At 49.6% G+C, this 71167-nt stretch overlaps 2 protein-coding genes across 2 annotated transcripts; one reads left to right on the plus strand and one right to left on the minus strand.

Moving 5' to 3' along the window:
* Positions 1-6090: 6090 nt before the first annotated feature.
* On the plus strand, positions 6091-17618 carry LOC149360309 (uncharacterized). The gene is made up of 5 exons (XM_089569234.1): positions 6091-6204; positions 10845-11051; positions 13005-13271; positions 15294-15677; positions 16788-17618. Exons 1-5 carry the CDS (start codon positions 6091-6093, stop codon positions 17307-17309), a joined length of 1494 nt encoding a protein of 497 aa, XP_089425360.1. The 3' UTR covers positions 17310-17618.
* A 4714-nt stretch (positions 17619-22332) lies between these two features.
* On the minus strand, positions 22333-43287 carry LOC149360310 (sphingomyelin phosphodiesterase-like). The gene is made up of 12 exons (XM_089567830.1): positions 43027-43287; positions 39956-40147; positions 36258-36446; positions 34383-34601; positions 31651-31820; positions 30668-30787; positions 30134-30214; positions 28790-28877; positions 27096-27178; positions 25954-26134; positions 23576-23760; positions 22333-22483 (listed from the first exon to the last, which is right to left on the minus strand). The coding sequence occupies exons 1-12, from the start codon at positions 43285-43287 to the stop codon at positions 22333-22335; spliced, it is 1920 nt and encodes a 639-aa protein (XP_089423956.1).
* Between the last annotated feature and the right edge of the window lie 27880 nt (positions 43288-71167).

Here is a 71167-nt window from a genome sequence, read left to right on the forward strand (position 1 = left end):
GGTATACGCGGCCGGGCGCCCCACCCCGGCCGCTAGTGCAGTGTGCCGAGCGCGCGATTAGTCCGAGACAAGACGCTACGTGCGCGCGGCTATGTAGTACATACAGTTTACTTCTTTTTGTAAGTGATTGTGCGCAGTGGCCGGGAGACCCCGCGCAGGGGCAGACGTAAAGCCGCCGGCGCTCTCTCTCGACAGCGAGAGAGAGAAATACTTCACTGCCGCATTTCACGTCGGAACCGCGTATGTGCGCGAGCGTATTCGGCGCGACTTGTACCTCGAGATTAGCGGAGAACGGCCGGCCCATGGGCGGGCCGAAGTCCGCCTGCGCGAGAAATAGGATCTTGCGCAGCGCGCCGGAGCGCTCGTTACCGTCCGCCGTGAGCGCTCTAGAAGCCACTGCACCCTTTTTTAGAGGCCCGTTTTCTTCGCCTACTCTCGAGTTTTGCGCTTATAGCATGCGCTGAAATAAACGCTCCGTATGTGTGTATAACGACGAGAGGAATTGCTCTCTATTCTCTATATGAAACACAGTTGAACAGTGACGAGGTCGCGGCCGCACCCTTTGATGAAAAGTTTACCTCCAGTTTTCTACAGTGCTCCCAGTGTAATCAACAGAAGTGTTGAGACGCGGAGCCTTCAGACAACCTCGAGCTCGGTACGCATTCCGCCAAAGCTGCAACACAGGCGCTGCGCTTCTGCGCTACATCGGAGCACGGACGTTCACTAAGAAGCACCGCTGGTTGGCAGTCTAATAACTGTGGAGGAGGACCTATTTCCCAAGAGTCAGTGCGCAAAAGGGCCCTCGGCAGCGGCGTCAGAGGAGGATGGCTTGCAGAGACTGAGCGCACTCTCTCCTAGTTTTTTTTCCTCCATGCTTTGCAGCGATAGCATAATCACTTTCGGTGTGGCGTCACGACATGGTCAACTTTTCGGTGCTTCCCCACAGGATACGACGAGAGTTGTGCACAAGATACGCACGGCTGATCCATAGCGTCGTTCTGCATCATTTTTGTCCCTTTTACTCCTTAATTCCCCCTTGGGACTGTCCAGGTGTACACCCAGCGCGAAAGTGATACTGAACCGTTTCTTTCCTTATAACTATTAATAGCAACGAGGCTGGCGCGCAGTCTAGTTTAGTAAAACTCTAGTTTGGGCGAATTTTCTTTTTCAATCAATCAATCTTTATTTTCGCATACGTTGTACAGCGAAAAAAGGTGACTGGAGAAAAAGCCGATTCGTTGCGGCTTGACTGAGCTCCAGACACCCATCACCCATTAGCAGCGACGAACGATGCACTTGCATGCGGAAACAAAAACTTATTTGGCACATAGTGGTGAGAAAAATAAACATGCTAAATACAGAGGAAACATGCACACATCAGAAATACCATAACTGGAAAACAAATTTGGCGAGTTGGTTCATGTTGAAAGAAAAAACTGGTAATGGCGCAAGAAACGAGGGCACGGAAGGCAGGACAGGACTGACGCCTTCCACGAAGGCGTCAGTCCTGTCCTGCCTTCAGGACTGACGCCTTCAGGACTGACAGGAAGGCGTCAGTCCTGTCTTTTGTGTGCCTTCCGCGTCCTCGTTTCTTGCGCCATTACCAGTTTTTTTTCTTTCAGCTGTCTAGTTTGAGCGCCCCTCGCTCCCTTAGGCGATCGAACTCAGCCTCCGCAAAGCGAGGATGCCATCGGTGTTTCTTCTTAGTATTTGCAAGTAGCCTCCGTTGTTTGTGCGCCACAAACAAAACCCAACGTAACTCCTATCGTCTCCGTTGCTGCGTGCAGGAGCGGGCGAGGCGCGTCTTCGTGGAGGGCGCGGCGCGGCGGCGCGCGGGCCGCGTCTACGCCGGCGTTGCGGGCCAGGCGGCTCTCGTGTACGACGCCTGCGAGGACGTGGTGCGGCGGGGAGACCGCGACATCGAGGCCATCTCTCAGCTGCTGCGAGAGGCCAACCTGACGTGGCCACACGTGCCGGAGAAGATGGACCTGCTCGGTGCGCTCATATACATGGACCAGACACTCCACTGGGCCGTACTGTTCGACTTCGAACGCGTGCCCCGCCACCAGACGTCGTGCCGCTTCCGGCCTAGATTAGCCGCCGCTCGCGGGTAAGCACCGACGCCTATAGTGGTTTCAGCATCCTCCTCGTACACGGGAGATGCTAGGTTATTCGCTGGTGCCGCCGTATAGCCACTGGTTTCCCGATGACTATAAGCTGTACCCTGGTTCGGTGTCAGGCTTCATTGGGGTGAAATGCTTAGAAACTATTGGGTATTTGGCCTCATCCTTATAAAAATGGTCTCTAGATTTTCTGTACACTTCTAACGGACTCTATTGCCTCCCTATTGATATTTCCTTTTGAGTTAATCTAGCCATCCACTTGCAGCCAACTGCATAAACGAAGTCTCCGATCTTCTCCGGTCGCAGTACCACAGCGCTGTCAGGTCATCCTGACCACCCTGGAAGGTTTTTGCATGACAAATCAGGACAACACCTAACACTAAGAGCACCCCCGGAGCAGCACTTAAAACACTTTTGCCTTGAGCACAATTTTGGATGCTACACTGCGCACTGCACGTCCACACTGATGACTCTGTCACGCCTGTCTCATCAGCACTTGGCGTCTGGATACCATCAGCGCGCACCACAATCTCGGCGACACTCAGGTCACCGCATTTCGACTCCTACTACCAAGCTGACTGCTCCGCGAGCAGCTTTTACTTATATTCCGCAACAACCCCCAACAACGTGCGTTATATTCACTGACTCTTATGCTGCGCTACAATCGATAAAGTAATCAGGAAGCCTTTAAGAGCAGCTCGTCGTCGACTTGGCCAGGCTACACACCGAGGCCTGCGAGCTACGTCACCCTGTTGTGCTGCACTGGTTACCCGCTCACTGCCGCCTCACAGACAGCAATGACGCTGACAGCACAGCGAAAGCGGCGCATGAAGATACCTCCGTATTGCTACCCATTCCCTTTTCTCGTAGTGATGCTACCAGACTCGATGCTGCTGAATCCTGACGCACGCAACGCTCTCTGCGGTGTGATCCGGAGCTTCAGTACGGACCCCTACTTCGTATGGACTCCGCACGTGACTTTCGTAGCCACGCAGTTTAGATAGGCGTGACCGTAATTGCTTGCACCGAATTCGCTTGGGCGATTTTTGGACAAAATACGGCGCCGTCTGCAACAACAAACCGGTCGGTCAGAAACTTACTTCGAGAAGACGAGGTCTCGTTCTGCCCAATGGTAGTGGAGCACTGCTGTGTTCACGCGCCGGCCAGAAATCGCGCCACCTGTGAGCATGTTATACGGATTATTTTCTTGATAGTTTAGCAGAATCCTCTTTTCGTCATGGTGGTCACTGGGGAAGAGAGAAACGGCTAGTAACGAAAACAGATATTATGCGAAGCACAAGGAGCTCGTCGGCCCGTTTGGCGGCGTCCGGTGTCGCTCCTGGGTCGATGCCATATGTCCAGTCACTTGATCACACACGGTCGGTGTGTTAATCATCTTTAGCAGCCAAAATGCCTGGAAAAGATTCACGCTCCCCATCCTAACACCCTTCCCACTTCACGCCCTCCTCCCCCTCACTGGGCCTCTCTGAGCGTTTTGGAGACGAAGCAGTTAAGAGGGAACTTCCCCCAGAATGGCGTCCGGACTCTCTGCCGTGAATCAGTACATAGTTCCAATACACTGTAGCGCAGCAAAAGACGAGGACACAAGAGACGAGAGACGAACACCATGATCTCTAACTTCCAACAAAGTTTATTCTCCTGAAGCATCACATTTATACGCCAGAAAACAGGAATCGCATGTGCCAACAGTATCGATTCCTTAGAAAAACGAGCTCTTTATCTGAGAGGAGAACGGAAGGTGTGCTTACACACGCGCATCCTGACCTATTTATCTTTTCAGCTTCAATGATTTCGCGCGTAACCCTTTCTCTGCTTTTTCCTATTACCACACTTTTGTCAAAGAAAGGCTTACAGGATTTTGACTTGCATGCGAGAATGTGGTCAACCAGCGATCCGCCTTGCCCGTTTCTGACGGTGCGAGCGTGTTCCATTAGGCGTCAAGTGCAAAAAATAGTATAGAATTATAATATATTTGGAAGAAAATTGAAGTAGAATTCGAATATATTTAGAATGGAATTGGAATATAATCGGAATATAATTGCAATGCTTTCGCATTACCCGGTTATTTGTTACTTTATACAGGAACGAGTGCTCCGTTTCACTCCTTTAGAAACTCCTTTAGAAATTCGTGTTGTTGTTGTTGCCTTAGTGACATGGCACATACCCACGACGGGGGCTGCTAGGCCACGCTTCGGTGAGGAGGGCCAAGAGAGGAGGGTAAATTGGTTCTAAGCTAATGGTTGTCCTTTGGGTAATAAGTCAAAAAATAATTAACGAAGAAAAAAAAACGGGAGACACGATCAGAGAACTGAGTACATCGAAACTGCTGAAAAGTCTTTTAAATGCGGAAATTTTGGATACAGTTAGCAAGGGATTCTGCCGGTGGCTATTATGTACTTGTGGAGGTATTCGCAAACTTATTCAATCCACTATACCTTCTACATCGTCTACTGCTACCACTACTAACTCTTTCTTGTCTTCTCAGCGCAGCTGAATAACGCGAATAAATATCCTCCCCTCCTACAAAAGAGGCCAGGTATGCTTTGCGGGCCTAGAAAAAAACGCGTGCTCTTTTTAGTGCTCTCGTTTATAATGCAGGTGATCCCTGTTCTCATCCCGATGAGGTGTGCGCCCGGAAACGGACGGACAAGAAAATGGGCAGCTAGGGGAACGCGGAAAAAAAATGGATGATGCTTAACCTGCCTCCTACCCTTAAGAGCACAATGCGATGACATCGTGTTCAACGCTTCTCAGTGGTGTCTTAAAGTTTGTCACGTTTCAGTGAGACCAGTCGTCTGTAAACCTGCCCACCTTCGCGATTCGTCCAGTCTGTATTTTGTTCGCCACCCAAAGGACTGCGGTTCTATCCCGCTTGACCACCTTTTTATTTTTGTTTTAAGCGAAACTGCCTTAATTTCTGCGTTATCACTCTCTCGGGGAATGGCGCTTTTTCGTGACACGGACGGACAACACCGATGCCGGCCTTTCTGGGTTGAGGGAAGTTAGCGTGCTCACGCTTCGGCCCGAGCTTTTCTTCACCGGGATCCTTCCAAGTCCTTCCTTGCTGACTTAGGTTCCTCCTCTCCGCTAACATTATACTCAGAGATACTGCAGCGTTTGCGCCTTCAAAGGCAGACACCCCGAGACCCTCTAATCTTAATAAAGCAGAAGATTGTCAACACCAATGGCTACAAAGTATTTCGCTTAATAGTCCAGGTAAGCTTGACGCCATAGAGCCAGACTCTCTTTCAGTACAGTGCAAATTTTGTGGGCAAAAGGCAGACACACCATATTGTATGGACTTGTCAGGAAAACAACAGTATTGACATCATAACTCAGCCTAACGTGGGAAGGCAGGGAGGCGGCCTCGTCCAGCGCGGTCCTCGAGGAGGAAGTGTTCGTCGCCAAAAGAGCACGGGCAGCGGCTTTTGCCAAAGGTGTCCCGGACTATGGAACCCGACCAGTCGTCCCGTAACGCGAGCCCGTTTCTATTTTCAAGAAATGTTTTCATCACCATCGCGTCCGCCGCGGTGGCTCAGTGGTTACGGTGCTCGGCTGCTGACCCGAAAGACGCGGGTTCGATCCCGGCCGCGGCGGTCGAATTTCTTTGGAGGAGAAATCCAAGAGGCCCGTGTACTGTTCGGTGTCAGTGCACGTTAAAGAACCCCAGGTGGTCGAAATTTCTGGAGCCTTTCACTACGGCGTCTCTCATAGCCTGAGTTGCTTTGGGACGTTAAACCGCATAAACCAAACCAAACCAATCGTCACCATCGCGGACGAGACTTTTTAATGCTGTCGCATTGATTTATAGCATTCCATGCAACTTCCATTGGTTCTCCTCCGTCTCGTGCCCAGACGCAGGGGCCAGTCGAATGGCAGCGCGGAGTACGTGGTCCGCGTTAGGGTTGCCGACCACTTCCTCCCCCTCTATGGCCGGGTGCAGGAGATGATGAAGCGGGGCCGCTTCAACTCCTACCTCGAGCTGCTCTTCCTGACGCTCGTGAACCGCACCCAGGAACCCGTGCAGCCGCCCAGCGTCACCTACGACGTCGAGCAAAAGGTGGGTGGCATGACTCTTAGCTTGCCATGGCCACGGGTGGCGCTGAGGGGCGGGAGCGCATGGGAAACGCACGACCGAATAATTTTAGGACAACGCACTCCTGACTGACCGCTGACGGTGCCGGAGTGATGTATACCGTCGATGAAGAAGGGGAAGAAGGCTGGTTAGAAGTGAGAGAGTAATTTATTTATTTATTTATTGCAAGTACCTACAGCGCCCATGAGGCATTATTGTAGAGGGGGTATAACTACTGTGATGCCGAGACGACAAAGATGAAGTAGAGATGAGAGAAGCGGGCGGAAGAAGACGAGTAAGTGGAATTAAAACAAGGGCTAGGCAATCGAGCGGACGCTCAGCTCAGCCCGTCTCAGTGTCAGTCTTTACAATGGCGCAGTCGACGAACGTCGGGCCCGACCTGGACCTCCCCGACCCGCCGCTCCTCCTTCGAAGCGGCCGGGCAGTCACACGGCCGTCTCCCTCGGCCGTGTGACAATAACACACGCAAAGAAGATATTGGGAGATATGTCAGCAAGGTAGCACAACATACTAAAGGAGAGTAAATGAGTTTACAAGTAGTATGAGTGATAACATAATACGAGGTCTGTTAGAAAAGTATCCGACTTTATTTTTTTTTGCGAACACCTGATGGATATGAAACAAGCGCGCTTACAGCAGCCGACCTTGAACCCTCGTGCGCATGCACGAATTTTTTCCCGCCTGCCGATAGCGTCAGTCGCTGGGAAGCAGCGTTTGAGTGAGGGAGTGCGCAGTGCTCTCGTCGGTTTTTTGTTGCAAGGAAAATGGCGGAGCGAGAGGAGCAGCGCTACTACCTCAAATTTTGCCAGAAACTTGGCGATAGCCAAGTGGAAATTATTCGAAATGTTCAGACGGCTTTCGGTGATGATGCTATGAGCAGCACACAGATTAAGCAGTGGTGCAACTGGTTTAAAGACGGCCGCACATCCGTGGAGAAAGAGAGCCACGCTCCGGCCGGCCATCAACATGCCGAAATGACCAGGTAATTGCCGAAGTGAACGCTGTGGTGATGCGGGACTGTTGTGTGACTATCCGAGAAATTGCGGAAGAGGTGGACATCAGCAATTTTTCTGCACATTCTATTATCTCCGAAGATTTGGCCATGGAGAGAGTTGCGGCGAAATTCATGCCGAAGCTGCTGACGGTGGAGAAAAAGCAGCTTCGTGTTGAAGTCTCACAGGACATGCTGGATTCCACAAACAGTTACCCTGACTTCACCGATGCCGTAATCACTAGTGACGAGTCTTGGGTGTACGGGTACGACCCGGAAACTAAATCCCAGTCGTCACAGAGGGCGCATTCCACGTCACCAAGACCAAAGAAGGCCCGCCAAGTGCGCAGCAATGTCAAAGTGATGCTGACTGCTTTTTTGACTCCCTCTGTGTGGCACACCACGAGTACGCACCCCACAGGGTCAAAAAATGACTAAAGAGTACTGCAGGGATGCCTTCCATCGCCTACGTGGTGCTGTGCGGCGCAAGAGACCGGAATTGAGGTCAACAAGAAATTGGCGCATCCCTCGCGGCATTGCTCCTGCACATTCCTCGCATTTTATTCAGACTTTTCTGGCGAAAAACCAGACTCCTGTAGTTCAACAGGCTCCTTACTCTCCTGATATGTCCCCCTACGACTTCTGGCTGTTTCATAAAATCAAGAGGCCATTGAAAGGAGCGCGATTTCAGAAAAGAAAGGACATTATGGCTGCAACGACAGCAGAGCTAAATTCCATTCCGAAAAGGGCCTTTTCGGAATACTTCCAACAATGGCAGCACCGCTGGGAGATGTATATGGAGCCCTAAGGAAACTACTTTGAAGGTTATTAGGTTTCTAACGCTCCAGTTATGCCAGTTTTTTTTCTTCGGCCAAAGGTCGGATACTTTTCTAACAGACCTCGTACATCGGCACAGCGCTGGTAAACGCACGAGACCTGGAAGAAATACATCACATCATCATTTCAACAGTACTTTGGAAATCAGGTGCCCAAACCACATCATTCGGAAACTTATTCCAGTCCAGAACTGTGTTAGGGAAAAACGAATACTTAAATACATTGATTCGGCATTGATAACTCTTAATCTTTTTCGTGCTGTTTAGTCTCTCCGAAATGTAATATGGCTGCATTAGATAAGTGTTTTGATTACTACCGGTACAATCATTGTAAACCCTGTGCAAGAACTTTAGCCTGCAGATTTTTCTTCGGGTTGCCAAAGTCTTCCACCCAATACGATCGCGAAGTTCTGAGCTCTTTATATGAAAATCGTAATTCCTATTCACAAACCTTCCAGCGCGTTTCTGTACCCTTTCTAAACCTGTCAGTGAGTGTACCCGTGAAAGGGTCCCATGCTATGCATGCATATTCTAATACTGGCCTAACATTTGTTAAATATACTGTTTCTTTTAGTACCTGGGGAGTGCTTTTGAAATTCCGTTGGAAAAAATACAAAAGACGAGAAGCTTTGGCAGTTATCGTGTCAACGTGGGCTGTCCAGTCCAGGGATGCCAATTGCTCATTGGTACGCTGCCAAGAGCAGCATTATGGCTACAAAGGACAGCTATGCAGCATCCAGTGAAACGCCGCGGTGGCTCAGTGGCTATGGTGCTCGGCTGCTGGCCCGAAAGACGTGGGTTCGATCCCGGCCGCGGCGGTTGAATTTCTTCGGAGGAGAAATTCTAGAGGCCCGTGTACTGTGCGATGTCAGTGCACGTTAAAGAACCCCAGGTGGTCGAAATTTCCGGAGCCCTCCACTACGGCGTCTCTCATAGCCTTAGTTGCTTTGGGACGTTAAACCCCATAAACCAACCAAACCAACCAGCATCCAGTGAAACTTCGTACGTGGCGAAAAATTCGTCCTGGCGCGGGGAACGATCCCGGCGCTATATACCTGTCAGGGGAAATCAGTCGGCCAACTACGCTGACTGAGCGAGCCCGAATTGATCAACTCGAATCGGGAACGGTACGAGTCCAATGTGTTTCATCCAAGTTCCCAGTTCAGTACTGATTTTTATGTAAGTTCCATATGGTGGAGAAAGCTCAGTTCTGATAGAGAAAATAAAAAAATTCAGCTAACCAGCTTCACAAACTTGGGCACTGCTTTGCGCTCCCGTATGTGGAATTTTGCGCCCGCACACCTAAACGTTACAATAAAAGCTCTCGTGACATCACCTGCCTAGGCGTCCGGTTGCCGTCTCTGACTGGTGTCGGTTAGCCCCGTAGAAGCGACACTTTGTGGCGTCCGGTCGTGGGGGGGGGGGGGAGGGACCGTAAAAAATTGGTTTTTCAATTTCAGGAATTGAAATGACGCAGTAACTGTCTCAAATATCTCGATGGACACCCGAACCGCGCCGTAAGGGAAGGGATAAAGGAGGGCGTGAAAGAAGGAAGGAAGAAAGAGGTGCCGTAGTGGAGGTCTCCGGAATAATTTCGACCACCTGATGACCTTTTAGAGTGCACTGACACCGCACAGCACACGGGCGCCTTTTGCTTTCCGCCTTCATCGAAGCGGTGCCGCCGCGGGCGGTCGGGTTCGAACCCGGGTGCTCCGGCTCAGTAGACGGGCGCCTCAGTCACTGAGCCACTGCGGCGGGTAAGATAAGCGCTGCCGTTTTCTGTAGCGACTGGTTTTAACGCGACAGCGCTAAGGTTCCCGTTCAGCGGCTGCCCCGGCGTCGTCTGCTTGACGAGAAAAAAAAGGCAGCTCACCTACCACGTAGGTCATATGACTTTGTGACGTCATCACAACGTACTCGCCGTGGCAGGCGGCAAACTGCGAGCAAAGCGCCCAGTGTGGCAGGTGGCAGTTAAATCACTAATTGGTCGCGAGAGGTCGCTCGGGAAGAGCAACCTGGGTCTCGCGAGCGGGACATTGGCCCGACCGGGGGTTGTGTTTTCAACAGCCACCTTCTGGGGCTGTGCCTGTATCGCTTAACCGCTGCACCACTGCGCCAGGAATGACATCTGGTTAAGATCCACTGCTTTGCGCTATACTTAAATTTTCGGCCCGCTAATGACGGTCGTCACGCGACTTAGCAACGAAAGCCCACGGTCACAACTAAAGGGAAAGATGTTGCCCTCGTAATGTGCTGTTGTCATCGACCTCACCATGTGGCCGATTGAAGCCATAGCGGGCGCGCGATTTTAGCTAAACCATTGCAGAGAGGCGAATGAAATTTGACTGCGTGCTTTAGTAATCAAGAGGAAGAAATGGGCTTGGGCAGGGCACGTAATGCGAAGGCAAGATAACTGCTGGTCCTTAAGGGTAACGGAGTGAATTCTAAAAGAAGGCAAACGTAGGAGTGGGTGGTAGAAAGTCATAAAATAAGTGGGTGGATGAGATTAAGAAGTTTGCAGGGACACGGCGGCCGCAACTGGCAAAGGACAGTGTTCATTGGAGAGACATGGGAGAGGCCTTTGTCCTGCAGTGGGCGTAGTAAGGCTGATGATGATGATGATTTGTGATGATGATGATTTAGTTATGCGGCTAGAATCGTTACATTATCCGTGTGCAGATCTAGTAGCACTCTTAGCGTTGATGCTGTAGCCTTCTAGTGTGCTCGGCCCCCTGCTGAAGACAATTTTGCGAGCCTCTTCGCTGCGTGGTACGCAGATCATGCCACAGTTGGCCGAGGCTGCTCAGGACACTACCTCCCTGTCGCTGTGCACCACGACCTCTGACCTGACCAAGTTGACCCCCTGGCTGACATCCGCACAATGGCAGAGCTCGATGTCCCGCCCCTTCCACTTCCAGCGGGACGTGCCGGTGGCCATGGAGATTAGGTGCCCGAAACTGTTCACGACCTTCTTCGACCTCAAGGTACGTCGGGGCTCCTTAAACGAGCGGCACTGAAGGGACTGCGGACACACTATTGGGGCTTTCTGTCATGCCCTTGATTCGAGTTATGATTGTACGGTCAATGTGAGAGATAATTGAATGACATGAGCAACGCAATCGCTCGTTCTTACATCTTAATTCTTTGATGTGGAAGAGTTTATCTGGTTGTACAAGCAGCTGAAAACTTAGGGGATTCTTTATACTGCATAAAAAGTCGTAACTATAGTGTCACACAGAGAAGAAATATTTGCTGTATATGCAACTCCGCCCTGCATAGTTTCTCTTCGGGAGTTGCTCTTTGCTCTCCTTGATCGCAGGCTCGGAAGGTGTGCTGATGCAATTTTCAGATTTTTTGCTGTCTGCTGGAGTGAGTGAAGTAAGATATTGTGGCTGTACATTGTCCTACTCTCATTATAATAATCGCTCATCCCTCATCTTTTTCACTGATATGCGAAGAGCCCTCAAACGGCGTCATTCAGTGTGCTTTTTTAACAAGTAGTAGCGAGAAGAGACGCGTGTTTTTCGCGTCAAGAAGTCCGAAGAGCTTAGTCTTGCAAAAGATGGCAACAGAAATATTAAAACGGACCTATTATTCGAGGAAAACTTTTTTTAGCATTTCCTCTTCAGTAGCGCGGGGAATTAAATGTAATTGTTCTGGTTGGAGTGCATTCGTGAAATCCAAGTGTGAATGTATACTTTTCCTTGCCATTAAATTAAGGCTTGTTGAGGCATCCGCCGTTGACGCCTTTATTGTGAGAAAAAAATTGTTTTCAGTAGATTTTTTGGCGGTTTTTACTTTAAAAATGACGCCACAAAAAGAAAACTCCCTTGTTTCTTTCTCATTGTTGTGATGGACATCTCATCGGCGCAGAATCGTAGCACTCGGCCGAGGAACCTGGGCCAAAATTTTCTGGGCCTGCTGAAACTTAACTATTCGAGAAAAAATGATCGTCGCCAGCTCATAGCGATTCTATTACAAACCCATTTCATTTTTGCATTTCCCTTTCTTTGTCATTGGCTCAAGCTAGAACAAATCGTTATAATATTGCGGGCTAGTCTCGCACCAGATCCTTTCCCCATAATTGAAAATTGGTTTTTAGGGATGTAAATGACGCAGTAACTGTCTCACCGCTCGGTGGACACCTCAGCCACGCCGCGAGGGTAGGGAGGAAGGTGGGAGTGAAACAGAGAAAGGGCGTCGTTATGGAGGTCTCCGCAATAATTTCGACCACCTGGGGACCTTTAACGTGCACTCACATCGCACAGTACACGGGCGCCTTTTGCATTTCGCCGCCATCGAAACGCGACCTCCGCGGCCGTGTTCGAACCCGGCTACTCCGGCTCAATAGCCGAGCGCCCAGCACTGAGCCACCGCGGCGGGCTTCCATAAATGTTTCAATTCACAGGAACACGTGAATGGCACGACGAGAGTTAGGACATTCTTAATCGAGCCGCGCCCGTTGTGTGGTTCAGGCGTGCAGAATGGAATTCCACAGGTGCTTGTTTCCTTCCACCCTAGGACTTACGTCAGCAACAGCAAGTACAGGCAGATGGCGGCACTCGCACCTGGTACTAGTTCTGTGGCACTGCACCGAGCGCACATCAACCAGTGGTCCATAGGGGTAGGTCGTATATGAAAGTGAACGTTGAGTTTGCACCTAAGAACGACTCCACTTCTTACTTGTGCACTCAGGTTGATTATGAATAATGGATAGAGTTCGTATGGATCAAAGCTGTCTCGCGCGAAGAAGGAAAAAGCGTACTTTTCACGCATAGTACTGACAGTGTGTCCCCTTTCGTATTGGGGCTTCTTGTACCCCGTGGAATAGTGGATAGCGCTGACCGTGCAGCGACTGCGCAACGCCGCCGCGGCATACTGCAAGGGCTGTCACAGGCGGCGTCCCCTTCCAGTGGACCTTCTTTACTTTGTGACAGGGGAAGGTGAAGAACCACAGCATCGAGAAACCCGAGGCGGTCGCCAACCAGGTGGTGAGCTGGTACGCGCTGCAGACGTGCGTCATGTTCTCCTACTCGCCGGGCATCGAGCTCATGTACGGGAACCACACGGCGGCCGTGGAGGAACAAGAGACCGCCTGCCTGCACCTGACCACGTGGTTCTCCGGCACGGCGCACAACTTCGTCTCGCTGCCCATGGAGGGCGTGGAGGACGTCTACTGGTACACGCGTTCCATCGTCAACGGGGTGAGCACGACAAACGAGAAGTTACGGATATTAACGCTATAGACGTATGTTCTGAATAACATACGGGGTCGTTGGCGTTCTGAGGGAAAAATCCCCGGAGAAGTAACCTAGGTCATTGCAACCTGCCCACCGGATTGCGAGCGAACTGACCACCGCGGCAAGTGTCGGTTAAATTAATGATAGATAGCGAGAGGTTGCTCGGGAAGAGCAACATGGGTCGCACAAGCCCCACTGATAACAGCACTTGCCGTCGTAGGGCATTGGGGCATCGCTTAACCTCTGCACCACTGCGTCAGGAGGGGTGCGAGGACCACCAGAGATCCATAGACCTAAAGTTGAAATTGACCATTTCCGCATATATGGGCATTAATCCATTAACGCTGTCGTGTAATTCCCCTAAAGAGGGAAAGCAGAGTATCACGAGGTTCTTGGACTCTCTTGCACCAGGGGTGCCCCCATCGGAGATGGTTTGATTTCTTGAAGGCTGAAGGTCTAGCAGACAATATTCGGCAAGACTTGCAGGGGATATGAACTAATGATTTATGTACATAAATTTACATATTTACAAGTTGAGCAGTGAGCACAACAACATGGAGCTGGCTAGCATTAGGGGAGGTCCCTATTCGGCACAGCTGAAGATGCATTACATCTGACCGTGACCCAGAAACGCTTTCCCGGAGGGGCCTCCACTAATGTTAGCCAGTTCCATGTTGTGCTCACTGCTCAACTTGTAGATATGTAAATTCTTGTACATAAAGCAACAGTTTATATCACCTGCGAGCCATCTGTTGTTGCCGAGTACTATCTGCTACACCTTCGGCCTTCAAGACATCAAACCGTCTCCGACGGGGCACCCCTGGTGCAAGGGAGTCAAAGAACCTTGTGAAACTTCACTGGGAATAATAACTTAAGGAGGCACTGAAGGTGGAGCTTAAGTGCCCCCTCCAATTTTCAGCGATGACCAACTTTTTAGCACTGCTTTAGCTGGCAATTTGTGATCAGGTTCTTTCTAACATTGTATGGTTTATACAGTATATTTAGTTGTCTATATTTTGCATCTGTATCTTCCTTTTTCACCACTTCCCCTCTGTAGATCCTTTGGCTCTGTGGGTAAAATAAATGCAGACAAATGAAATGAGATGAAAAGAGTCCGGCCATGTATTCTGATAATTCGTATCTGTTCATAAGATTACGCTTAGCACTATGGAAGAAAATTGGACGGTGCCTGGACTGACCACGCTGCGGCTCCGCGTCGACTGGTAGATACACCGTGCGGTCAGATGAGAGGTCGACGCTATTCAGCACGTGCAATAAAGTGATACCTGCAGAGCTCAACTTACGGCAGTGCTTGATGACGTTCAGGGTGGAATTGCATTTTCCTTTGCTCAAGAAAACTGCAGATATCTACAGTCATTCGGTTAAACAGATATACAACATTTCCAGTCTGGCAATCCTCGGGGCAATCCTCGAATTTAGGTGGTGGGTTGTGCATGTCTCACCTGGTACTTGGACTTTCTGTAGAGATCTTTAAAGCACATTTCTGGTTTGCTGTTGCATCACGAAAACGAATTAGTTCCAAGTTGTGAGTGTGTCTTGTTTGTCGTCATACCAAACCATATCTCTGTATTCGAGAAAGAACACAACATTTGCTACTTGAATGACAGCATCCGAACAGTAGTACATCTCTCGCTAATACTTCGTGAGCCACATTGCCCCACAATCAGCTGCTGTAGTCAATCGGCTCGTCTTCTCTGCGATTCCCACAAAGCAGAATTTTGACCGGTGCAGACGATAGTACCGGTCAAAATTAGCCGAAGCCGCGCGCCCAGACACGGCGTTCTCATAGCGTACATTAGCACTGAGGGCGCTGTAGTACACAAGGGCGCTAGGACCACAAAATCGGGGGTGTTGGGACCTAAGTAAATTTCCCTGTGGAGGATAAAGGCTCCTCCTCTACAGGTATAGGCTCCACTGCGTCTCCCATCAAGCTCCTTGTGTCGCGTTGGTTGCTGCGTGTCCCAGGTGACAGACTCCTTCCTGGACGAGTTCATGGGCGCAGAAGGGCGCGAGAGGAGCGTCATCAGTGCCAAGATGCTGGCCCGCAACCGACTCGCCATCAGCCTGCTGCGCCAGGCGGCCACCTCTACCACCAAGTGGGCCACCTTCTACACACCGCATCGTCCATTTGTGCTTGTCTGGAAGTGGGCGTCTGACAAGCGGCTCCCCAGAAGCTTCTGGCAGTCCGGCTGCTGCAGCCGCCAGGACACTACGAGTGCTCTTGTCCCTCTTGCCGTCGAGTGCTGCGGTCTGTTCAAAGACCTGGTCGCCACCTCAGAGTGGGACTCCTTGCCCTTGGATGGCATCGACGCCGAATCTAGGAAGGGTGCTCCGCCATATTTGGTTCAAGTAGGTTTGGTTACTTTGTGGCATGGCTTTCCTGTCGATGCTGTGAGTCGCTACTTTCGCGTGCAATACGATTAGGAGTGACACTGGGGCGCTTAAGCTAGCGAATTTGCCTGGGGTGAGTATTAACGTGGTCTTCGAGCTATCAGTTCTGCAGTAACATTTCTGTTCATTTTTTCCATCGATGGACTCGAGCCCATTTGCCACCACTGCTAGGACATAGGAAGCAGCCAGTACTGAATTTCATGTTTATTTGATCGTTTTGGTGTCACAGTGTAATGGATATCGCAATATGTTTTACATAATGGTCAGTGCTTGTTTTTTGTTCCCGACCTGTAGATTTGTTATAGTACAGATAGATTACTTGTATATTGTACTTCTCCCCCCCCTATCCTTCCTGCCTTTTCCCTTACCTCTTTCATTTCTTCAGTCTGTCTGCTATCCTTTATTTCTGCTGCCCCAGCTCAGGTGCTTCCCGTAGCGATGGCAGATGCTGGGGCTAGCACAAATCTTTCAAGGCGAAAGCCTTTAATGGCTCATGCTCGCGGTGTCCGTCCGTGCGCTGGAATCGTGCCAACTCATGGAGGAAGGAAAGAACATGTGCCAAATGTGGCCTCTCCTCCGTGCAGCGGCGCAACCTCCTCCCCTCCTTAGCAACCGGCGCGCCGGTAGGGGGCGCAGTAGTGTAGAGCAACTGTGACGTCACACAGTAACGGTAGAACGAGCGCGCGCGCGTCGGCGGTGGCAGCTGCACCGCCGCTCCTTCGCCAGACGTCTCGTTGCAGTCGGGTGAGTGAGACGCATGGCTCCAAAGCGGCCCAGTGGTTCCGCGCCAAGTGGTTCGGGGAAGCGGCAGTGGGTTGACCACAAGGCTTTCGCCAAGCACACTTTAGAATTTCCAAAGTGTCTTCGGTAATTTTTAATTCCTTTTATTATTATTTTAAATAAACCACTACTACTACTACTTTATTGCTCTTGATGTGCGGTGCGTAGGACATTAATTGCCCGGTGTAGTGGGTAGGGCATATTCGTGCTACATGATATTCTCAGATACTGCCTCAGTCCTTACATGCTGCTTGCGCTCCTGAAATAATCGTGCCTGTGCCTTCGCAGCCCATCGCGTGGAATGTGCCATTCTTCGCTCTCGACCTCCCGCTGCCAGTCAAGTACGGTGCGCTGGGCTCTGTCCTGGCAGCCCTGGTAGCCGCCAACTATTTTGAGGCCGGAGAAGGCCGGCAGTACGAGGCGCAGGTGAAAACGCTTACCGCGTGCTACAACGGCACCGAAATGGCGGCCGCGGTACGAACGTCGATGGCGTCCTTCGGCTCCGTCGTCAGGAGCCTCGCACTGAGGAACGCGTCGCTGGAGGCGCTCTGGAACGCATACAGCGCCGTCTGGGAGGAGGACCGCGACCGCGAGGCGTCCGCAGAGGACGTCGCGCGCAAGCACCGCTCCGACGACCGCCTCTTCTTCGTGTCCTGGTGCTTGACGGTGTGCGGCGAACCGGGAGCTCGCGAGCTGTGCAACGAGCCTCTTAAGTCCGGAGGCAAATTCGCGAGAAGAAACTTCACCAGTATCTTCGGGTGTCGGGCGGGCGCCCCGATGACGGTGCCGTCTAAGTGTGTAGCACAGTAGGGTGGTCCTGTGTCGACTCTTGTAAAGAGCGCGCTTTTGCTCCTCGCAGACTAGACGTGTGGCTAACGGAGCTCTCCGTCGTGCGGGGTGTGAAGACGGGACGAAGCTGCGACGCATCTACGAAGGGATATTGCGCGAGGAGACTAGTTTTTATTGCGAGTAGGGTTGGATACGGTGTCTTGTGACTATTCTCGGCGCGGCTATCTGTAGCGCCTATTTTAGATTTCACTTTTGTGATCAGGGAAATGCAGTATGCGACGAGTGAATGGTCGTTTATATTATAGATCAATGAGTAGAATCTGCAGGACACATGCAAAGCGCCTTGTTTCGCTAGGTTGAAGATGTGATAATGTGCACCTTTTCTAGTGATATGCAGTGTTCTGCCTCTCTTTTTCTAGCAAATAACTACTAAATAGACCTGTTGAACTGTTGTGAAGTTTATTCACCTAATTACAGCTTCAACTTGTCATCGCACATGGTTTCAGTGTCGTTTTATACGACATATGTATCAATGCCTTAATAACAGTGCATTATCTCCGCGCCTACCGTACAGACTTCAATGGTTGACTGTCGAGCGAATAGAACAAGGCTACTGAAGAATATCTTTAATCCGGAAACGTCATTTTGAAACTCTCCATTTTATTACGAGACAGCGTTACAGCTCGTTTGATAGAAAAGCCGTCGGCGTAGTAATAGTTGGAACCGCGTGCCGCAAATAATCGGGGGCTGCGTAAAAAAAATTGCAGCATAGTAATATGTGGTTCTAATGATTGATGATTGGTGTGTGATAGGCAACGAGAGTTATCATCCGATGACGCACCAAACGACGTCCGTTTATTAAAACACTCAGTCCGCGGCGGCGAATGGGCGTCCTCACCCACGCAGGGTCACCCGGCTTGTATTCGGATTTCGCATGACGTCGGCGTAGGGTGTAGCGTCGGGCGTTCTTGCGCTGTTGGTCTTTAATTCGCAGCCAGGCCAGGCGTCGTGTTTCTTTTGGGCGCTGTAGGTAGGCGGCGACGTCGAGGTTGTCTTCTTCAGTAACTTTGGGCAGCATGGCGTCAAGCGTGGTCGTGGCCTCTCTGCCATGGACGAGCCTAATAGGCGTCATCTGGTTGGTCTCCTGCACTGCAGTGTTGTAGGCGAAGACGACGCAAGGCCGACGTGCCAAGCCCTGTGTTTGGCGACGACATACATGACAACCATGTCTGTTATGGTCATGTTCAAGCGCTCCACGCAGGATGGCTTGCGTCAGCCCCGCCGTGAATGCTGTTACTCTTTACGTGATGAGTACATCGGGGACACTGTGTCGCAGAAGAATGCACTCCACGAAAAACTTGGCGTCTTCTGCTGCTGTTCCGTTTGGCAGGCCTTTTTCCTCGACGTAGCGAGTCAGGTAGGCGGTCCCCATGATGATCCACTTGTTTCTTTTGACCTCAGGAAAGGGCCAAGCAGGTCCATGCTGATCGGCTGGAAAGGCCTTGATGACGGTTCAGTAGGGTTAAAGAATTCTGTTGGTCGGGTGTGAGGCGTTTTTCATCGCTGACAGCTTCGGCATGTTTTCACATAATGTGCGACATCGGCAGATTGTCAGCGCCAGTAATACTTGTTTTGAATACGGCGGGAGGTATGGAAAAGCTGTGGTGTCCAGCTTTTTATAGAATGATGCATTTATGTACACGCTGCTCACACTGAAGAAATGAGCTTGGGCAGGGCATGTAATGCGAATGCAAGATAAATGATTGTCGTTAGGGGCAACGGCCTGCATTTCAAGCGAAGGCAAGCACAGCAGAGGGGGACAGAAAATTAGGTGGGCGGATGAGATTAGGTAGTTTGCTGGGACAAGCTGGCTGCAGCTGGCCCAGGACCGGGTTAATTGGAGAGACATGTGAGATGCCTCTGCCCTGCTGTGAGCGTAGTGCGGCTTATGGTGATGTTATTACTGCAACGCTCACAATTCACGCCTTTTTTTCTGGGAGATTTTTTCTGTACATGAATAGTTTTCCCTATACTATGATTAAGTGTTGCAGCATATTTGCACATGGCATATTTAGCTGCACTGCTCATTTATCTTCTTTCTGATGGATGCATTTAGGCTTGATTTTTAAGCCGCGGTAGCCGCAGGGTATCCTGTGTTTGCAGATGGTAGCAAATTTTTTCCTCAATTATATAATATGTGCAGGCCACTATAACGAGCACTATCTTGTAGGACTGGAATAGCCGTAGATGGCAGCGAAGAGAGAGAGAGAGCAAGTGAATTCAATTAAGAGCGACATATGTGCTCAAAATATCCGGGACATGGAGCAACAGGGCCGTCCAGTCGGTCCGACAGCTGCCAGCAACTCCAGGTAGGAGAGGGGGGGGGGGGAGGAGAAAAAATGGAGTTCGGAGGGCTACTGGGCACTGAAAGAGACAGTGCTGCTGGCTGGCATATGGTGAAGGTCAGTTGGGGCAGGAGGTTTGGTTTACGTAGTTTAGCGTTTAAAAGTCAGGCTATGAGGGACGCCGTAGTGGAGGGCCCCGGATAATTTCAACCACCTGGGACTCTTTAACGTGCACTGACATCGCACAGTACACGCGCCTCTAGCTTTGTGACTCCATCGAAATGCGACCGCCGCGCCTGGGATCGAACCTGCGTCTTTCGGGTCAGCAGCAGGAGGTATCAAGCCGCATGCAAAAGAGGTGGAGTAGAGCTGGCAAAGCCCAGAATTAACATTCACGCTAGCACTTACTAACCGGGGGGATTTGTTTTGGTTTCAGTGTGGGCCTTCAGTGTTCGGTGACATACAGCTAGCTAAGCAGCATACTCCGTATGTGTTCACTGGCTGCGTTTGTTGGCCTAGAGAGCCTTATTAAATGTTTCTGAACAAAATGAGTTTTTTGTGTTAATCCATTACTCTGACCATTGTCGATATTAAACAGGTAATGTAACGCAGACGACAAGACTTTTCGAATTACGTTCACCAAACTGATAAGGCTACATCCAGCAGGAAAATAGTAAGCTAGGTCAGAAGTGGCCTGCATATGATGAAGATTCTTAGTAAAATTCCCCATAGGTTCAGTACCGCTATCCCACACAGTTCTTAGAAAGTAGCTATCTTCTGCAAATGTTGCATCTGCGCATCGCGCTTATAGGTTTCATGTCAACAAATGCACTAGACAACTGCACACTACTTGGGCGGTTGGCCCGAAGTTAGGTTTTCATGACTACCTCTTTTGAAATGTGCTACAGAATAAGAATGTGTGTTAATAAAAAATTCCGCGCTGCAGGGCGGCTGCATGACTGAGCGCGCACGAAGTACCCACTAGTGGATTTCAACCTTGCAGCTGGAAGCAATACTTCTTGTCAACAAAAGCCTTCTCGCCAATAGCATGACGGATAGCGTAAGAAGACGCATTTTATTAATTTTTAAGGCGAAAGCCTCAGTGGCCCCCATTAGGCGAAATTTCGTCGGCAACCGTTGCTAAGGCCGAGATTGTTCCAAAGAGATGTTTCCAAAGGCACACGTCAGTAGTGCAAAATATCAACGTGCAAAATCGGCACCCATTTTGAACATAGGTGTCCGAGCGCATATGTTATTCTTGTTGTTGTTGTTAGCCTTTGAAAAGATGGCACATACCCACACTGGGGGTTCGGCGAAGAATGGGGAGGCAAAGGTTGCTATTCCCCTGTACATAGTAAAGGCAAAAGAAAAGCACACGGGAGAGCAACACCGGGGGAGTCTACCACAAGGAGGGCAGGGAGCGAAAAAAGGTATGAGTTTGGATTGGAGAGAGAGAGAGAGAAAGAGAAAAAAAGAAGAGATTAATTCGAAATATAAAAAAGCATATATTGCAGCAAAACAAAACTATCTGCGGTCTTCTTTTTCTTCTAAAACCATGACTTTGCATTAAGGGCGAAAGATCGTGCTCTCAGCGTCGAGTGCGCAGATAAGTTTAACTTTTATCTCACTGCATGCCCCGAGTACAAGGCTGTGCACCGAATGCGGCTGAGCGACACAGATTGATAGTTGTTGTGGGCTGTTTTATGTGCTACCTAATACATTTTTTGTGCCTTATGAGCGCATACATAACAGGAAGGAACTGCTGTTACAATTTGCCCCTTGGCTGTACATACGAAGAAAGCGGCAAATCTTCAGCGATGCCGGCGAGGGGATGACAGGCCAACGCCGTCAGGAAAGCGTTGTGTGTTCTACCGCGCTAATTAGCAACGATTTCTTCAAAATGTCAAAAGATGTGGCGTTTGTTTTGCACTAAACTCAGCATGCACTGGTTTGGGAGTAATTTAGGCGCGAGTAATCAGGTAGTATACCTCTCGAGTAAAATGTTTATTCGGGCAGTGTAGCATACTAGAATTGCACGTAAGCTTTGTACAGTGCGTGTTAAAGCAGCATGTCCATCTTTAAAATCTAAAGCCGAAACATTAGCAGCGCTTGTTTTGACGCTATATTTTTTGATACATTTGGGACGAAACTGCTTGAGTGGTGTGCATAATCAGCGAAAGGCAGGCAGCAATGTGTGCATTCATACTGATTAGTTGTCAGAGCATTTGATCCTGGAGATGAACGTAGCACAGTCATACACTGCTATGATACTTGCCTCATCTTTCTGGTCGTACAGGTTCGGAAGGTTTGACTTGTAGGCGCGCGTGCAACTCTTGACAACTATGCGGCACAATTGAATAACGCCGTACAGTGCTTGCCAGTCCTTTAAAGCACTCGAGCGAGGCGCTGCGTAGCAAAGAGTGCGACATTTCAAGCACCATCTAGCGGGTTTGATGTGAATTGCTACTGTCTGTCTTGAGGTTGACGTGACTTCACCTTCCGGGACTGCCGCCAACTGCCGCTTCAAAATAGCTCCGCAAGCTGCACAGTGCACCGCTTAAACGCTGTACGCACCAGGGTGGTACGCACATCGACGCACTAATGGCGCGCGGACACTACGCGGTTGTGTTACAGTAAGTGTCAGATAACCCCCCCCCCCCCCCCCCCCATTAAGACAGGCAAGCTCCGTTGAGGGCCACTCAGTGCCTCAGGGTGTCACTCCTGGCGACGGTGGGGTCACGGGGGCAGGCCGAGTAGTCGTGCGCCCTGTCCGTTCTCCAACGGCACAGCAGTCGCTCTCGGCACTCCTCGTCGCAATGCGACCCCTTGTCGCCCAGGCGTGTGGTGTACCTGCGGAGATCAGCCGGCGTAGAGGAACAAACATTAAACCTCTGGTTTCTGGAATCCTGTCGACCATCTTCAGTTCACCACACGCGGCTATTAGAGAGTAAAAGCGATTAGTCAAGTAGGGCGAACACAGCATGGCATGGTCGCGGGTACCGAATGAAAAAATTGGTGTGGTTTAGCTCTGGTTAAACCTGCTTGGTTGCGAAAGCAATAGAAGCAGTAGAGCAACTATAGATTCAGGTATAGACTCTTCGTCGTTGACTACCATGGCGAGACTCCTCGAGGAGCGCGGCACGACCGGCTCCTTCTGGATGCGATGGAGATAGCAAGCTGACATCACGCGTCGCCATAGCAACGGAGAGACTGACGTCACACTATCTGTTAGGCGCGGTGGCGGGTCCTCGAGGAGCAGGGGGGTCCACGGACCACGCGGCGAGCGGTTAGGCCTGGCGTAGTATTGCTTTCGCAATAAAAAGTGGCGCAACAGATATCGCGATGGCTGGTTGCGAAGTGGAACGGCGCGCTAGGCAGTTGCTTTGCTGAGCGCCAATCTAATGCGGTAGTAATGCGCCTGCTCGCGGTACGAGCCAGTCATCCAGCCAGTCCACATCTAAGCTTGCCGCTTGTTCAGTGAGGAAACATATAATCCGAACGTAACGCTGCGGCCGAACGAAGAGTTATCGCCATTCGCTTCGGGCAACGACGTCGTTCTTAGCTGTTGGCCTCGCTCTTGGTGCGTTATAGCTGACTGCTGTCGCTTGAGCTTCCCCAAAAATCCCGTGAATGTTTCATAATCTTATCGCTATACGTGACGATTTGCAGTCCTTGATTCTTTACCGTGGTATCCATTGTGTCGCCGAAAATAATTGCGCTTAATTTTTGCTGTAGCACTATCCGTTCGCGTTTGTTCTCTAATTCATGCTACTAACTTTCCGATCATTGACATTATGCGCCACTTTCTTTTTTCCTGCTCACGGCAGTGACCTACGCGTAAGTATTTTATGTTTGTTGCTATGCAACAACTTTTCAACATGAAAAAAGTTTTGAGATAGAGTTCCTAATCGCGTTACTCTAGGACTAACTACATGCACACACCCTAGATACTGGTCAAACCGGGACCTGTCGGCCTCCATTGCGCCGATCAGCCCGGTCCAGTCCTCATGGCCAGCGTGGGACAAGCCCAGGTCTTTGGTGCTGTACTCGAGTCTCCACTGGGGCTCTGCGCCGTCCTGGTTGGCCTCGGTCAGGTTCATGAAGTACGTCTCGTGTCTCGTCACAAGCTGCGTATAGATCAGGCGCGCCGATCCTATGTGAGGCAGGCACTGAAGAGCGCCAAAACGTTTTCCGTGGTTCTCATCGTGTTCCTCCGAATCATGGGCAGTTTTTACACATCCATAAAAGGGCTCAAAATATGCATCTTCATTTCGTATTATACGCTGCTGGTTCAAGCAGTGATCGCAAGAAAAATAAAGCCTGCAGCCTTTCCTACAACTGTCTAATTAAAGCTGTGTTGTAACGGTGGCTGCGACAATAATCAACTGTCAGAATTGATATCAGGGTAATAAAGGGCTCTATCGAAGTCTATTTTGCACGAAGGCTGCAAAGAAAAAAAGCTGTGAGCGTAATTGGCCTCTTGGCTCCCCTATCCTGCATATAGTCACTGTCACTGGAGGGCATGATTAAACAAGAAAGGTGGACTAGTTGGTGCTGGGACACTGTCTGCGACGTGTCTGCGCTAATAAAACAGCGGACAGAGACAAACAGAGAGGAGACACGCTAGTTTCAACAACTGAAGTTGAATACCCATTCAAGAAAATATTCTCTATTCTCCAAGTCACGTCTGCGCATGCGCAAGAACCTCAACTTTGTAAAGATTTCCTTTCATACCAGAATAGCAAGCAATCAAAAATCACGGCAAGGTGGCGCGCGTGTTTTTTGCTGTGTATGACAACTCTTTCTCAGCGAGGACAATTGAAGGGGTGCTTACGCACTTGTCTTCTGCTTTATCAATGCAGAAAGCTTCAGAAATCTCCCTATCAGCCTGCTTACTGAGCCGCTTCAGCACTCGAGTGCGGTGAAAAAGAGAGGTGCACTTTTCTTCTTTTTTACCTTTTTTGATGATTTCGCACTTGCGGCACTTGGGCACTTTTAATAGACTTTTATCTGTAGACAGTCTATAGACTATGAACAGACAAAAGGAAACATCTATAGGAAGGCAACAGAGTCCATAACAAGTGTATAGAAAGTCTATAGGCTATATTTATAAGGGGGGGGGGGGGGGGGAGGGGGGGCATAGGAACGCGAGGCCGTTTTCTGGAGAGATCGTCGGCTCGCGTTCACGGTAGAACAAATGAACGAGGTGAATGACAGACGAAGGGAAGAGCAGCACCAACGCCACGCAGAGACAACAACAGACCGAGGCAAAAAGTAAAATATATGTCAATTTTTTTTTTCGTGCCGAAACTAACGGCGCAAGGAAAAAGCGAGAGCAGCAAGCAAAAGGCGAGACGTCGACCGTCATTCGTCCGTGAATCAGAACAATGGACCAACGAAATGCAGCGTTGATGTGTGTTCACTGCGAAGCCTTGAGAGGCAGCGTAGTGGACGAGAAGTTTGGCTTTGTCGAAAGAGAGCGCGAACGGCCTTTTACTTCATTTTGTACTTCCCTCCAGGGCGCGCGTGGCTCTGATGTTTTGCAGAGATGATCATAACTGCCCGATCTACGCGCAGGGTTTGTTTATTTCGAATGTCCAAACCTGGCGAAGGGCCCTACTTGGATAGATCGCATGACCAAAGATGGCATAATAATATTGCTCAGAATTCGCATTGCAAATGCCTCCGATCTAAATCGCGTTGATTTGTCAGGTAATGATCAGGTGATCCTGCAATTAGCGCAGATGGTTGGCTGGTTTGGTTGGTTCATTGTGGTTTAACGTCCCGAAGTAACTCAGGCTATGAGGGACGCAGTAGTGAAGGGCTCCGGAAATTTCGACTAGCTGGGGTTCTCCAACGTGCACAGACATCACACAGTTCACGGGCCTCTAGAATTTCGCCTCCATCGAAATTAGGCTGCCGCGGCCGGGATCGAACCGGCGTCTTTCGGGTGAGCAGCCGAACGCTGTAACCACTGAGCCACCGCGGCGGAGTAGTGGAGATGGTGATGTATTTCTTGAGCGCTATTGCAGCTGTTACCAAATAGCGCGAAGAGCAAGGAATGTGTATGGTTAACGCATGTCGATCCTCGAGTACTAGCATTGATGAGTTTCATCTGCGCCACACATTCCAGTACAATTACTATATGACGACAATTAACTACTAAAAAACTACGGTAGAAACTACGGAAGACTACGGAAAACATGCATAATGCAGCTGTACTGTCGCAAAATAAAACAATGATTGCTGATTCTTTATTTAGCTAGATGGGTAACTGTAGAAAAAGATGGGGAAACGAATGCACGAGAACTGGGCCTTACCTTGGATTGTGCGTCGACGTCGTAGATGCGGTACGCGGGGTTCAGGAAGGTGTACGCGGTGACGCTCGGCGCAACGAAGGCGACGCCGAATGGCCGCTTGCGGTTCTCGGACGAGTAGTAGACGATAATCTCGTCGTAATGCGTGTGGCCGTAGAACTGTCCAACCACGGTGTCCGAAAATCTGTACGGGCGCAACACAAGGGGGGAACGCTTTTCAACCTATTTTCTCATCATTCGACATTTATCTATTGAATGGGAAGGGAAAGTGCTTTTAGAAATTCAGTATCATGTACTTAAATTGCGAATGCATTTGCACACAAGTTTTGAAACACGAAAAAAAAAAAGACCAGAAATGTCGAGTGGGAAGTGTGGAAATGAATGAGGACGAGTAGTTTTGAACATTAAGCCGAACAATGAGTAAGGTTTAGCTGCAATTATATGCTTCCTGAGAAGTTTTATTTCACGCAAAAAGAAACAGAATATCTTTGGCTAAACCTTTAGTGTAGATATGCACTCAGAGCAAGCCATGTAAACCTGCTCTGGATTGGAGAGAGCCCAATTCATACTGCGTAGAGTGGTCAGGAAAGTCCGGCTCCTACGCTGTAATCTTCTCAAGCGACGGAACTCAAAGACGATGAATTCAGATAAAAGTCCGGAATGCCCTCTTTTTCAACAGAAATCACTTCTCGTCGCACTCGAAACCACCAGCGACACACTAGAAAATCAGTGCACAAATCTCCGCATGCTGCCCTAAAAAAAAAAAAAAAGAGCGTGATACTTTTAGTCATCCACCTAATAACCCCGACCTCTTTCCATTCGACCTTCGAATGATATCGCAGACTGAGGGACTCCTTAAGGGTACGCGCTTGGCGTACTACGGAGAGTTGATCAGTTCGCTGTCGGAGCTGTCAGCCGCTCTCGTCACTGCGCGCTAGAATGCACCAATGGCTGAAGTGTAGCCTTTCATGTGAACTGTGGCGAAAGATGATGAGCTCCAGGGAAAGCGAGCACTCGGAACATTCACTTAACCTAACTTTTGCAGTTCCATCATTTGATCACTGAAAACTTATCGAGCACGCCTTGCATTACACCGTAGCAGTGGAGAGAGAGCTAAAAGCATGAGTAGTCTAGAAAACTCTCACCTTTCCACGATTCTGTGAAACATGGCACTCCAGGTGTCAAGGCAGTCGGGTAGACCGGGTGGTATGTGGCCTATCAGGTGCACCTGGAATGATTGGCGGAACATAATAGACATCGTAATCAACTGGGAAAAAGAGCTTGGTACGGCTTTTAGTTTTCTGAATCGTGATCTGTGATTACACGTCATACACGTAACTCAAGAGATGCTGCAAGAGCCTCCCAGGCATTTTCCATTTGTCGAAGACGAGGAAGTTTAGAGACAAAATAAATGCTTGGATTTGATTTGATGTCGAGATGTGGGAAACACTGTTCCCCTCGTGTTTGTGCATTTAATGCGAAACATTGATCCAGCTAAATGGGAGGAACAGTTTTGCAGACATTTTCCAATTGCTAACTGGAATCTGTGTATAAATGGGTATTAAAGCAGGACCTCTGCTTTGCTCTGAAGAAAGCTATTGAATGTAGAAAAAGATATCAGCGATAGCGTGAACGCGAACAAGCTGAGTGGTTACGTCGATAACAACAATGAATCGTAGACATTCCAGAGTGGAATATGCCGGAGAGCACGAAGCGGAAACGTGCTAAAGCGTAACGGCTAGACCGACAGCTCTTCGCAAAACGACTCAGAGAATGTTTTAGGCGTGAACACTAGAGAAGGCCCCTTCAGGAGTTCTTTCTAGCGTTAAGAAATGGTAACACGAGTTGACAAACTGCGCAGCGGCAGATGGAGCTGCCGTTGTTTTTATTTTTTTTCATTATGTCACAGCCGGAACAGCGCGTGGTTGGCCCCGTGTTTCAGAAAGCGTGCATCCTGAAAACATGGTACTCAGGTCCTGTTACGTGATTTGAACGGCAAGCAGCTCATCTATGCTTATGACGTGCACATACGGGGAACAATGTATGCGATTTCGGCCGCATCGCAAGGTGGTTCAGTGGTCCATATGAGTTCTTTTTAGCGCACACAACAATGACACAGTAAAAACGAAGAAGGCAGGACGCGAAGTGTCCTGTCCTGTCTTCCTCGTCCTTTACTGTGTCATCTTTGTGTGCGTTAAGAACAACCATCAGAATAGACAAACTACACCGACAACGCATATTAACGAATTTCGACTTAGTCTAAACGCAGAGTTTTTTCTGAGGATTTAAAAGCTATATTTGAAGCGCAGATTTAGCACGAAAATCTTCTACTTTTTCGCTTCAGTAGGTCGCGGCTGTTTAATTAGGGCCGGCTTAGCCAAGAGAAAGAGAGAGAAGTCTGCAATTATCTCTGCCCTGATACTACGAACTATAGAAGGGAGGACAAGTAGATAGACATACAAAAAAGAGGGAAGATGAGGACTACAGTGAACGCTCGTCGTGTCGTCTTCCTGTATAGTAGCGGTAGTCACGACGGCAAAATGGTAAAGAGTGTCAGGCGCTCGTTAAGGGGTCTAAGGTTTACAGAACAGTCATACCAACGGGTACATGCGCACCAGAAAAAGACTCTAGATGGGCTCTGTCACCAAATACTTAACCAAACACACGAAGAGACCCCGCGCTACGAGCCATGCGAAATGGTGTTTCTATACAAAGTGAACACTAAATAGGCAGCGCTTGTGAGCATGTTATAGGATGTAGAGAAATGCGCCGCGAATCGAATCACATCTCATACCACTGCGAAGACCGGCACTTGGCCTCCATCACCTGCTTCTCGTACCTTGTCGCCAGCGCTCTCGGCGTCCAGGAGCTCTTCTACCAGCCACTTCAGCTGGCTGCCAGGGTCCGTGGAGTTCACGAGGAGCCAGCTGCAACGTGAGCAAGCAAAGCACCCGGTTAACGAAGCGTACCACACTAAAATGCTGCAAAAAAATGAGTTATACTAGGGCGCAGAACAGTGTGAGAAGTATAGCGTCGCATTAGAAGCACGCCGTATCTGGAAAATACCTCAGAGCTCTTATTGACCGCGCTGTCCTTACAGAAGGAGGCAACTCATCTCTCCCGCAATAATAAAATTTCTATCTTGGCGACAACTGCCCTCACGTTGTTTAAGCATGGAGGTCGCTCAAGAAGTCCCACTTCGTGTTTTTTCGATACTAGGGAGTTACTTTCTGTAGGTTGTTCGCAGTAGGGAAGTCGCCAAAAAACGCATGCTAGACGCGCATCATAAGCTGAAATTTAGTACCGAATCCAGCTATAACGAAAGCCGCAGCAAGTGCCGATGCTGAAGCCATTGTCTCAGTAGCGGCGTTCACATGAACAAGGCAGGAGCCGGCCGAGGCAGCGTCGGGCTATGCGGGAGTGTAGAGGCTTGATCCCGGTGCGTATACGTGAACTCGTTGTTAGTGAGTTCCTAAGAGTGAAGGGAATTAGCTGCAATTTGGCGATGGGGTCGGGCAAACTAACTTACATCTGGCACGCTTATTAATTCCAACCATCACGCACACTTGTTCTTTCTTCTGGCTATCGTGTGCATGATCCCAACAGCCGGTTTTTTGTCCAGAAGATGAGCTTAATGTGGCTATTTTGAGATCGCGTAAATCCAGCCATTAAAACAAGATTATCACCTCTGTTGTCAACGTGCTTATGTTCTTGCAGCGTGCTAGCAATGTGTGCGTCTAAACAGCGAAATCAGATCAATTCGATACCTTTTTTACAGATCTCGACTTGCACGGTAAAGATCCCCAGGTTTTCGAAATAATTCCGGAGCCCTCCGCTACGGCACCTTTCTCTCTTTCATCGTTCACTCCCTCCTTCATCCCTTCCCTTACGGCGAAGTTGAGGTGTCCACCGAGAAGTGAGACAGTTACTGCGCTATTTCCTTACTTCGAAATTTTCAGTCTTGGCTAGCCTGGAGCGCTGCTTTACTGGCACGCAGCGATCTGTCGTTTTTGTCTTTGTACAGCGCTTTGCGTGAGGCCATGAAAAATGAGTCGCTAAATTCATGTTTCGTGTTGCAAAGTTTCTGCTACTGGTAGCGACACCATGTAAATAAACGGAAGAAGAAGATTTACTGCGATAATTCGCTGTTATAAGCAAGCGGAATCCGGAAGGACGTACTTACAAGTTGAAGTTGTAACAGAAGTTTGTGTTGAGTGATATCACTCGAAGCCCTTGTTTTGGCTTGACCACGTAGTACCCTGCCCTGGTGACAAGAAGGAATTTTGAATCAGAGCTAATTTTGAAGCGATAAAAGTGCCCACGAGGTTGAAATTGCGCAGCTGAGGCCATTTTCTCACAAGAGACGAACAAATAACGCTGAAACAATGTAACGAAGTCATCCGTGTCAGGGACTCGCAATTACAGGCTCTGCAAAACAAAGCGAGTACCACCAAGCCACTGGGAGCGCTGCAACAGAGTGCTCTCTCGCAGGTTGTTGCCACTGAAGTGGAAGCTGCCATGAAAATCGCGGCAACAAAATTAGGGGCTAAACTTTCAAAGAAAGGTGCATCGGCACCTTTCTTTTTTTAAAAGTAACATTATTTTTATTTTTCCCATTCATTCGATGTGCAGTCATTAGGACCGAGGCTTGCGCTCACGCTTGCATGCATTTACACGCATGCGCAGTAAGACATTAAGGGTCAATAAGGATACCCACTCTCTGACTGTGGCCAGGGCCTCAGGTGGAAGCCAGCCTTCCCAGTCTGCGGCTAGGGCCTCGTACAGCCACTTTGATTTTTCCGCTTGCTCCGGATCGGCGTGGTCAGTCTCTGGGAACCTGCGAGCAGAAAGCGCGAAGCTCGCAGTGGGGATCGTTTATGTACCTCTAATTCATCCGCGAACTACGACAAAGAGGCTGGGTGGACGGATGGTGAACGGGGGTTGTTGTAGATTTCTCTTGTTAGTGTGTTCTCACTCTTTGTGACCACCATACGGTAACCGCAGGTCAGGATATGATGCAAAAGGACCCATAGCTCAAGAAAATAAAGAATGGCGGTCGGCTTGGGGTTAAGAATGGCTCCTGCATTGTTGCTGCAGACAACAGCAATGCTACGCCGCATTCGAGCTTGAGGCGTTTCTTGAAAGAAGATGAACACACGGTTTTCTCTGCTAGAACAATGGGGATGCTGCAGCCTTTGAGATATTTAAAATGCTTACTTGCTTTATAGTTTAGTACGGAATTGAAATTTAAGACTAGAAACGACGTTAGTTTTTAAACAAAATTTGAAAGCTATGAGCAAACGAGCTTCATTGATCTCGTGTGCCAAGTAAAAGAGGCTCAGGTATCCTGGACAGACACGGATATACTATTTTGCGGCTAGGACCGCGATCTCTCGGGTGTGAGAACGGGGCGAGAGGCGAGAATGTCCATGAAGCCCTGGTGGGAACACTGGCTGTCGCTCGCCTTTTGCGGCCAGAAGGTCCCGCAGATCCACCACGCGTAGGTTACTGCTGCCAGCGCATGGGCTTTTGAATAAAGAGGACGACGTTCGATGGAAAAAATCTAATAAAGCTATCTCTCTCTGTCTCTCTACCCTAACCTTTGAGCTTAAAAATAGTGGTCTTCTGTGTGAGTGCTCTCCATACGGCTTCCTCGTTTCCTCCGAACTATTGGCGAATGGCAGAGGAATGGCGGCTCACAGGTTCGGAGGCACAGCTTCGTGATTGCCGACCACCGGGTAGACCTTGAGGCCGGCCAGCCGCTCAAAAATGGTCGCTGTCGTTGTCTGGAAGTTTTCGAAATTGCTCGTCCGTGTCACCCTCCAGAGGTCATGTGGGGGAAGGTCGCCTGTCCAGTACGCAAACTCCAGCTGAAAACGCGAAATCTTTCTGTGAGGCTTGTCGTTTGTTTCGCGCCGAAAACAGTGCCGTGTTGCAATGCAGGGGAAGCATGCTGTAGACAAAATAAATTGATAACTGTAGGGCAGACTACTACGGCCGTGCGGGGAACTAACCAGGAAATGAAAAAAATAACTAAAAAGGCCGCTGTACGTGCTATGAAGCATGAAGTACCTAAACCAGCAAGAAATGTCCTTTTTGATGTTTACGCTGAAAATTAGCCCATAACAAAACATGCCTCCACCAAAAATTGCTAAATAGCCACAAGACGAAGACGGTAGTCAGCAACCATTCCTTAAAACCTGTATCTGAATACACAAAAACGTTGAAGAAAATTTGTTTTTTTTTTCGCTCCGTTTCGAACTGGAACTCCATTACAGGGCCATTTTTCACTACTTTAATTTTGCCAGCGCCTGACTGATTCGTTGATGTATTTCGGTCTTTGCTAAACTGTGTGTGGACTTTCTAAACGCCTGAGTATTTTCTATATCGGGCTTCCCGGCTTTTCCTTTGGCTTTGTATTTTCTCTCCTGTGTGAACCTGAAATTGCGGCTTTTTGTATCCTGAAACAAAAAATGCAAAAACAAATAAATGAAGAAACAAAAATGAGTGATGAACAAGCAGTCAAATAAGTAAATGAATAAAAGAAAATAAACAAATATATATATATATATATATATATATATATATATATATATATATATATAAACGAAATAGCTTAAATAGTAGCTTCTAAAGGGAAGAAAAAATAAACAGTTCTAATCCGATCCGCTAAAGTAGCTCGCCTCCCGTACATCTCCCCACCACTGGAACAGGTCAGGTGAGACTGCAGATTAACGAGGTGCATTAAATCTACGCGAAGCCTAATGGAATCAGCTGTGTTCGGCTGATTCTAGTGGGAAATTTTCACGCGGGCAAGAAAGGTAAAGACAGAACGCCTTTGTGGGCAGACCAAATTATTACTTAATAGGTGAGGCGTTCGCCATACTGCTAGACGCAAGTACTTACGAAAAAAAACTGTTATAAACAAAACAGTGCTTTCGCTTTCAATATTTCTTTTGGAAAGCAGCGAGACTCGTTTCCACTCAGTTTTACAAATTGTTTGCTTAGCGCCAAGTGACTAAGCCTCAAAGTGATGCCGCCTGTTTTTACTGCGGACTTTTTCTTTATACACCACTATCTCACTCCAGAGCCAAGATCTATTGAAATAATTGCACAATGAACACGATAGCTAACCTGCTGGCACTACAATCGTTTATGCACGGGAAGAAGGATGCATGTCTCTGTGAGAGCTTGCACCTGTGAAATTGGAAGCAGTTACGTTTCAGGCCACTGCGAATACAGCGCAGTAGTGGTAGTCTTTCAGTGACCGCGAAATGGGAATACCGCGGACGATACTCAATTGACCAATTCAGCAGCTTGGCTTAGTTGTCCTTCATCGACATTTAGGAACGCCTCTGCTCATTGTGTGTGTTGTCGTGCGTATCTGCATACGGCGAGATTATAGACCACCACCGACTAGCAGAAAGGAATACGTGGAACCTGACACAGAACTGACTAGGCAAGAAGCCACGATATAGAAAAACATGAAAGCACGCACGCTTCTGAATCCAGTACGGTGCAATAAAATCTGGCCAAAACAATGTCCGACTAACGCATGCCCCACTTGCGCGGTGGTCTCCGAACTCATCTACATCGTCAGGAACTGCCCCCAGCAACTCAGGGAACACTACAACGAGGAAATCATGCACACATAGTGGATACGAGGATGGCTCACACAGAGCTTCCCCTTCAGTGAGAAATGATCGGCCAGGTCTGGAGGCCGTCTACACCAATGGTTCTCCTGACCTGTGTGAACCGCCCGCGTATCAGAAGGCCCCAAATAGTGTGTGTTCTCCCTCTCTCTCCGCTGCATCATCTTCATTTTTTTTTGTGCCTCATGGTTGTCCTCTTTCTCTTCTCGTATGTGTAGCACTAGGTGAGACCTTCGTTAACCAAACCGACCACTCAAATTATTTTAAAGAATCATGTCTCCTCCCTATGGCTACTTGATAAGGTGACATGGTGATCGATAGCGTAGTAAAAAATTGGCCGTGGTTTAGCTCTGGTTAAACCTGGTAGACTAGAGAGAGGTACATACACCTGGCTGCGCTTAGGTTTCGCTTGAAAGTAAGACACACGGTTTACGTAACGGCCTGAACTTCATTGTTTATACCAATCAAGACGCTCCGATATTCAGTAAAGTAGTGAGACTTGTTCACAACTGACGAGGCGGGCGGCGTCCGCCGTCAGCGCAACGCCGAGGCGCGCGGCCCGCACACCAGCTGCGCGCTCTGACGTCACTCCGCGTATGCGCACAACTGTCGGAGCGGTGGTGCCATGGCTCAGCGCGCAGCCACGCTAACCTCGCGAAGCGGCTTGCGTAGTGTAGCTCTCGCTACAAAAGCTCAAGGCCACAGATGGGGCACTCGGACGCAGCACTCCCACAGGCATACAGAAAGTGGAGTCGCGGGAAGATGAAGAGAATATCTCGCCTCGTGTTTCTGGCGGCCGATGTTCTCGAGCATGTTGTCCAGCGTGCGGAAGGGCAGGTCGCAGTAGCGCAGATCTCCCCAGCGCCCCGCGCGGTCGCTGTCGTTGCGCACTTTGCCAGACCACGGCCGGCAGCAGAGCGGCTCCTCGCACGACGCCAGGCTGTCTTCGGCGTACTCCGGGTCGTAGTGCGTGTCCGACAGGTGGAGCACGCGGAACGACTTCGGGCCTGCTCTCCCGCGGGCCTGCAACAGCGCGGATCTTAGCACGGAATGTGTTGCACGCGACTGTGGCACATCGTGGCCTCTCCTCTGTGATTGCGGGATTCTTGGCACCCCTGAAAGCAGCACGGATCGTTTGTCTCGTCTTCTGCTATGTTTAAACTGTAGAATCGTTTCTTTTCGTGGATGCAGCAGTCAGTTGCAAAAGTGGAACTACAGTTTAATACTCGGCTAACGCATGATACAAGATATGCCCTCTTACACTGGACAAAAGGCATTTCTAGAATACGTTATGGGAGCGTTTCGGTCTAAGCACGCAATATCTAGCGACAACAGTTGGTTAGAAATCTTACGGATGTAAGCGCGAGTAGTTACACTCATAGAATTTCATCGTCATTTTTTGCCTTCCTGGTCGTAGCGGCTTTGGGAGCTGTGGAACACACAGTTCGTTCGTTCTAGACATGTGTTTTGCCCTCCCTACAAGCACTTAATTTTCGTTCATTGTTACCTAGAGCAAATATCATTTAGATAATATAAACCTCTAATCCAGATCAAGTTAAGGTCGTAATCGGCCACATATACGTGGGACAAGGGAATGCAAAGAGGTGCTCGTTATGGCATTCATGACGAAAGACGACAGCCACCGAAACCAAGGAGCGTAGGGGATGTATTTTTTTTAATTTATAGTTTTTCAACAATTGAAGATTAATAAACGCAGACGAAGAAACAACCTCATGCCACCGGTGGGATCCAAACCTACGACCTCCGAATTTAGTGTCCGGTGGTCTACCAACTGAGCTACGGCGACGGCTGCCTAATCTGCTGCCTTCGGGGGTATTTATGTGTTCCTTGAGAGTGTTCACCAGCGCCACCCTCGTCCATAGCGGCGGACATAGTGCGTCCTGTATTACCGTAAGTGCCACGTAGGAATGTGGTCGAACGGTGAGGGCGGACGCGACGGCTTCCACCTGCAACATTATTTTTTTTCTTTTTCTGCGCCCACACTAATATATGTCGGCTCGGAGAGCTGGACTACGAAGTCTCCTCCAGAGCGATAGCGTCACTGCGGCGCTGTGCACGCCCTGAAGTTGCGCGTGTCTACCGCCTAAAGATAGCCTTCGCTTTGTTTGCATTCTCAGAGTTTAGGTCTTCTTGCCTGGCTTTCGCTTCTCCGTAAAGCCTCGAGTCCATATATTTTTTTAAGAAGGGGGTTCTGTCGCGATGGTTTTATTTACTTGTTTATGATCAATACCGCGGGCAGTCTGCTTTATAAATAACTTTGTGATGCGAGGCGCGACCGAGATGCAACCAGATCTCAGCCCCGCGCAGCCGCATCTACGTTGTTCAAGACTGTCGTGGTTGCTTTCCGCGTCTTGTATGGCAGCTTCCTCGTAAAATTTAAATTGAGCGTGGCTGAGGGTGGCGGTACTTCGACGACCACTGAGCACTCATGTTATCGGGCTGCCGAGTTGTTCAATCGTCATTTGGAAGAATTTTGTGGGTGTCAACCCAATAGACAGATCGCCACAGTGCCACGTTAGCCACGTCAATCTGCTCGCCTATTGTCCGCGGCGTTGTCTGCTCCACGTGGCAATATCGTCTTTTAATTAAGAGCGCCATTTTCGCACACATGCGCGATTGATGCTTTAGCATTACCAGCAATGGAGAAAGCAGAGAGGATAGACGCTCCTTGAGGGCCGACCTGGACGCAGCAGGTCTCTCGGGAACGGTGATCTCCCACACGTGTTCGGGGGACGTGAGATTGCCGCACGTTCTGCCAAACATGAGCGTGCAGAGCTCGTTTGGAGAAGACCTGGTGGTCCTCATCACGTAGCCCACGTCGTCCTTGAAGAGAGAGAGGGAGAGAAGGCAGATAATTGCGCAGTTTAACTTTATTCATGGAACGGCACAGCGCCGGGACATCAAAGTGTACACGGAATAAAAAAAATACAAAACGATACGTGTATGCCGCGAATACAAATGCAAGTAAAAGCAAAAAAAAATGTAATGTCAGTTATTACTGTGACAAGCCCACTTCCTACCACTTGCAGCGCCGGCTGTCCTATTCCGGCGACAACGATAACCCACTGTCGCTGGAAGCAATCATGAAAGGCGGAGAGCAGAACCCCAAGACGGTTTTACTTCTGCAGTCGCTTTTGAATACCGGCCGCATCTTCGTATCCAAGCGTTGTTGCTGCGCCCTGAGTGCCGTGACACTTTGCTATTTTCAGTTTAGGACTATAATTGCTGACTATATTATGAGCAAAAAAAATGGGGTGCAACGGCAAACTGTAGACGCCGGGAATTGCTAAGAGCTACAAAGCTACAAGCTTTAAAGGGACACGTTGGACTACTGTAGTCGGATACAACTTAAGTCTGCAGTGAAGCTCCGCCCACATTGAGCCTTCGCGCCCAGAACTCCTCCACGACAAAAAAGTAATCCGTTGTTGAAACTTTTCTTCTATACCTAGATAAGAAGCTTATCACAAGAAAAAAAAAGTTAATCTCTAGAGTTTTGATACCTAGCTTGTTTAAAATAGTTTACTGTTACGATCGGCGAGCGGAGCAATACAAGACGCCGCGGTACGTGGACCATTGTTAGCAACTGCTGTTTTTTTAAGTTGTATCATGCTATACATCCAATTATTGTTCTGAATAAAAATTGATTCCGTCGTCGTACTTCCTGTGTCGACAATTTTCCGGCTGCGAAAGACGCAGTTATAGGTGAGAAAATTGAATTTAAATATCTTCCCGCTATTCGTGACGTCATTACCGAGAAGAACGGCTTGCCCCCTAATGAAGTGAATGGAAGTATAGCGTAGCCTCGGAGATACAACCCAAAATCGATGTCGACGCATGCACTTTACTCGCGAAATATGCCGGTGATGGCGACACGTGCATTTCGTTTTTATTGTGATGTTCTCTAGACTATAAAAGCTCCCTTTTCGGCGAGAGTGGTCTAGTTTTGATTCGCATCCGATATCCTATCAATACAGGCAGGCTTCCATGCGGTCCCAGTGTTACTTTAAAATTATCTCTGCTTCTGAAGTCGATGTGGTCGTGAGAAGTACAGGCGTTCACAAAAGATTACGGATCGGCGAAACTGCGAAAAAGCCTGAAGGAACGCGATCAGGCATTGATGGGCGCACCGGGCTGGTCGCAGAGGGTAGTGCAAAGAGCACCGTTCAAATAGGCACATCATGCTTAGAATGCCAAGAAATTATGCTTTTGTAGCGAGAGCTACATTGGCCGTATCCTCGCCGTTTCGCTGTGGCCGGTGACCACACCGCGAGCTGAGCCGTTGCCTAGCAACCGCCGCAGCTGGCAGCGCCGCTCGCCGCGCCATCTGGCATGACGTCAGAGGAGGAGCCGGTGGAAGCGCGTTGCAACAACAGAGGAGGAGCTGGCGTTGCATCGTATATATAGAAGGGGCGGCTCGGTGGGATTCGTCGGCAGAACTGAGTCGGAGAGACTGGAAGAAGCCAGGCTTCGTCGTCGGCACGAAGCCGAGAGGAGGCAGCGAGCCGAGGAGATGGAGGAAGAACGAGCAAACAAACAAAAACAAGTACAAGAACAAACAAACAAACAAAAAGAAATAAAACAACAAGATCAAACCTTGGAGTTGTGTTCCCTACCATAATTTCCCTCTCTCTGCCGGCACATAGAACGAACTTCCCAGACAAGGTAACAGGTAAAATACAAAGGTTTAATACATGATTAAAGGTGAGACAAGAAGGAAAGTAGGTAGACAAGGTTACAAGGTTGAAGAAAAAGCCTCCTTTTTTCCATGCCGAACAGCGGCTTAAATAGGGTGTCCTGTCCCCAGGTCCCTAGTTGGGGAATTTAGTTAATCAAGCATGCGTCCAATCACTGTGAACTGGGTCACGTGTCCATTTGTAGTGGTCCGCCCACAAGGACGTCCCCCAGTTCACCCTCGCCACTTCCTCGAAGATGCTGTCCGGCCGATCCCTCGCAGCAACGATGACAAGCCGTTAAGGTCGAGCCATTCGTCAGCCGAGACACAAGTCTGACACCTGCACTTCACAGCGAGCCGCGGGGACGGAGGGCCGGCGTCGCACTTGCGCCGAAAGGTTCCAGGAAGACCGGAGGCCGTTACCGAAGCGCGAGCACGCCAGCAACCGCGCTGGCCACAAACAACACAGAACAGCCGCCGACACACCATGCCGTTGCGTTTCGTTTGGGTTCGGCACCGCTAATGGGAGTTGAGCCGTTCCCGTGCAGCGGATGTCCCCCCATAAACCACCAGGGGGTCCCCTTGTTGACGCCGCTCCCTGCTTTCGGGGTGCCGGGGCCGCCACGCCGACGCCTCTCCGAAGTCCTGTCTATTGACAGTTTCCAGATGTCTGGAGATTCTTTGTAGACCGGCGTTACGCGTCTTTAACACATACGGCACCAAGGGGCCGTCCCGATGCTTCGGCGCTTTAGCGGAAGGAGTCGAGCGTAACACTTGGCCTCAAAGTACTGTGTCGGAGCTGTTGAGACGGCTCCTTGCTACTTCACCGACCATCGGGCCGTCTTTGTGGCAGTTGAGAAACAACAAGATGAAGACTTTGAAAATAAATGCGTTACACTTTAAAAATGTCTAGTCTTTAATGTAACCATAGCTTAACGATAGGTAATAACAAAACCTAAGCACTGAGACGTATCAAGCTAAACGATAAAGATGTAACCATAGAGATAACAAAGCTAAACAATAAAATTAGCCGTACCTCTCGCTACGCACATCCAGACATAACTGAGTTAAGCCACAGCCAATTTTTTTCCAACTTCAGCGTTCTAAGAAGCTTTTGTGGGCTAAGCCGCAGGTTCGCTCCTGCATTTACAGACAAAGCAACAGAATGTTTTAAAATAGAGCTAAATTCAGCTACTTTTCTGCACAAACCAATGCGACGCCGTTTCCACGGAATTCAGTCATGAACACTGCTATGTCGGTGAAATAACGGGGTAGCACTACTTTCCTGATTTAACAGCTTGAATAAGCGGATGCGACTTGCAACCCAAGCGAAAAAAAACCTACAGAAGCATGTAAAAAATCTGACAAAATATTTTGGAGTTTAGTCGTAAGTACGGAATTTTCTGTTGTTTTTCCTTATTCTTCTGTAGTACTGTATTTTCTCCTGTAGTACTTTTCTTTAGTAGCCACACAAAATCCTGTTGTTACTACAAAAATTTGAGTTGCTACTGCAAGTTTTCGGTCAAAAACGTTACAGAAAAATCTGTTGTAACGACAGAAATTTCCCTGTTGTGTCGTTCGACTGAGAATCGCAACAGCAATTCCTGTTGAAAGTCGTCTGGGGGAGGTGTCAGCCGTTTTACGCCAGTGCTACGCTCACCTTGTAGGTTTTCACGATGCCCGTGCACACTTCTGTGGTGGTGAAGGTCTGTATGTAGCACAGGGCCCACAGGAAGGCCACGAAAATTTGCCTCGAGATCGTGCCGGAGTTCTTCTTGAGGACGTCCATCACAACCTCGCAAGAAGAGCACGTCTCCGGCGTCGTTATTCCTGTCCTGAACGTCTTCTTGACCTGCGCGTGCACATATCAAGGCGCGAAGATCACCTTATTAAATAACATTTCAGAGACGTGAAGTGCTAGCGATCGCATTTTCCCCGGGTCAGTCGTTACTAGTCAGTACCCTATGCTTGAAAAGTTACAGCGCAAAAAGAGACGCGGAAGAGCGCACGATAAATGCAAAGAACAAACAAAGAAACAAAGAAAGAAAGAAACAAACAAACAAGAACTCAGTTACAGGGGAGCGACTAATTTTGATGTTTATTGTAAGATGGCGGTATTACGTGCATGAACACTTTAATCTCGGAGAGCTAGGTCTAATAAATGAAATGAGAACGAAGCCGTTATATTCAAAGTTCATTGGTTTATTCGGGTTTAACGTCCCAAACCGACTCAGGCTATATGAGGGACACCGTAGTGAAGGGCTGCGGAAATTTCGACCACCCGGGGTTCTTTAACGTGCACTGACATCGCACAGTACACGGGCCTCTAGCATTTCGCCTCCATCGAAATTAGACCTCCGCGGCAGGGATCGAACACGCGTCTTTTCAGCAGCCGAGCGCCGTAACCACTGAGCCACCGCGGCGGGTGATAATCAAATTTTGACTCAAATTTTAATTTAACGGAATGTGTACACAGGTTCCAACCATAGCTCATTGTTTAATACGTACCACTTCATTTGGGGTAGAGGGCCATCGGATCTCACTATGTCCAAAAAAAAAAAATGTATCGCGAAAGCCTGGAGACTTGCGCATTAAGGTTAAAATTCGGTTTTCTTCGGAACCGGCGCGCCTAGCAATGCTGCGAAGGCCCCCTGGCGCCTCGCCGCTGGGCTAGGCAAGCTCCTTCAGCACGTGGTCCTCTCACAACACTGTTCTTTATAAGAGTTCTGTAGGAGGCAATAGGCGTCTATCAAACTGAGGTACCATCGATTTATTTATGAGTGTAAATGCTGCATCGCCTTGGTTGTATTTACACCTATCATAAAATGGTATTCGAATTCAGTGTTATACTGCATTGACAACCAATAATGGGGCAGCAGGGGCTGGCTTGAAAGAGTGCAACGTATTCTGATAGGGTGCACTGTCTCTATACACACTTTACAGCGGGAGGGTGCTGGCGCCGCTATATTTAATCACAGGATCACGCCTTGATTTCCGGCCTTGAGACATTCTGGCTTGATGGTTGCAGCCGCTCTTGGGAACTGCTCAAAAGTGTTGCCACGGATTTCACACGGGTAACGAAGTGACAGCTGGCACAGGACTGTTGTACGAATGCGCAGATGACGTGTCGGCTATGTTATGTAGAAGGTTTGACTCAACCCTCTGACTGAGACGTCGCCTTCTGATTTTGGCGGATCGGCCCTATTGTGGCGACTAACGGTACAGCCTTCTACGTGACTTTTTTCACAATTAATCATCGAACTCTTGTTGCGGTCCATTATATCTGTTCCAAATGTTCCTAGGTTATGCCCGTGAAGGTTGCTATTCAGGGCGCGAAGTTTAAACCTCAAGGAGGAGTATGCGCAGACCTACATTGTTCACTCCACTTAGTGCTATTGAAATTTAGAATTATGGAAAGAGACGACGTGCTACACCGACCCTGCAGATCTGCGAAGACATTCTGAAGGCAGCCCACAGAGCAGACGTCTGCGGAACCCTCAACGTTAACGTGTGTCGCAACTGCTGCCTTCAGGAGCCGGAGGAAAACCACGCTTGTGAAGCCAAGTGCGTGGCCTGCCAGGGGAACCATCCCACAGGAGGTAGTGCCGGAAAGCAACGCTTCAGGACAGACAAGGACCCAGCAACAGCAACACAGCCAACCAAGAGAAAAACTAACAGAAGCCTCCCAAGCCAGAAGAGATCGGCAGATCAAGCTGATGGAGTACCGCTACTTCGCGACGGAGGAGGGGGAGCGGCAAGTGACCGGGAAACCAGGATCCAGGCGCAGGTGCAGGGGCAGATCCAACTACAGAGGCTCGATGGGGCAGGAGTACCTGCCAGTCTTCAATCCTGAACACAATGAACACCAGATTAAGCCCACCAACCAGGGACCACCAGCTTCCCGAAGGGCGATGCCAGGCTAGTAGGGGCAAGGTGACAAAAGGGTAAGCTAGGCTGTCTCTTCCGCGGTTCTTAACGGGTATGGCCCATGTCAGGATTGCGCTAGGCTCGAAGAGCAGAATAGACAGCTAGATACCAAACTATCATAACAACAGAAACGCTTTAATAAGGTAGAACTATAACAGCTCTTACAAGCGGATCAGAAGCAGACTACCTTCGCACCCTGACCAATAGTAGTACCGGTAAAGCAAAAACGAGTAGAAAACACTGTCAACACCTGCCCGTCAACCCTACCACGTCAACCCCGCCTCAACAGGCTGGTGTACTCCAAAAGCAACAGCAGAAACATCTCTTATGTTATTCAGGCACCCCAGTAGAAAAAAACTACAAAATGATTTCTCGGTACTTTTGCATATTTTTTTTATAGTCTTTTGTATCTTTCTGTAATATGTTTCGTCGTGCTGTCGCTACAACTTTTCGACAGCGCTACACTACAAACGATCTGTTGTGACGGCCGAAAACTGTGTTGTGTTTATCGCCAGTGGGTGAGCTCTGACACGAACCACTATCCAGTGAGCTTTATGGATGCTTGTTTTGTTGTATTTATATCGTTCGTTACTATCGCACCTGTTTTGCTTTTCCCTCCTGTATGTATTTCCCTCTCCTGCTTGGACATACAGCATGTCCGCAGTATTCAATAAATAAATAAAAAATATGAAGGCGCAGTGTGCGACCGCCGGCTGAAAAAGATGTGCGGAAACGGGAAGGTGAAAATTTTGGTCCACCTAGAATAGGTAGACTAAGTCAGCGCGCGACACAAAGCCCACTCACCGCCTCGATGCTGATGACACTCCAGTTCAGATTGGCCACATACAACAGGGCCTGTCTCCGACGGAGTCGGTCAATGGGGGTCTTCTCTTCGTCATCATCCACCAGGGCAGCGTAGCCCCGGTTGGACAGTGTGTCCACCACCTCGTCGATATTGCGTAACTGGGGCCCGTCGGAACGGGCCGGCACGTGCCAGAAGGAGAGGTGCACCTCCGCAACTAACAGCACTGCCACCGCGGCACTGATGATCAGGGCCGGACGCATTGCTCACCTTCTGGAAGAAAAGACGAAAGGTTTGGTTTGGTTTGGTTTATGGGGTTTAACATCCAAGAGCGACTCAGGCTATGAGAGACGCCGTAGTGGAGGGCTCCGGAAATTTCGACCACCTGGTCGGTTCTTTAACGTGCACTGACATCGCACAGCACACGGGCCTCTAGAATTTCTTACAAAAGGGATACTTGACTTTCTTTCTCTCCTGAGAGCAAGCGCCAAGGTGCAATACATAAATACAGAAAGCACAAGTAGAAAACAAAACAAAACAAACAAACGAAAACCTGTAATATACATTGTAATTTACACGAAAAGGGAACAGATAGTGCATTAGAGGCTTAACATATCCACAGGAACAAAACAAAATAACAAAACAGCTGAATGCAGCATGTGGTACAATCCATGAGTAAAGCTAGACAGACATTTGAACAATTCTGGACAATAGACAATTCTGGACAAAAGCTTCTTTGAACGGGATAGTGTTTATGAGAGTAGTTTTTCATACCTTGTAAGGCTTCTCTTTAACAATCAATATATCGTCAGATCTCCCGTTAGCAGGCTTGCATTTATTTGGTATTAACGCTTTTGCTATCGTTATCTACGGCAGTCTTAACAGCTCCGTGCGATCTATGGAAACACTTGAAAAGAAAGATCTTCCTACATATCGGAAGAATGGGCCATTACCTTAAATATTTCTACGCCAGTATCTTAGAGTTTTCTAATTTTTAGAAATTTTTTTCAAGAATGTTGGACTTACCTCCCCGTTTCTTCGGAGCGCACAACAGCGTGGGGGCAGAGCTACTTGCATTAGAATGGATGGTTTCTGATACCACCCCACAGTGTTCCGATTAGTACGCCAGGTCACTGCACTATTGCGATGAGTTTCCGTTACTGTGCGAGACGAGACAGCGCTATGTCTGTGTCCGTCTTGTTCCTTCTTGCGTGCCTCATTACGCGCTGCAAGCTTCACGATGATCCCGAAACTCCGCGTGTGCTATTTGGGACGCTGTAGTGGAAGGCTCCGGACTAATTTAGACCACCTCGCAATGTTTAATGTGTACGGACATCGCATGGCACAGGGGCGTATCTGCACTCCCTCTCCGTTTAAATGCCGCATCCGAAGTCGAGATCGAACCATCGCGGATTTGGGATTATCATCTGAGCGCCAAAGGCACTGAGATACACTCTTGGGTCTGTCAAAGGTGACCGCCGGTGAAATTTATTAGAGCCCTAGCTGTTAGACCGAAGGTTAATGGTCCTCGTCGTCGCAGTAGTAGTAGCTGAAAAGTGTTCGTGGGGCCGAGTGTGACATCGGGCAGGGGGACATTGATCCCGCTTGGGCTGCATCCTTATGGATGTATTCGTTATCAAATGTCAACTAGCACTGGTTTTCCGCTTGACCAGTTGTTCACTGGTCATTCCATTTTTATTGTAACATCACGGTTTCCGGCATAAAAGAATTAGCTGATGACACAATTGCACGTTGGAATCCCGAAATAAGGAAAAAGTAACGTCTGACGACGCACCTATGTTGTTGACAGGACAAGCGATGCACTAGCGAGAGCAACGCTCATCCTTTCTTTCTTTCTTTCTTTCTTTCTTTCTTTCTTTCTTTCTTTCTTTCTTTCTTTCTTTCTTTCTTTCTTTCTTTCTTTCTTTCTTTCTTTCTTTCTTTCTTTCTTTCTTTCCTTCTTTCTTTCTTTCCTTCTTTCTTTCTTTCTTTCATTCTTTCTTTCTTTCTTTCTCTCTTTCTCTATTTCTTTCTTTCTTTCTTTCTTTCTTTCCTTCTTCCTTTCTTTCTTTCATTCTTTCTTTCTTTCCTTCTTTCCTTTCTTTCATTCTTTCTTTCTTTCCTTCTTTCCTTCTTTCCTTCTTCCTTTCTTTCTTTCATTCTTTCTTTCTTTTATTTTATTTTACCAAGTAAGCGATACATGCTCGAGGAACGAATGGAAGTAAAAAGCCGCATTATACGGCTTGACAAGCTTCCATTACCTATGCTTCACGCTTGCGCACTTAGTACCCGTCTTGTTCGTACTGCGGCATTCTTCTATTATGTAACATATGACGGTGGCCTACCCACACAACTTTCGCAAAAGCTCACTCCTGCTCGGAGAGACAACGAGATGCAAAGCACCGACAACTTTCTCACTTCTCTATTGTGCCGCCACCGTTCTGCTCGGCTCAAGCCAGGAGTTTGCTAGCTGGCTGTACAAACAGTGTGAGCAGGCGAGGCAGGGAATCAACATGTTAAAGCTGAGGTGTCCTTTTCCCCGAGCTGTTCTCTATGCTTTCGCGCCAAGGCCACGCGTCGGAAAGGAGCCTGTCATACTCTGAAATTCTAGAGAAGCCCAGTTTTCAACGAGAAATTGTTTATGAACGCAATGCTTCTCGTATATCGCAATATTTCTATAGAACAATCAATATATCCGCAAATCGGTCTTTACAAGGCTTGAATTTTTTTGTTATTAACGTTTTTGCTGTCGTCAAAAAACGTTCGCCACTAGTTTTTTATGCCAGTCTTAACCACTCGACGCGAGTTCAGTTCAGTTCAGTTCAGTTCAGTTTTATTCCTTAAAGGCCCCCTTTTCAGGGGGTGTTACATAAGAGGTGGGAATACACTTGAAAATGTGAAAAAACAGCAATGATTAACATTGAAGATGATATAAGCTCTAGAAGAAAAGTTTTGCTACAGATTGGATGAATGGGCAATTACCTTCAAAATTTCCAGAGCAGTACCTTACAGTATTCCACAGTCGCCTCAGAATTAAGATTGATGTTTCCAAGAATTGTGGATTTCAGTTTTCGACCTATTTGCCTAACTTTCCCTCACTTTGTAGGCAGAAGTAGTGTGAAAGGTACATGTGTGCCGTTTTCTCTCTGTGCTGTGATTTGTATTCAATGTCTTCAGCGTTCAACGGACCGGTGTAGCCTGCTCAAGAAAAATGGCGCTCACCCTAGCTGGTTGTTTGCACTCCTTTCAGCTTGAGCTTTATCGGTCCTTGAAAGAACACCGAGGACATCTCCATACCATTTTTGATTTCGGTAAAACTCGATGCAGGCCTCTTTCTGGCTATATTGACATATATTTAGCAGCAAAAGATGCATTCATTTCTCAGTAAAGTAATACATCTTTTCCCTCTACTCGATTCGAACTGCCCCGCCGCGGTGGCTCAGTGGTTATGGCGCTCGGCTACTGGCCCGAAAGACGCGGGTTCGATCCAGGCCACGGCGTCCGAATTAGGCGGAATTTTAGAGGCCCGTGTGCTGTGCGATGTCAGTGCACGTTAAAGAACCCCAGGTGGTCGAAATTTCCGGAGCCCTTCACTGCGGCGTCCCTCATAGCCTGGGTCGCTTTGGGAGGTTAAACCCCAATAAACCAAACCATCGATTGGAACTTCGGACGTCAAGACGGGTCCTGAAAGAACTCCGTGATCACCGTGTAGAAATGAATTACTGTGTAGCCTCGCCTCAGAGATCTGCGCGAAAAGCCCTTTCGTGACGCCTCGTGGTTTACTTGCAAAATCAGCTGGTGATGGCAAGACCTATATTATTTTTTTTTTGCTTTCCTAGCTTATAAAAGCTTCGTTTACAGTGACGATTGCCTCTTTGCCGTTAGTGCACGGGGATCTATCCATACAGGCCAACTTCAATTTGTTCTCGGTGTTTCTTTAAGGGGAGGCTACCAAAATAGTGCGTCTCCAGAAAGAATAATTACAGTTGCGTATAATAGCTAATGTTTAGCTTCAGCCCCATGTATTTTACAATTCCGACAGGTTCTCTCAGTGTTGCTTTTAGTTCGAGCAATGTAGGAAAAATCTCTCAGGCCTGTCATTTTTCTCAGCTTGGAGAAGTCACGGAGACAGCTTTAGTATAAAGCGATAGGATCACATGGATAGCGATCTCATGCACCAGCGACGAGCGCTGGAATAGCAACCGCACCTTGCGTCAAGTGTGGCCCGCTATAAAAAACCTATTCCTGGACTGAAGAAAGTCGAAACCACGGTTCTTCTAAGACCAGCTTGTTGTAACTCGTTGTCTCCTGCCTCTCTGGCGTTCTTAGAACCCCGCTGATTCTTACCTGAGTTGCCCTAGGTGTTCGATCCGTCCACTCCGGTCTCGGAAGTGCTCTACACCGGTTGCATCCCTGTTGGCGTACAACTATACGAAGCTATGCGGGCGCCGGGAGACATGACGGGGATTCTCTGCAAGCGGCGAAGAAAGCTCTTCCTTCTCCCTTCCTCAATGAAGTTCTCCATTTGTCCACGCTGACATCAATTCCGGGTTCCTGCAACTACGGGAACAAAACAAAAGAAAGCAGACAATGGGAAAGACGAAGTAAAAATTGCCAGCCTTCAAACCTACATGTGCCGGTTACCGGGCTGCGTAAGAGCTCAGTGATGGCCCGTCAAGAAATTTCATGCGGGCTTGTTGCTCTCAATTGTGAAAAACTCTCAGGTCATGAATATATGGGTTGCGCAGTTACCCTTTCGAAAACGAGATCCATCCTATTCTGTGAATTACATAACGAACTACTGTGCGATTTTGCAATGCGTGCTTTTTACCGCTAAAAATTAACCTACACAAAATAAATTTTGGGTCTCCTTCACTTTGAAACATTTATTGCGTTGCATGCGGACTGACTGACATGTGTGTCGGTTGACCGTCAGGCTGTCCTCACCGCAGGAGTCAACGGCTAGCTGCTTCATAAATGAATTCGTGCGTGGGGCGCGATAAAATAAACGCTTATTGGAGTAGGCATTCTTGGGCTTTGGTTGCAATATGCGCAATGCAAAATCACGGAGACTTAATACCGCAGCGACTAGAGACAATAGAGACGTCTTGTTAGCGTGACTGATAATAAGAACGTGGGTTGGTGATAGATCAGGCGCCTACCCATAGGAGTATAGCGACGCGATTGCCGACAGGAACATGGAACTTGTAATAAGCGCGGCTCACTCAATGCTATGGAGATATTTATAGCATGCTTGAAATCGAGCATGCAGTACACGTTCAAAAGTGCACTCACTTTACGCATAAGCTTTATAGCGCAGCTCTTTGGCGCCCGTTTCTGCGTTTCGCGGCGTCACCCTCACCGTCACCGTTGTCCGTTGTAACCAGCAGCGGACACCTTAATCGCGCTTTAAGCTGCGAAACCAATGGAGCGGGAGCTAGGAAACCAAAGGAAAGGCGTGTAACTGCCCTCTTGGAACAGTGCACACCTCAATCGTGCTTTAAGCTACGTGGCGGCAGTCATAGATGTGTGCTGCATGCGTTGATATTGACAACGTTGTGCCATTTTAAGGAAAGGAAGAGCGCATAGCTGGCTCCCTGGGTCAGTGGACGCCTGAATCACGCTTGATGAGAGAGAGAGATGTGGGCTGCAGGCATTGACAACGTTGTGCCAGAAACGCGGCGCTGAAGCTGTAGGCCTTCGGCGTTCATTCTATTCTTTGGCGTTGGCGTCGAGAATGTTTTAGACTCCGATCATTTTAAGGAAAGGAAGTGCGCATAACTGGCTCCTTGGTTCAGTGGACGCCTGAATCGCGCTTCTAGGTGCGTGGGGTAAATTGGTGAATTGGTTTTTGAGGAAAGGAAACGGCGCAGTATCTGTCTCACATAACTAGGCGGTCACCTGAACCGCGCCGTAAGGGAAGGGAGGAAGGTGGGAGTGAAAGAAGAAAGAGGTGCCATAGTGGAGGTCTCCGGAATAATTTCGACCACCTGGGGATCTTTAACGTGCACTGACATAGCACAGCACACGGGCGCCTCTTGCGTTTCGCATCCATAGAAACGCGGCCGCCGCGGTCGGGTTCGAACCCGGGTACCCAGGCTCGGTAGACGAGCACCTTACCACTCAGCCACCGCGGCGGGTACCATCTTTTTCTCCGACCACAAAGCTTCCTTCATGGCATTCAAAAACTGTTGGTGGAGTGTTTCTTGAAGAAGGAATAGGTGTGAAAAATAACAAGTTGTCTGTAATTGTGCATGTCTTGCTCGCCCCTCGACCCTCGCCCCTTACCCTAACCCACTATCATCCCTCCTTCCCCACTCCTGCTTGCGCCCTATGCCCAGAACCCTTCGCTTCTTCCCTCCACATCCTTTCCCTCTGCCCGGCGGACCCTCCCCCGCGGGACCTAGAGAACCTCAAGACCTGGGAGGACTGGGAGACCCTGCTGCGCTCGGAGGACCCGGCCGTGCAGACCATCGCCACCGGCCGTGCTGCCAGTGTTATGGACCTTGGAACATAAACACTTGAGTGCAGTGGGGTCGTGCGGGGACCCTGGGGCGTGCCCCAAATTCCTTTGTAAATAAAGTTTTCTCTCTCTCTCTCTTTCTTGCTCGAATTATTTGCCTCAATCTATCGAAAAGCTGAAACAGTTGATGAGCTGTGCTCATATTTCGCATTAGGAAGTAAGGTTATCGTCGGCAATTTTTTATACCAGAAATTGTGCTTCGTGTGAAATGTTTTCAAGCGTATGTAGTTTCTCCGAGAACGATGGTTGGTTGGTTTATAGGGCTTAACGTCACAAAGATACTCAGGCTATGAGGGATGCCGTAGTGAAGGGCTCCGATAATTTCGACCACCTGTGGTTCTTTAACGTGCTCTGACCGCACAGTACACGGGCCTCTAGATTTCGCCTCCCTCGAAATTCGATCGCCACGGCCGAGATCGAACCAGCCTCTTTCGGGTCAGCAGCCGAGCATCATAACCACTGAGCCACCGCGGCGGCCTCTTCGAGAACGAGGTAAAAAACTTTTGAGCGATGTTTCATGCATGATGTATTAAGGACGGAGGCCTGCTCAGGAAAACGGTTGTGGACGTATGGTATACGAATTGGAGAGACCGCTCCTTTTACACTGCTGTGCGCGCGGAAAGGTTTTTCGGCCTTTCAACTCTCAAATTCACTCAAGTTTACAGAACTAAGGCTTGCCAAATGCTTCTCTCTGGGACTCCAGGGAAACGAACAGGCCGATCAGGCCGCCCGCGCACTCTCTCCCCGGGCTATCTCCCTGTCCTTGGAAGGGTACTCCCAATCAGACAATCTGGCCATTACATTCAAACAAATCACCGATTACTACAAGGAGGAGCACCGGCGCTACCCGGCCCCTTGTAAGGGTCTGGATCGCGCTGACGAGCGCCTCCTCATCAAAATTCTTACTAACACTGTACTGTGCCCGGCGGTGCTTAAACATTTCAATACATCCTTTGATGGCGCGTGCCAGTTCTGTGGGGAGGTGGCTGACACCTTCCACATGGTTTGGGCGTGTCAGTCAAACCCATCTATCCCCCCCAACCCCAACCCCACCAGAGAGGACTGGGAGGCGGCCCTGCTCGGCTGTCAGGACCTAAAGACCCAAAAGGCCTTGGTTCACCGGACGCGGGCGGCGTTGCTCGCCAATGGGGCCCCGGAATAGGGGCTCCACCTAGTATTGTTAGGGGAAAGGGCCAATAGGGCCTACCCCAATCACCTCTCTGTAAATATTTATTGTATTATAAATGTTTTTCACCACCACCTGTCCTCGCTTCGGCGAGCGCGGCTTCGGCCGCTTATCTGTTTTTTCAGCAGCGTCCACCAGTTGTTGCTGCCACGCGCGTCTTTTCTTTCCTTTTTCTTTTTCCTCTGATCTATTAACTCTCCTCTATCTGCACGTGGTGGTGGTGGTGAAAAACATTTATAATGCAATAAATATTTACAGAGAGGTGATTGGGGTAGGCCCTATTGGCCCTTTCCCCTAACAATACTAGGTGGAGCCCCTATTCCGGGGCCCCATTGGCAAGCAACGCCGCCCGCGTCCGGTGAACCAAGGCCTTTTGGGTCTTTAGGTCCTGACAGCCGAGCAGGGCCGCCTCCCAGTCCTCTCTGGTGGGGTTGGGGTTGGGGGGGATGGATGGGTTTGATTGACACGCCCAAACCATGTGGAAGGTGTCAGCCACCTCCCCACAGAACTGGCACGCGCCATCAAATGATGTATTGAAATGTTTAAGCACCGCCGGGCACAACACAGTGTTAGTAAGAATTTGGATGAGGAGGCGCTCGTCAGCGCGATCCAGTCCCTTACAAGGGGCCGGGTAGCGCCGGTGCTCCTCCTTGTAGAAATCGGTGATTTGTTTGAATGTAATGGCCAGATTGTCTGATTGGGAGTACCCTTCCAAGGACAGGGAGATAGCCCGGGGAGAGAGTGCGCGGGCGGCCTGATCGGCCTGTTCGTTTCCCTGGAGTCCCTGGTGACCGGGGGCCCAAATCAGGTTGCGTGGAGTTGGATCTTCAGATCGACAGCTATATTCCAGTATGCGCCAGGCAAGCGGGGGAGCCCAGCCCAACTCGTAGTTCCGACAGGCCCCTCGCGAGTCGGTGATGATGTGTTTCGACTTGGGAGTAGTGAGAGCAAGAGCAATGGCAATCTCCTCCGCGTGTGTTGCGCTGTAGGCTTTGAAAGTGAGCCCGTTGACTGTGTTTGTGTTGTGTACGACTGCGGCCGTGTACCACACCCCGTGGTGTGGGCCGGCAACGTCCACGTAATACACATGTTGTTGGTTACCATAGTATCGCGCCAACGCTTCCGCGTGCGCCTGGTGGTGGTGGTGAAAACATTTATTCAGAACAGGAGGTGTTTGGATCGGCCCGTAAGGGACCGATCCTCACAAACACTAGGTGGAGGTCCCTAGTTTGGGACCCCAGTGGCGGTAGCCGCCGCCCGGGCGCGCCCGACCAAGGCTTGTTGGGCCTGTAAGTCGTGGCAGCCGAGCAGGGTCGCCTCCCAGTCCTCCCGGGTTGGGTTGGGGATAGGGGGAATGGCCGGGTTGGAGGGGCAGGCCCACACCATGTGATAGGTGTCCGAAGACACCGCACCACAGTGCGGGCAGCTGCCGCTAAAGGAGGGGTCAAAATGTTTTAGTGCTGCCGGGCACAGCAATGTATTGGTGAAGAGGCGGAGAAGAAGCCGCTCATCCGCCTTCTTGAGGCCTTTACATGGGCTAGGGTAAAGGCGATGGCTATCTTGAAAGTAGGTTGCGATATTTTTGAACGTATAAACCGGATTAAAATCGGGTTCCTGATCAGGTGGGGAGGAGAAAACAGCCCGGTGAGAGAGCGCGCGGGCGGCTGCGTCTGCTGCCTCGTTTCCTGCCAACCCCTGATGAGCAGGGGCCCATATGAGGTGACGGTGTGCGGGGTCCGTATCCCGTATGCAATTTTGGTATATTCGATAGGCTAGGAAGGGAGTGCTGCCTTGTTCGACGTTCCGACAGGCCCCTCGCGAGTCGGTAATTATGTATTTTGAATTGGAATGTGAGGCCGCGAGAGCAATCGCGACCTCTTCTGCTTGTGTTGCACTGCGGGCTCTGAAAGTGAGGCCGTTAACTGTTGCTGTTGTGAACTACCGCGGCCGTGTACCATCCCCCGTGGTGAGGGCCGGAGGCGTCCACGTAGTATACACCTGTTTTGTTGCCATAATATCGGGCTAGCGCTTCCGCTCGTGCCAGGCGCCGACCATTATGGTCTTCATGTGACATGTTTGCTGGAAGAGGCCGCACGTGGAGGGCACGTCTCCACAGTTCCGGGATGCGAAACCTGTCTTCCATTGGAGGGGTGGGTTGTATATGGAGTCGAGCAAGAAGGCGGCGACCCGACTCCGTTAGCGACAAACGCGTGTACTGGTTTGTAAGGTGCGCCTCCCGGAGCTCCCGGAAAGTATTCACCACCCCAAGGGCAATAAGCCGGCTGTTCGAAGTAGTGATGGGGAGGTCAAGGGCACGTTTAACAATTTTGCGAAGGATGACCTCAAGGGCATCCTCCTCTTGTTTCCGTAGGTGGAGATAAGGAGTCGAATAGAGAATTCGACTAGCCTGGCGGCGACCACTATGGTCTTCTCTGGACATGTTGCGGGGAAGGGGTCGGACCCGGAGGGCGCGTCTCCAGGGTTCTGGTACTCTCTCCCTTTCCTCAATATGGTAGTCATGTTTGATGTGTAGCCGGTCCAAGAGGCGGCGACCGGACGTGGTCTGTGCAAGACGCGTGTATTGGTTGACTAAGTGGGCCTCTCGAAGCTCCCGAAATGTGTTCACCACGCCCAAGGCCAGAAGTCGCTTGTTGGACGTGGTGACCGGGAGGTCGAGAGCCCGCTTGATGACTTTCCGGTGGATGACCTCCAGTTGGTCATCATCATGTTTGCGCAGGTGCAAGTAGGGGGTTGAGTAGAGGATTCTACTCGTTAAGAAAGCATGGGCAAGCCGCAGTGCATCCTTGCTTCGTAATCCGCCCCGCTTGTTGGAGACCCGGCGGACCATGCGGCCCACCTGGTCTCCCACCGTGCGAAGTTTGGCTAGGGTGGTGTCGACTCTGCGTTGGTGGTGTATGAAGAGACCAAGGACGCGGATCTCCTTGGACTCCCGGATCGGTCCCGAGGGGAGACTGATGCAAAGCGGTGTTGTGTCTCGAGGGGAGGGACGTATGTGCACAAATTCTGATTTCGACGGGGCGCACTGGAGTCCGCAGTAGGCCGCGTAGTCGTCGACTAGGGTCGCCGCTGCTTGCAGGCAGGATTCCATGTGGCCCAGGTTACCTTGCGTGGCCCAGATTGTAATGTCATCCGCATAAAGAGCGTGATGTATCCCGGGCAAAGAGTACAATTTGGAGGGAAGATGAAGCATTGCCAAATTGAAGAGGAGGGGAGACAGGACCGCGCCTTGAGGTGTTCCCCTCGAGCCGATGGTGTATGGCCCGTGTTCCGCATCTTGTATGCGTATGTAGGCTTGACGGTCTGTAAGAAATTGTTTTATGTAGTTGAATGTTTTGTGGCCACAGTTGGTGTTACTGAGGTGGTCCAGGATTACTTCGTGTTTGACGTTGTCGAATGCGCCTTTAAGATCCAAGGCCAGGACCACCTTGTCGTTGTGGGGACATTCGACAGGATCTAAGATGTCGTGGTGAAGCTGCAGAAGTATAAGCGGTGGTGGCTTGGCTCGAGCCAATAGGCAGGCCCGTGCAATTTCCTTTTCATCCTTCTTAAAAGGTACACAGTGCAGTGGAGGCGATTACCTTGTGATGTAATCCGGCCAAACCGGAGCGTTTATGCATTCTCTTAGGGTCGGAGCAGGAGTAAAAATTCAGGGGAGCACTTTGTTGACCCAAAGTGCGGTGAGGCGGAAGCCTTAAGAGCGGGTTGTCGCTCGCAGGGAAGCCCGGTATATTTTAAGTGACTCTAAAACTGCAATTCTAAATTTCGCTTGAGGGCCGAGTTCACGTCCCTGCTTTTGACATACTGGACTCGCCCGAAGCACCCCCGCCCCGCCATGTGGAGCTGATATGGGAGACTGCGCACTCCGGGAATCCCGGAAACGAGGCCGCCAACCTTTTAGCCCGAGGTTCTTTAAACCGGGCTCAGGTGGCCTTGGATCGGGGATTCACGAAGGAGCGCATGCACTCATTCAGTGAGCTGACCCAGGCATGCACAGCCTCACGCCAGCTCTACCCCCCGCCCCACCCCTCCCTAGATAACAAACACACAGCACTCTGGCGCAGACTACAGACACACACTCTCTCTTCACCCCTTAACCTAGCCCACTATCATCCCTCCTTCCCCACTTCGGCATGCGCTCTATGCCCAGAACCCTTCGCCTCTTCCCTCCACATCATTTCCCTCTGCCCGGCGGACCCTCCCCCGCGGGACCTAGAGAACCTAAAGACCTGGGAGGACTGGGAGACCCTGCTGCGCTCGGAGGACCCGGCCGTGCAGACCATCGCCACCGGCCGTGCTGCCAGTGTTATGGACCTTGGAACATAAACACTTGAGTGCAGTGGGGCCGTGCGGGGACCCTGAGGCGTGCCCCGAATTCTTGTTGAAATATAGTTTTTTTTCTCTCTCTCTCTCTGCTTGTGTTACTGATGTGTGGTCAAGGTGTTAAGCTTCGCCTCTGATTGGAAAGCGACAGCGTCTTGCAACGCTGCCAGGGAGTGCACAGAACGCCATCGCCCGTTCGGCTGTACATCTTGCTCGTCGGTAAATTGGTTTTTAAGGAAAGGAAATGTATCTGTCTCGCATATCTGGGTGGACACCTGAACCTCGCCTTAAGGGAAGGGAGGAAGATGGGAGTGAACGAAGACACCGTATTCACTAGACGCGCCTTCGTTAATTCTAAACCATCGAGCTGGCATGGCGGAGTGGTAGCGTGCTCGTCTCGAGCTCTGGAGACCCAGGTTCCATTCCCCAACTCGACCAATTTCCTACTCGATTTTATTGGTTTGACTAGAAAGGTTGATTAGGCTAATTGGTTAATTAACTAGTTAACTAAACTCAGACCCATTTACTAGGAGCATCGCTATACCATCCCTTTAATTGGTGGCATGGTTATTAGCCAAAGTACAATTGGCCCGTTTGAAATTCGCGCACTGTGACGTCACGACCATTTCGACCAATTGAAAAGCGTGACATTTCTGTCGACAACTTCTGCTTACAACGATAAGGCATTAAAGGCTTCCGCCTTAAAAGAAATTGGGCAGTGGTTAAGCCTTTATATACGAGCGAAAAGGTTCAGTTATGCTCGGTTTAACGTGGGTGGTGGTGGTGAAAACATTTATTCAGAACGGACAGGAGGTGTTTGGATCAGCCCTTAAGGGACCGATCCTTACAAACACTAGGTGGAGGTCCCTAGTTTGGGACCCCAGTGGCGGTAGCCGCCGCCCGGGCGCGCCCGACTAATGCTTGTTGGGCCCGTACGTCGTGGCAGCCGAGTAGGGTCGCCTCCCAGTCCTCACGGGTTGGGTTGGGGATGGGGGGAATGGCCGGGTTGGAGTTGTAGGCCCACACCATGTGATAGGTGTCCGAAGACTCCGCACTACAGTGCGGGCAGTTGCCGCTAAAGGAGGGGTCGAAATGTTTTAGGGCTGCCGGGCACAGCAATGTATTGGTGAAGAGGCGGAGAAGGAGCCGCTCATCTGCCTTCTTGAGGCCTTTACATGGGCTAGGGTAAAGGCGATGGCTATCTTTATAGTAGGTTGTGATATCTTTGAACGTATAGACCAGATTAAAATTGGGTTCCTGATCAGGTGGGGAGGAGAAAACAGCCCGGTGAGAGAGCGCGCGGGCGGCTGCGTCTGCTGCCTCGTTTCCTGCCAACCCCTGATGAGCAGGGGCCCATATAAGGTAACGGTGTGCGGGGTCCGTATCCCGTATGCAATTTTGGTAATTCGATAGGCTAGGAAGGGAGTGCAGCCTTGTTCGACGTTCCGACAGGCCCCTCGCGAGTCGGTGATTATGTATTTTGAATCGGGATGTGAGGCTGCGAGAGCAATCGCGACCTCTTCTGCTTGTGTTGCACTGCGGGCTCTGAAAGTGAGGCCGTTAACTGTGTTGCTGTTGTGAACTACCGCGGCCGTGTACCATCCCCCGTGGTGAGGGCCGGAGGCGTCCACGTAGTATACACCTGTTTTGTTGTCGCAGTTCGCGCACAATGCACTGGGAGCACACCGATAACTATGGAGGCGTTCGGCCGTCCACACACTGCCTGTACGGAGGCGGAGGAGGAGGCGCGCGTGTAGTGAATACGGCGCTGTCTTAGGAGGTTGCTTTAGAGGCATGTACTGTGGTGTCCATTCCTTTCGGGTGTACGCCAAGACATGAGAGACAGGCATTTCCTTTCCTTAAAACCAATTTTCACTTCATTTCATTTTCCTTAAGGCCCTTACGGCGCGGTTCGGGTATCCACCGAAATATGAGAGAGACAGGCGTCGTTTCTTTTCCTTAAAACCAATTTTCTTTTCATTTTCCTACCTTTACGGCGCGGTTCGGGTGTCCACCTGGCGCACTGTTTTTCTTTTATTTCATTTTTTATTTCTTGTATTTTATTTCTTTCACTTCTTTTTTATTTTCGTTTCTGTGTTTCTTTATAATCTTTTTTTATTACGGAGTTGGCGCCCACCTGCGGTGGGCGTGACTCCACTCGGTTTCGCGCATGCGCCGAATGTGGCTTTTTCAGCATACCCGGCATACGCGAACCTCGGCTCCTACCCTCATAGTGAAGCTTTTCGGTTCAAAATGCAGTTGAGCACGTTTGACCGGAGATTAGGTACGCGTCTGATTAGCGCTGCTGCCCGGAGGTACGAACGAACACCACAGTTGCGAAGAAAACAAGTTGCACGTAGGTGAGCCATACAGCGACGCAACCCCTACTTGCACCTGCGCAAACATGATGATGACCAACTGGAGGTCATCCACCGGAAAGTCATCAAGCGGGCTCTCGACCTCCCGGTCACCACGTCCAACCAGCGTGGTGAACACATTTCGGGAGCTTCGAGAGGCCCACTTAGTCAACCAATACACGCGTCTTGCACAGACCACGTCCGGTCGCCGCCTCTTGGACCGGCTACACATCAAACATGACTACCATATTGAGGGAAGGGAGAGAGTGCCAGAACCCTGGAGACGCGCCCTCCGGGTCCGACCCCTTCCCCGCAACATGTCCAGAGAAGACTATAGCGGTCGTCGCCAGGCGCGCGCGGAAGCGTTGGCGCGATACTATGGTAACCAACAACATGTGTATTACGTGGACGTTGCCGGCCCACACCACGGGGTGTGGTACACGGCCGCAGTCGTACACAACACAAACAGAGTCAACGGGCTCACTTTCAAAGCCTACAGCGCAACACACGCAGAGGAGATTGCCATTGCTCTTGCTCTCACTACTCCCAAGTCGAAACACATCATCAGCGACTCGCGAGGGGCCTGTCGGAACTACGAGTTGGGCTGGGCTCCCCCGCTTGCCTGGCGCATACTAGAATATAGCTGTCGATCTGAAGATCCAACTCCACGCAACCTGATTTGGGCCCCCGGTCACCAGGGACTCCAGGGAAACGAACAGGCCGATCAAGCCGCCCGCGAACTCTCTCCCCGGGCTATCTCCCTGTCCTTGGAAGGGTACTCCCAATCAGACAATCTGGCCCTTACATTCAAACAAATCACCGATTACTACAAGGAGGAGCACCGGCGCTACCCGGCCCCTTGTAAGGGTCTGGATCGCGCTGACGAGCGCCTCCTCATCAAAATTCTTACTAACACTGTACTGTGCCCGGCGGTGCTTAAAGATTTCAATACATCCTTTGATGGCGCGTGCCAGTTCTGTGGGGAGGTGGCTGACACCTTCCACATGGTTTGGGCGTGTCAGTCAAACCCATCTATCCCCCCCAACCCCAACCCCACCAGAGAGGACTGGGAGGCGGCCCTGCTCGGCTGTCAGGACCTAAAGACCCAAAAGGCCTTGGTTCACCGGACGCGGGCGGCGATGCTTGCCAATGGGGCCCCGGAATAGGGGCTCCACCTAGTATTGTTAGGGGAAAGGGCCAATAGGGCCTACCCCAATCACCTCTCTGTAAATATTTATTGCATTATAAATGTTTTTCACCACCACCACGCAAGGTGCCACCTACAACCGGAGAGAATAAAGATTGTTGTGGCAGCAAAAGACACTACTCAAGCAAAAGAAGTAAATAAAAATTATAAAAAAAAACATGGTTAAGAAGCCAAAATAAGCAGATTAATTGATTAAAACATCTTTATTTGTTCAGTATTCTCGGAACATGTGGGTGGGCCGCCTAGTCCGGTAGGTGGTGGTGGAAAACATTTATGTACAGGTATAATACAGGAGGTTATGCATGAGCTGACCCAGAGGGGGCCAGCCCTTACAAACACTAGGTGGAGGTCCCTAGTTCGGGACCCCAGTGGCATCGGCCGCCGCCCAGGCTCGCCCGACCAAGGCCCGTTGGGCCTGCAGTTCAGAGCAGCCGAGCAGGGTCGCCTCCCAGTCCTCCCGGGTTGGGTTGGGGTGAGGGGGGATAGCAGGGTTGGAGGGGTAGGCCCACACCATGTGGTAGATGTCCGAAGACTTCTCCGCACAATGTGGACAGCTGCCCGAGAAAGAAGGGTCGAAGTGTTTCAGAGCTGCCGGGCACAGCAAAGTATAAGTATACAGGCGGAGCAGAAGCCGCTCCTCCGCCTTTGACAGACCTTTACACGGGCGGGGATAAAGACCATGGCCAGATTGATAGAGTAAAACGATGTCTTTGAAGGTGTAAGCTGGAATAAATTCGAGTTCCTGATCGTCAGGGTCGGAGGGGAATGTCCGGTGAGAGAGCGCGCGGGCGGCGGCGTCGGCTGCCTCATTTCCCTCAAGGCCCATGTGAGCGGGAGCCCAAACGATAGTCCGGTAGACCATTGGCTGCTGCTGCTGCGGTGGCCCTCCCCACCAGCCAGTGCTGACGGTCAGGATCATCGCTGGGCAGAATAGCCTCCCACTGCTCCTCCGAGGGGTTGGGAATGGGGTCAACTAAGGGGTTAAATTGGCATGCCCACACCATGTGGCAGAGGTTAGCTACCTCTCCACAGTGTGGACACTAAGGAGAGTATAGTGTAGGGTACCACTGGTGTAATTTACCTGGTGTTGGCTATGTGTTTGTTTGTAGTCTCCTAAGGGTGTTCTCTTCTAATACCCCTGTCAAGCGGGCAAGTTAAGTGCACTTACGGGGAGTGCGCTTCGGCATCCCGAGTGACACTTTGGGCTACGCAGTGCTAAATGGGAAAGCAAAGTGCACTCGTAGTAAAAAAAAATGGCGACAGAAAATGAGCGGAATTTCTGAACAGGACGATCGAAAAGAAAAAAAGACTAATAATATTCGATTGCTTAACGTGATAGCGCAAATAAAACGAGGCTCAACAGTTTTTAATGATTAAAAAAAATGAAAATACAAGAAAAGCCAAGACTATCCAGAATTTCGACAGCAAACAAGATGGCGGCGGGCAGCGATGTTGCATCGATCACGTTTACTTGTTTTGATGCTTCGCTTGTAGCTATAACCAAAGTACTTTTTTTCTGAAAACAGTGTTATAGCATGTAAAATAAAGTTGTAAGTACTTTTTATGCAGTATAAATTTTGTACCATTGGAACCGCTGGCGTCGAGGCTACGCACTCGGCCAGCAAAGTGTGGTCCGTGAACGCACTCTCAGCGGAGTGCACTCTTCCGCGAGTGGCACTCCACTTGCGTCGTTTAGATGCGGCAAAGTGTACTTACAGCGAAGTACACTCTCCTTAAGTGCACTTAACTTGCCCGCTTGACAGGGGTATAAGTACCAGGAGGAAACTAAGCCGCTCACAGGCATGCCCGAGCTCTTCTATACCGGGCGTCTCCCCCTGATGACCATGAAGGGTGCCGTGACCTGATAGGTTTAGCGGTGTATGCTGACAATCTCGAGCCATACAGAACAGCCAGAAAGGAGCACCCAACACCACACAAATCCCTCAATAAGTTAGAAGCCAAAATAAGAAGAGAACAGTAGTGGATGGCAAGTAAACAGTTCATGACAAAAAAAAAAAAAAACTGAGGCAGTACTTTACCTCCGCCTCAAGACTACGCGCGATAGCCTAATGGGTTAATTCACATATGTGCAGAAGGTCATTCTCTACTTTACATTGATAGATCCCTGGTAGCCCTCGTACCCCTCCTGGCGCAGTGGTGCAACGGTTAAGAGATGCGCCACTGCCCTGCGGTGGCACGTGCTCGTACCAGTGGTTGGCCTTGCGCGGCTCAGGTTGACCTTCCTGAGCGACCAATCATTAATTTAATTGCCAGTTGCCGCGGTGGGCATCTTGATGACGGCGCAAGGTCACGTGACCGAGGAGGCCCACCTGCCTCCAAGGCTGCTCTCTGGGGACCACCTGCCAGAGCCATGCCCGTGATTTTTCGCTCACAACGCCGACGCTGACACTGCCGAAACCGGATGTTCTGGGGAACAGGGCCTTTAAACGGGCTCTGAAAGGAATTCTAATAAAGTTGCGGTATGCCTGGAGTGTTGAAACCCGCTGCTTCACGAATATTGTCCAGCAATAATTTTTTTGAATGTGCTTTGTAGAAGCTAAATTATCTGTACTCAAAATTTGAATTTCGCCTTTTCGTGCCTTTCCTCTCGTCACTTATACAAAATTTTGCTCGAGGCCGAGTTCACGTCCCTGCTTTTGACATACTGGACTCGCCCGATGCACCCCCGCCCCGCCATGTGGAGCTGATATGGGTGCCTGCGCACTCCGGGAATCCCGGAAACGAGGCCGCCAACCTTTTAGCCCGAGGTTCTTTAAACCGGGCTCAGGTGGCCTTGGATCGGGGATTCACGAAGGAGCGCATGCACTCATTCAGTGAGCTGACCCAGGCATGCACAGCCTCACGCCAGCTCTACCCCCCGCCCCACCGCTCCCTAGATTACAAACACGCAGCACTCTGGCGCAGACTACAGACGCACACTCTCTCTTCACCCCTTAACCTAGCCCACTATCATCCCTCCTTCCCCACTCCGGCATGCGCTCTATGCCCAGAACCCTTCGCCTCTTCCCTCCACATCATTTCCCTCTGCCCGGCGGACCCTCCCCCACAGGACCTAGAGAACCCCAAGACCTGCTAGGACTGGGAGACCCTGCTGCGCTCGGAGGACCCGGCCGTGCAGACCATCGCCACCGGCCGTGCTGCCAGTGTTATGGACCTTCGGAACACACCTCGGGCAGCAGAGGCAGCGGCAGGAACAATCGTGTGGCGCCTGACCATCGTCTTTGCTTTACGCAGAACCAGCATAGTGCCGGCTATCTACCGACCGACATCGATTATCTACACTGCTGCATCTCTCGCCCTGGCGGTATTTTGGACGGACACCAGACAACGCCCCCCTTCAAGCCTGTTATAAAAGCCGAACTTGCCGGCGGACGCTTCACACCTCGGGCAGCAGAGGCAGCGGCAGGAACAATCGTGTGGCGCCTGACCATCGTCTTTGCTTTACGCAGGTTGGTTTATTTCAATGTATTTATAAGTAACCATTTGTCCCGCTGCCGCTGCTGCCCTAGCTTGTGTACAATATGAGTACTGTGCCGACGGATACTCGTCTTACATGTTTTGAGGATTTTTCTGATGGTCAAGATTTCATGACATGTGCAGAATGTCGTCAGCCCTACCACCTTGGTAAATGCGCGGCCATTAGCGAGCGAGTATACAAAGCAAAAAGTGAGGCAGATAAGAAAACATTAAAATGCCCAACCTGCCGTTTGCCTTCGTCGCGAAGTGGGCAAACGTTCGTGTTCCCACCTGCTTTGGGTAAAGAACTTTCTGAAATAAAGAAGAATTTGGCTGCACTTACGATTAAGCTGGATGGTCTGACACCATTAAATGAGACCGTAGCAAACATTGAAAAATCTGTCGCGTATATTTCTGAAACATACGACACGCTACTCACGACTTCTGAGAGGCATGATGGAGAGATTGAAAGGCTACGCGCTAAGCTTGAAAGCACTGAAAAAGATCAAAACGAGCTAAAGAAAGAGCTAAATGATCTGCAACAATACAGCAGAAGACAGAACATGGAAATCCATGGTTTGCCCTTTGAAGAAAAAGAAGACTTGCTATCTAAGATAAATGATCTTGCGGTGACGCTCGATCTACCTTGCCTATCAGAATCCGATATTGAAGGCCTGCATCGTCTCCCATCACGCCAAAAGAAGGTACCGGTGGCACTGATAAGGTTTTCTAGGCGGGCTCTTAAAGATGCATGGCTTGCAAAGCGCACAACCCTGAATGAACAGGAGGACAAGATACAATTTTTTGATAGTTTGACTGCCACTAACAAGAAACTTCGATGGCTAGCTAAAACGAAAGCTCGCGAGCAGAACTACTCTTTTGTGTGGTCAACAGAGGGAAAGATTTTCGTGAGGAAGGAGAGCGGCACTCCAGCAATAAGGATTGCGTCAGAGGAGGACCTAAGTAAGATTGTATAGGCATCGTAAACTTGGAACCTTGCTAAATCCCTGTTTGGAATGATGGCTTACTATAACCCTGACCTTTTTAATCGATTGTTCAGTGTCAGCTCTTATGCTCCTCAAGAGGTTCTCTCCTTGTATCCCCTAAATGTACGCAGTTTGAAGAACAAGGTCGAAGAAATTGAAGCTGAATTGGAGGAACTGAAGCGTAGTTTTGATGTCATTGGTTTCACGGAAACTTGGTATAGCTCTGATGCAGAAGTTGTGCAGTTTCCATGCTACAATCACATTTCTATGTTCCGACAAGGCAAACGCGGAGGTGGTATATCTCTATATGTACACGAACGTTTGCCCTATGATGCTCTTACAGACTCATGCGTTGTAAATGAAAACTTTGAAGTTGTTAGTTTATTGCATCGCGACATTGCTTTACTTTTAGTATACCGTCCCCCTCATGGTAATCTTGATGCATTCCTTGATTTCTCTGATAGTTTCCTTAATTTAGCTAATCAAAACAGGTGGCGTGTCATTATATTTGGTGATATGAACGTTGATTTGCTTAAGAAAAACTCGATGCAGACTAAACTACTTGAATTGATGTTCTTACATGGTTGCCAAAATGTTATCGACCTACCTACCAGAATAAGCCAACAAACACAAACACTCATCGATCACTGTTTTACAAATTTTTCCCCACAGACAGTTGCCGCAGGTGTTTTTTCATCAGCCATTCTTTGGCCTATTTTCAAATAGGCTAAACTCTGTTAAACCTAAGTACAATCAACGAACAGTGAATGATGATACTGTTGCCCATTTTTGTTCACTTATGGCTGAAACTTGTTGGGCAGAAGTATATCTGGAAAATGATCCATCCGTTGCGTACGATATATTTTTAGAAAAGGTACAACACAATTACAACATTGCCTTTCCTATGGTTCCCGTACGTAAGCACAAAAAGCTGAGAAAGAATGGATTACGCCGGTTCTTCTCAGGCGCATTCGATATAAAAACTCGTTATTTGCTCATTTCTTAGAAACAAGAGACCCAGCCGATTTCGAAGAATTTAAGAAATTCAGAAACAAATTAACTCTGGATCTAAGAAAGGCCAAAACTGCCTATTATGAAAACAAATTTGCTTCAATCGCGGACAAACCCAAACAAGTTTGGAACGTTGTAAATGGCATGATATCCAGTGGGAAACCTCGTCTGCCTTCCGAGCTACTGATTGATGGAACTTCCTGCTCTGGTGTAACACTTGCTAATACATTTAATGAACATTTTCTTAAAGCAGGCGCTTATCATACCACAGCAGGCGCGAGTCGCCCATCACCTGTAGAGCTTTATATGAAAACTAGTTGCTGTGAGTCTCTATTTCTGACCCCCGCGTCTGAAGAAGAAATCGTAGTTATCGTTAATTCCCTTAAAAATAAATGTTCTCCAGGTGATGACGATATAAGTACGGTACCAGTTAAAGTCGCTATCAGAAGCATCAGTCCACCTTTAACGCATATATGCAACAGGATGATCCTGACTGGTATTTTCCCTGATAAGATGAAATCAGCTCGAGTTACAGTAATCTACAAGGGAGGCGACAAAAATGATATGAGCAACTATCGCCCTATCTCGATATTGCCACTGTTTTCCAAGATCGCAGAACGTGTGGTACATAAAAGATTACAAAACTTCCTTGATAAAAAAAAACGTAATATGCAAAGAACAGTATGGATTCCAGGCTGGTAAATCCACACAGACTGCTCTACTGGACATAAAAGATCGCCTTCTTTCTAACTTCGAACAAAAGCTTTTCACCATTGGAATATTTCTAGACTTTCGCAAAGCTTTCGATTCAATTAAACACGGTATCTTATTATTAAAACTAGAAAAATATGGAATTCGCGGTATTGCACACAAATTGTTGGAAAGCTATCTTACAGGACGGAGGCAGTCTACGTGGCTACAGGAGCTTAAATCCGACACGGGCGTAATAAAATTCGGTGTACCACAAGGGTCTGTCCTCGGCCCTCTACTTTTCATTTTATATATTAATGATATTGTAAATATACATTCAACTTCAAATATGGTCCTCTACGCTGATGACACTAATGTCTTCTTTTCTGGTCCCAACCTTAGCATGCTTGAATATCAATCCAATACCTGGCTCAATGAACTGCGAACATGGCTTGATGCCAATGAGCTTGAACTAAACATAAAAAAAACTAAATATGTGCTTTTCCGTGCCAAAAATAAGCCTCTTGATCATAATATCCGACTATATTTTAATAACACAGAAATTGAACAGGTGAATTCTCATAAGTTCCTAGGAGTTCGTTTCCGCAGTGACTTGGGCTGGACTGATCACATCAACAGTCTGCGGATACGAATATCAAGATCAGTTGGGTTAATTCAACGACTTCGTTATCTTCTTCCATTCCATGTAAAAAAACAGCTATATTTTTCTCTTATTCATTCACATATTGTGTATAGTATCTTAGTGTGGGGAACATGTAATAAAACTGACTCAGATAGGTTGTTCTCTCTGCAAAAAAGAGGCTTGCGCATATTGGGTAGTTATCCTGCTAGTACGAATGACATGTTTACCTCTTGTAAGGTGTTACCGTTTTTTCTATGCTATAAGCACTACTTAGCACACCTAATCTGCCGAAAAATAAAACATGACTTTGAATCATTTTCTCGTTCTTATTTGAATAGAGAAATCCCACATAACTTGCGCACAATTTCCTTGATTGCTTCTAGGCCTCGCACTAATTACGGAACCCAGACTACGGATCACCAAATAACAGTTTTATGCAACAAATATCCTACACTAATTGCTTGTGCCCAGGAGAGTGTCACCATTCACCAATTTAAGAAGAAAATGAGCAATCTTTTGAACACCCCCGTGTGAAATTTTGTTATGCATACCTGCTGCATTCATTTTTACACCTACTGTTCTGTACTGTTCTTTCTTGTTCTGTGCGAATGTGTTTTTCTTTTCTACTCCAATTACTATCGCTCATTGTTGATGACTTCTTGAGTATTATTTTCTGCCTGATCAGTGTTTGTGTAATTGCTTATGTTGAATTCCTGTCCCACTGTGTTTTATGTACCACGGTTCTCACTGATATGTCACTCTGCACCATCTGCACCGACGTGTAAAGCGGGTGTTAGGCCTCGTCAGGAGACACTACAGTCTCCTTTAGCCTCTCCCCGCGGACACCATGTATTGTTGTCCGAAATAAAATGAAATAAAATGAAATAAAAATAAAAAAATAAACACTTGAGTGCAATGGGGTCGTGCGGGGACCCTGGGGCGTGCTCCGAATTCCTGTGTAAATAAAGTTTTTTTTCGCTCTCTCTCTCGTCACTTCTTGCACTTTGGAACGTCGACGGCTCTCCGCCAGCCCCGCCTCCGGGGGCGGAGCTTCCTGACCCGCCGGAGCTACGCGGCTTATTATTGGCCGCGGCCACGGTAGCTGCCTGACGTCTGAAAGAATCTAACCAATAGCCACCCTTCAACTTGTATACGCAGGTGTGAGTGACGGATGAGGGTGCGAGGATGAAAAAGTTGCCGGGAAGGGCTTGAAAACTTTTGCGCGTGATTATGGGTTCTGTCCTGCGTGTAGAAGTGTATTATTTGGCTCAGGTGTTCATGACACAATGCAGTGATTGAGCAAGTTGATGTGCTCTCCTCAGAAGGTGTTTCAGAGCCCTTTTAACGCTGTCGCGTTAATGAGTAACGTATTGGAAGTAAAAAGGAGCTACGTCTATCTAACCTGGTAGTGGCTGCAAATTCGAACCTTATGAGTGGCATAAGTAGGAGAATAATTATGGGGTGCAGAATTTCGCAGGTACTATCCAGTTATGAATGCAGCCTACCGGTATTCCTCGAGACAAAAACGTACAATGGTTATATCTTACCAGTACTGACCTTATTGGCTGAAACGTGGAGGACAACCAAAAAGCTTGAAATTAAATTGAGGACAGCATAGCGAGGTATGGAAAATATAATTATAGGGGCAACACTGCGAGTCAGAGCCGAGTGTGGATTCTGAAATTTTCGGCAGTGGTATCGTAGGGGAAAAAAATTTGGCAGAGGCTTAGCTTGGTTAAGCCCGGCAAGTTGCGAAAGCAATAGCCCTGGCTGCGCCTGGTTTGCCTGGTGGTGTGTCTTGGTAGTGCTCTTAGTGAAGCTTATTTATAAAAGTTTTGCCCATTTGTTTTACATGGCATTAAACTCACCACACGAGGGCCCCCACGTGCTGGGAGATTTATGCGTGCCTCGGTCGCCAAAACGAGCGGTGGTGGCGGTGAAAAACTTTATTATTCAAAGAGAGTTTGAGGGTCGAAAAACCCTGCTGCATGGTCGGTATCCTTAGTCCGGGACACCGCACGACGAGGCCCCGTCTCGCGCCCGCTTTACTAGAGCCCTTTGGGACTCCAGTGTGGAGCAGTTCAGGAGGGCAGTCTCCCATGCCTCTCGGGTGGGGGTGGCGGAAGGTGAGGGTTCTGAGTACATGCCCACACCATGTGAAAGATATCGCAGATCTCCCCACAGTGCGGGCCGCACCCATCTGTGTTCGGATCGAAGTGTTTTGCTATGGCAGGACAGAGAACTGACGCTAACGGAGGGGACACAACACCGCTTCGCATCAGTCTCCCCTCGGGACCGATCCGGGAGGCCAAGGAGATCCGCGTCCTTGGCCTCTTCATACACCACCAACGCAGAGTCGACACCACCCTAGCCAAACTTCGCACGGTAGGAGACCAGGTGGGCCGCATGGTCCGCCGGGTCTCCAAGAAGCGGGGCGGATTACGAAGCAAGGATGCACTGCGGCTTGCCCATGCTTTCGTAACGAGTAGAATCCTCTACTCAACTCCCTACTTGCACCTGCGTAAACACGATGATGACCAACTGGAGGTCATCCTGCGGAAAGTCATCAAGCGTGCTCTCGATCTCCCAGTCACCACGTCCAACCAGAGGCTTCTGGCCTTGGGCGTGGTGAACACATTTCGGGAGCTTCGAGAAGCCCACTTAGTCAACCAATACACGCGTCTTGCACAGACCACGTCCGGTCGCCGCCTCTTGGACCGGCTACACGCCAAACATGACTACCACATTGAGGAAAGGGAGAGAGTGCCAGAACCCTGGAGACGCGCCCTCCAGGTCCGACCCCTTCCCCGCAACATGTCCAGAGAAGACCATAGCGGTCGTCGCCAGGCGCGCGCGGAAGCGTTGGCGCGATACTATGGTAACCAAGAACAGGTGTATTACGTGGACGTTGCCGGCCCACACCACGGGGGGTGGTACACGGCCGCAGTCGTACACAACACAAACACAGTTAACGGGCTCACTTTCAAAGCCTACAACGCAACACACGCGGAGGAGATCGCCATTGCTCTGGCTCTCACGAATCCCAAGTCAAAACACATCACCGACTCGCGAGGGGCCTGTCGGAACTACGAGTTGGGCTGGGCTCCCCGCTTGCCTGGCGCATACTGGAATATAGCTGTCGATGCGAAGATCCAACTCCACGCAACCTGATTTGGGCCCCCGGTCACCAGGGACTCCAGGGAAACGAACAGGCCGATCAGGCCGCCCGCGCACTCTCCCCCCGGGCTATCTCCCTGTCCTTGGAAGGGTACTCCCAATCAGACAATCTGGCCCTTACATTCAAACAAATCACCGATTACTACAAGGAGGAGCACCGGCGCTACCCGGCCCCTTGTAAGGGTCTGGATCGCGCTGAAGAGCGCCTCCTGATCAAAATTCTTACTAACACTATACTGTGCCCGGCGGTGCTTAAACATTTCAATACATCCTTTGATGGCCCGTTCCAGTTCTGTGGGGAGGTGGCTGACACCTTCCACATGGTTTGGGCGTGTCAATCAAACCCATCTATCCCCCCCAACCCCACCAGAGAGGACTGGGAGGCGGCCCTGCTCGGCTGTCTAGACCTAAAGAGCCAAAAGGCTTTGGTTCAACGGACGCGGGCGGCGTTGCTTGCCAATGGGGCACCGGAATAGGGGCTCCACCCAGTATTGTAAGGGGAAAGGGCCAATAGGGTCCTACCCCAATCACCTTTCTGTAAAAAAACTTAATTTCCCATAAATGTTTTTCACCACCACCAGGCTAACGGGTGATTGTATAGAAGCTTCCCTCTTCTTTCACTCCCACTTCCTCCCTCCCTTGCTGTACGATGCGGTTCGGGGGTCCACCGAGATGACAGAGAATTTCCTTTCCTCAAAAATCGTTGCGTTCAAAGGGCAAGGCATCGCGCCGAACGGGTGATGGTGTTCCTCCCTTCTTGTTGTCTGGGTGTCCACCGAGATGACAGAGAATTACTGCGCCATGCCTTGCCCTTTGAACGCACCGTTTTTTGAGGAAAGAAAAGGGCGAAGTAATTCTCTGTCATCTCGGTGGACACCCGAACCGACCACTAAGCGCGCCGCGCGCGGCAGGAGCAGGAGTTAGGCCGCGCTTGGTAGCTGCGGCCTCGCTACGCGACGGCGCAAGTTGGAGCCCCGCTCTTGCAGCTGTGTGGCGTCAGACCTCTAAGCGCGCCGCGCGTGGCAGGAGCAGGAGTTCGGCCGCGCTTGGTAGGTGCGGCCTCGCTACGATACGGCGCAGGTTGGAGCCCCGCTCTTGCATCTGTGACGTCAGACCGCTAAGCGCGCCGCGCGTGGCAGGAGCAGGAGTTAGGCCGCGCTTGGTAGCGGCGGCCTCGCTACGCGACGGCGCGAGTTGGAGCCCCGCTCTTGCAGCTGTGACGTCAGACCGCTAAGCGCGCCGCGCGTGGCAGGAACAGGAGTTAGGCCGCGCTTGGTAGCGGCGGCCTCGCTACGCGACGGCGCGAGTTGGAGCCCCGCTCTTGCATCTGTGACGTCAGACCGCTAAGCGCGCCGCGCGTGGCAGGAGCAGGAGTTTGGCCGCGCTTGGTAGCGGCGGCCTCGCTACGCGACGGCGCGAGTTGGAGCCCCGCTCTTGCATCTGTGACGTCAGACCGCTAAGCGCGCCGCGCGTGGCAGGAGCAGGAGTTAGGCCGCGCTTGGTAGCGGCGGCCTCGCTACGCGACGGCGCGAGTTGGAGCCCCGCTCTTGCAGCTGTGACGATGGATGGATGGATAGGAGCGCCCCCTTTGAAACAGGGTGGTGGCAATTGCCACCATGCTCAGCTTTTCTTTATTATTTTTTGTTTACTGTATTGCAATTCTCATTAAGATTCTCCATCACCTTTGCCTACAGTTTCCTACAATTCTAACCTTATGCCACATCTCTGCTTTTCAGCCACTAATCCTCCAATCGCTTTTTGCTGACTTCCACTGCAGATTTATTTACATGACCATTGTTATCTTTAAACCCTAGGGCCTCAGAAAGAGTGACTGTGCCTGCATCGAAATCCGGATGGATACCATCACATTTGATTATGAGGTGTTCAATTGTTTCCACAGATCTACCACACACTGCACATGTGTCATCTTCTTCGTTAAATTTCTTTTTGTAGCTGCGCGTTCTAAGACACCCTGATCTAGCTTCAAAAAGTAGGGCACTGCCTCTTGAGTTATCATAGAAAAATTCTTTCCTGATCTGCCTTTCCTGAACGTCAGACCGCTAAGCGCGCCGCGCGTGGCAGGAGCAGGAGTTAGGCCGCGCTTGGTAGCTGCGGCCTCGCTACGCGACGGCGCAAGTTGGAGCCCCGCTCTTGCAGCTGTGACGTCAGACCGCTAAGCGCGTTACCGTTACAAGTAACGGCGTTACCGGTAACGCATTACTTTTTTCGGTAACTTAGTAACGTACTCGTTACCATTTCGGAACTGAAACGCGTAACGTACTTACGTTAACATTTTTCGGTAACGTGAGGTGTCATGTTACTAGTTATCTTTTATTTCAATTGCCCCCCTCTGCCTCTTTTTCAAAAAAGAAAAACGCCGAAAATGATGTTGCAAATAAACAAAATCTACCGGTGTTCTCGAGGACCCTTGTTGCGGCTCGCATGCATGCCAAAAAATGCCTGCCCTCGACGGCGCCCTCAACTAAAAAAAAGCACGAACACGCAGTCACACATTTGTCTTCACCCCCAAACCACTCACACACAC

Source organism: Amblyomma mixtum, chromosome 2 (genome assembly GCF_055824585.1).
Source record: "Amblyomma mixtum isolate Tamu chromosome 2, ASM5582458v1, whole genome shotgun sequence".
Classification (NCBI taxonomy): Eukaryota; Metazoa; Arthropoda; class Arachnida; order Ixodida; family Ixodidae; genus Amblyomma; species Amblyomma mixtum.

Bases quoted from the DNA above. Each gene is read 5' to 3' on its own strand.
- LOC149360309 (XM_089569234.1), top strand. From the start codon at position 6,091: ATGATGAAGCGGGGCCGCTTCAACTCCTACCTCGAGCTGCTCTTCCTG. The intron at 13,272-15,293 runs GTGAGCACGACA...TGCGTGTCCCAG, and splicing joins CGCGTTCCATCGTCAACGGG to GTGACAGACTCCTTCCTGGA. The intron at 15,678-16,787 runs GTAGGTTTGGTT...GTGCCTTCGCAG, and splicing joins CTCCGCCATATTTGGTTCAA to CCCATCGCGTGGAATGTGCC.
- LOC149360310 (XM_089567830.1), bottom strand. From the start codon at position 43,287: ATGCGTCCGGCCCTGATCATCAGTGCCGCGGTGGCAGTGCTGTTAGTT. The intron at 36,447-39,955 runs GTGAGCGTAGCA...TCTCTCTTCAAG, and splicing joins GCATCGTGAAAACCTACAAG to GACGACGTGGGCTACGTGAT. The intron at 22,484-23,575 runs GTGTGTGCATGT...TGATCTCCGCAG, and splicing joins CGGTTTGACCAGTATCTAGG to GTACACCACACGCCTGGGCG.